The sequence below is a fragment of the Dendrobates tinctorius genome, unplaced genomic scaffold, assembly GCF_039654945.1.
Source record: "Dendrobates tinctorius isolate UK_male_01 unplaced genomic scaffold, ASM3965494v1 ptg000455l, whole genome shotgun sequence".
NCBI lineage: Eukaryota > Metazoa > Chordata > Amphibia > Anura > Dendrobatidae > Dendrobates > Dendrobates tinctorius.
This window is the reverse complement of record NW_027362117.1, coordinates 1854015-1926103: the sequence shown is the minus strand read 5'-3', so window position 1 is coordinate 1926103 and position 72089 is coordinate 1854015. Positions and strand designations below refer to the sequence as shown.

The 72089-nt window shown below is 45.2% G+C and overlaps 2 protein-coding genes across 2 annotated transcripts; both read left to right on the top strand.

Annotated features, from left to right (window-relative positions):
- Positions 1 to 44670: 44670 nt before the first annotated feature.
- LOC141077534 (olfactory receptor 5V1-like) lies at positions 44671 to 47142 on the top strand. The gene is made up of 2 exons (XM_073564529.1): positions 44671 to 45576; positions 47101 to 47142. Exons 1-2 carry the CDS (start codon positions 44671 to 44673, stop codon positions 47140 to 47142), a joined length of 948 nt encoding a protein of 315 aa, XP_073420630.1.
- A 9216-nt stretch (positions 47143 to 56358) lies between these two features.
- LOC141077533 (olfactory receptor 5V1-like) lies at positions 56359 to 57303 on the top strand. Its single transcript, XM_073564527.1, has one exon. It carries the CDS (start codon positions 56359 to 56361, stop codon positions 57301 to 57303), a length of 945 nt encoding a protein of 314 aa, XP_073420628.1.
- Positions 57304 to 72089: the final 14786 nt, after the last annotated feature.

The window sequence follows — 72089 nt, the reverse complement described above, 5'->3', positions numbered from 1 at the left end:
GCGTGGTGACCCGGAGATCCGGACCGCAGCTAATCTGCTAACTGCTATCAGGCAGGTGTTTCTCGGTCCACGGGTTACACACGACACCTCTCTCCAACTGCTCACCCTGTCTCAAGGATCACTCTCGGTCAGCCAATACGCCGTCCGTTTTCGGACACTGGCGTCCGAGTTGGAATGGTTGGACAAGGCTCTGATTCCTGTATTTTGGAAGGGATTAGCGGAGCACGTCAAGGACGCTCTCTCCACGAGAGAGATTCCTACCACCCTAGAGGAGTTAATATCTATCTCCTCACGGATTGACCTCCGTTTTTCTGAGCGTGGTTTGGAGCGAGCTCACTACAAACGGAGAGGTACTCCAGCTCCCAAATTTTTAGAGCCCCTGGACTTGCCCGAGCCAGAGGTTCTACTTCCTGAACCCATGGAGGTGTCTCGTGCCATTTCTGAGACATGTCTGGCTCAAGAGTCCATAAGCGGTTGTCACCATCTATTTGCTGCTTCCCAGGAAGACAGTTCCCCGCAATGCTCTGACTGTGAGCCGGTAGGCGAGACTTTTGTTCCTCCTTGTCAGCGGCCTAAAGTCCTCGCGTGGGCACACGCGCCCAATGCGGACGGCCATCGTGGCTATATGCAGACCACGAAGTCTCTGGCCGGAACGTATTGGTGGCCGCACAGGGCTCGGGATGTAAAAAAGTTCATTCGGGCATGCACCTTATGTGCACGGGACAGCCTTCCCGAACGGAGTGTGGCTACGCCCGCCGATACACGGCGGCCTTCTCCTAAGGCCGGGGTCACACTGGCGAGGAATACGGCCGAGTGAGAGGCGCTAAAAGCACGCATTACACACGGACCAATGATTCTCTATGGGGTCCCTCGCACCAGCCGTATATTTCTCATCCGTATTCTACGCTCCGTGCCAATCGCAGCATGCTGCGATTGTCAGCGTACTACGGCCGTAATATGCCAATGCAAGTCTATGGGGGCGCTAAAAATACGGATTACACATGGACCACACATGTGACTTGCGAGAAATACGCACCCGGTGTCTTTTAGAAAAGCCGGCAATTCAGTGCGCTATACAGTAAACTCACACTGACAGGTTTAATAAAGAAACCAAAGAATAGATATAGACACATAGAATACATATATATATATATACACAAGTCACTGAGATAAACATATATAAATATATATATTTATATTTCACAGAGTTCTTCATAGCAGAATAGCCGCTAATTAAATTGCCGGCTTCTATCAAATCCTTCCCCAACCCGACATGAAATGACACAAGGTTACATTCAGTAAAGCATTTCATTTCATGTTTTTTTTATATGTCCTTGACTAATAATTAGATGAGGGTTTGTGTGCAAAATTTGGGAGTTGTAGTTGTTATTTTAAGGGGTTAATTCGTTGTTAAAAAATGCGTGGGCTTCCCTTTGCCCTATATTGGTGGTGAGTGGGTTAATCTAACAAAGGGTTAATGTCACCATTCGATTGTAAGGTGACATTAACCCTTTGTTAGATTAACCCATTCGCCACCGCTACAGGGCAAAAGGAAGCCCACGCATTTTTTATAAACGAATTAACCCCTTAAAATAACAACTACAACTCCCAAATTTTGCACACAAACCCTCATCTAATTATTAGTCAAGGACATATAAAAAAACATGAAATGAAATGCTTTACTGAATGTAAACCATGTGTCCTTTCATGTCGGGTTGGGGAAGGATTTGATAGAAGCCGGCAATTTAATTTGCGGCTATTCTGCTATGAAGAACTCTGTGAAATATATATATATATATATATATATATGTTTGTCTCAATGACATGTATGTATATATATATATATATATGTATTCTATGTGTATATATCTATTATTTTGTTTCTGTTATAAACCCTGTCATAGGGCTCCATTATATGTCCATTTTGCAAGGCAGCGAGAAAATCTCGTCATACGGATTGCATACGGATGCCATACGGATTACATACGGATGCTCACATGCGCAAAACATGCGACCACACCTTGATTACGGATGACCTACGGAGCACTATTTAGGGGTCACTCATCCGTATTACGCCTGTAAACTACGGACCGTATTTTGCGCCGGTTAGTGTGACCCCGGCCTAAAACTCCCACTCCCATTGTCTCCCGGGTGTACCTCCTGAGACCTGGCGACCTGGCCTCCTATGATACCGTCCGTGTGTCCCGGTTTTCGGTTTCACCTACCGGGACATCAGGCTCGCCATTTGACGAGTCTGAGACCTGTGCCGCTGTCGGGCACAGGCTGGTGGATTGGAAGGTTCAGGGAGGAGGGGGCCCTAGGAGGGGGGTAATGTTAGGGATTTGGGTTCTATGATGCCTATGCGGGAATCCAGATTCTCACATTTGTCTCCAGAGGCTAAGTCCTTTTTTCCAGCTTCTGAGCATGCCCACGGGACGAGCTCCCATTGGAGTTCAGGAGTCAGGTGCTCAGGTCCTGCTCCTGATTCCATTGGCTTAGCTCAGGGCTCTGGAGATTTCCGGCAGGTCCCGTACGCTATAAAAAGTGCACATGGCCGTCATGCCATGTGCTAGTATTTTCATACTGCTGCTGTGTGTATGGTGACGGATGCTTGGACTGGTGACTGACTCATTAAGAAACCCCTTCCCTCTGATAATACGTCTGTGTGTGTGAGTGGTTTCCAGTCAGCACCTGCGCTAGCACCAGCGTGCACAAGCTCCATCTTTCCAGCAGCTTAGCGTCCTGCATCGCGCTTGCGATATTTGCGGTTGCAGCTTGTCCAGGCGTGCGCAGTGGCGACGCCGAGCACACGTGTACACGGTAAGTCCGCTCGGTTGTAGTGATTTGTATTTAACTACTCCGGTTTCCGGCTACCGCACGTGTGCCGCTGAGATCCTGTGTTGTTAACAGGCTCAGCGATACTTTTTTGGTATTATTTTCCATGCAGCTCTGTGTCCCTTAACAGAGCTTGCCTTATTGCTTTCTGGGTGTGTTAGAACCCTGTGCATATTTGTTTGTGCTCTGCCTCTCTCAGCAGCGGTTTTTCCATCCACCGCACGGTGGACCCCGAGTGGCCAAGGCACCTTAATTATTCTTTTTTTTAGTGCCTTCCGCCACTCCTAACGTCCACGTACAGATCGAACACCAAGTCTATTCCCCTTTCCACCAGGACCTCGCTTTTTCCCATTCATGTTGCATGTACCCTTCCCCTCTTGTAACCTGCTGTTTCACAACCTTAGGCCCTCAGCTGTCAGTCACCTGTCACTAAATGAACAATCGCTATTTATTTTCTTAGATAGTGGTTGTGATGGTGTGATAGGATATGTGGGTATCATTTTGTGTATATTTCTATTTCACTGATTTTCATAATGTTTTCTTGTTGCCCTGTATCATTTTGTGTATTCCCCATATTGTCTGGAGTCTCAATTACCTTCCAAAAGGCTGATAATTTAATTAGCTCATTTACTGTCTGCAGCCTGACTGTACATAGTGTGTGTTTATCTTTGTCTATTGATGTGTACTGATATGCTAATTGTGCATTGAATTATGAAACTAGTTTGTTGACTTCTACGAGGGAACAGAATGTGAGGGTGGACTGAAGGACACTGAGTAATTCTAAAAATAGCTTACCTTTCTGGGGTATAAAATACCCTGAGACGGAGAGACCTCATCTCATCACACAGAACGTCAGAAAGAAAGGGAAGCGTATGGACCCATTTTATCCTCTGGCTGCTTGTTATTGGACTCTCATCTCCTTGGACATTTTTTCCTGTTACTGAAATTCATTCGTGTTCTGGACTATTGTATTCTCAGTGTGGTGGATCGTTTATGGACCTTCTAATTTTGTCTATAATAAAGGTCTTGGGATTGTTCACACTTCCCTCGCTCTGTTGATCGTGTGATACCGGAGAAGGACCCCGTGACAACTGGTGGCAGCAGTGGGATCAACAGAGTGTAACCCAATGGAGAACCACCCACAGAGTGAGTACAGAAATTGGACTGTATCCAGTTTATAGGAGAGAGCCAGAGACCTGGGCCTGAACTATCAGGGACTGACTAAAGAGGCCTTAATCGATCTACTGGTGAGCGCTAGCCCGGCCATCTCCTCCCAGATGTCTGAAGAACAAGCACTGGAGACAGGGATCCCCATCCAAAAAAAACAGTGGTTGGTGTGGTACGAAGAAGAGATGGCGGTTCTGGGCCTCGGCGTCCCTCAGGAGTACAAGGAGGAGGCTGCCCGCCGGGCACAGCAGAGACAAGAAGCAATAGAGCTTGAAAGAGGGAGTAACGCAATGTGGAGTGTAACCCCAACAATCCGGGAGCCTGTACGGATCACCCAGACAGAGTTTAAGCCAATTGATGAGGCTTCCGGAGATGTGGAGGGGTTCTTCAAGGACTTTGAGCAGCAGTGTGCTGTGATGGAGGTGCCTCACTGGATGCGTTTGTTAGTGGGACTCCTGAACGGTAGCATGGCGGAGGCTTACTGAACAATTGACGCACAGCGGAATCGGGATTATATCACTGTAAAGCGGACTATCCTGGATTACCATGCTATCACCCCAGACTCATATAGGGCCAAGTTCCGAGACCTCCCATGCACCACAGGGGGATCGTTTAGGATGTATGCACATAAGATGTCCCAGGCATGTCGGAGATGGCTGGAAGCAGAAAACGCCTTTACTGTGGAAGATGTTATACAGACGTTCCTTATAGAACAATTTCTTGCCAAGTGCCCTGCAGAGGTACGGGAATGGGTCCGGGAGCGCACGCCGTGTGCCGTAGAGAGAGCTGCAGCCCTGGCCGATGAAGCCCTTACTATCCGGCCGCAATGAAGGAGACTTCTGGACAATGAACCATGGCCTGATCCCGCATCCCGTCCCCCTCCAGTTATATCTGCCCTTCCACCTAGTCCCAAGCCGATGACAATCACGCCTCACAGTCCTTGGCCCCAACAGTTCCAACCACGACCTGGGGGTATCACAGAGAGGAGGTGTTATGGGTGTGGGCAACCTGGACATTTGCAGTCTAGCTGTCCCTCAAGGATTCGGAGGAAGCCCCACGCAGCCCCACCTCGTCCAGTGCATCTTGTACACTCCATCCCGCCTGAGGAAGAGCTACCATCACCCCCACCAGAGTGGACCACCGACCACGGCACCATAGATACCCCACCTGGAGTGTACGGACTCCGGCCTTTGTCCTTTAGCTACCCAGAGCAACGATAATGCCACCTGCAGGACGTCTTAATTGATGGATACAAAGTGTCAGGATTTAGAGACACGGGGGCATTCTTGACTATCGCTGACCCCCGTGTGGTTCGACATGAGGCAATTTACCAGCGTCCGGGAATTCCCATTGTCCTGGCGGGCGGTGCCCGCAAATATATACAGCGAGCTTCTGTGCGTTTGGATTATGGTTGTGGAGAAAAACTGTGTTGGATTGGAGTTATGGGAGGACTTCCTGCAGATATCTTACTTGGGAACAACATTGGGGAGTTACAGTGCCAATTTGTGGGAGCAGTCACCCGACTACAGGAGCTTCAGGCACTACGACATCCGGACCTCACCTGCGAGCAACCACCACGAACCGCATCAGAGGTGGTAAACAATACGTTCGCTGCTACTACATTAGGAGAGTCTTGGGACAGAGAGGAGTTTAGGAGAGAAATAGAGGGTGACAATACCTTAGCAGCCCTTAGGCGAAAGGCAGAAACTGGGCACATGGGAGATAATGAGGATGGCTTCACTCGAGAAAACGGACTGTATTATCGTGTAACAAAGGTCAGTGACCAGGGCAACCCTGACGCAACGACCAGGCAACTCATTATCCCTCAGAAGTACAGGGCACAGCTACTTCAACTGGCCCATGACATCCCCTTGGCTGGGCATCAAGGGAGAAAAAGGACTGAAAAGAGACTCACCCAAAGTTTTTACTGGCCGGGCGTCTCGCAGTCGGTAGCCCTTTATTGCCGCACCTGCGATGTGTGCCAGCGAATGCGGCATAAGGTAATAATTGAATTGACATAATTGAAGAACCATTTCAACGTGTAGCTGTCGATATCATAGGTCCTCTGGCCCACCCCAGCCGGTCGGGGAAAAAATATATCCTGACCGTGGTGGACTATGCCACTAGGTATCCTGAAGCTGTGGCCCTGTCCAGTATTATAGCAGTAAAGGTAGCTGAGGCCCTTGTTACCATCTTTACCCGGGTAGGGTTTCCTAGTGAAATATTGTCGGATCAAGGCACTCAGTTCATGTCAGATCTGGTCCAGTCCCTATGGCATACCTGTGGTGTTCGAGCCATTCGCACCACCCCATACCACCCGCAGACCAACGGACTATGTGAACGCTTTAATGGAACCCTAAAAAATTTGCTGAGGGCTTTTGTTGATGTTGAAAAAGACTGGGAAAAGTACCTGCCACATCTCCTCTTCGCCTATAGGGAGGTTCCCCAAGAGTCCACAGGGTTCTCTCCCTTCTAACTACTGTTTAGCCGGAAGGTCCGTCGGCCTCTCACTCTTCTGAAAGAACATTTGGAGGGAGACATCTCAGACACCGGAATGCCCATCATTCCCTATATTCTAGAGCTCAGAGACCGTCTCGCCCAGCTAGCTACGTTGGCTAAAGAACATCAGCGAATGGCCCAGTCCAGACAAAAAACCTGGTATGACCGTAATGCCAGGACCCGGGAATTTATGGAAGGACAGCAAGTGCTCATGATTACTGCTTCCCCTGCCAACAAGCTTCAAGCAGTGTGGGAAGGTCCATATCAGGTTTTCAAGAAAATTAATGACACTAACTATGTTATTGCCCTGGACTCTAGTGGTCGACGACAGAAAACCGTCCACATTAATATGCTGAAAGACTACCACAACCGATCTCTGCCTGTTCTAGCTGTCTGCCACCCCCATAGTGATACCGCCGCCGACGAGTATCTCCCAGATCTCCTCCAGGTTGCCCAAGCGGGAGGATCACTGGAACACGTGCTCCTGGGCTCCCATTTATCGGATATACAAAAGGATGATATTTTCGCCGTACTAAGGCCGAGGGATGCTGCTTTCTCCTCAAAGCCGGGGAAGACTACTCTCACCAGCCACCATGTGGAAACCCCGGACAACGCACCATCCAGCAGGCTGCCTATCGGGTTCCAGATGCTGTTCAAGGCATGATAAAGAACGAACTGGAGGAGATGAAACGACTGGGAGTTATTCAGCCATCTCACAGTTATTGGGCCTCTCCTGTCGTCCTGGTCCCCAAGAAGGATGGTACAACACGATTCTGCGTTGATTACAGACGACTAAATGATGCCACCAAGAGTGATGCTTATCCCATGCCCAGGATTGATGATCTATTGGATCATCTGGCCAGTGCCCAATTTGTAACCACGTTAGACTTGAGCAAGAGGTACTGGCAGATACCCCTAACGGAGGACGCTCGGGAGCGCTCGGCCTTCATTACTCCATTTAGACTTTTTGAGTTCCTGGGAATGCCCTATGGGATGAAAACTGCCCCCGCTACTTTCCAGAGACTGGTAGATCGACTGTTACAGCAATATCAGGACTTTGCCTGTGCTTACTTAGATGACATTGCCATTTTTAGCACCACCTGGGAGGAACATCTTAAACACTTGAGCATAGTGCTAGACTGTATCCTTGCTGCAGGACTGACCATTCGCCCTGATAAGTGTCAAATAGGGATGGCTGAGGTGCAGTACCTCGGGCATAGAGTAGGGGGTGGGACCCTAAGGACTGAGCCTGCCAAGGTGGAAGCCATTAGCAACTGGTGTAGACCCCAGACTAAAAAGCAGGTACTTGCATTTTTAGGAACTGCTGGTTACTATCGAAAATTTGTTTCTAACTTCAGCACCTTGGCCAAGCCCCTAACCGACCTGACCCGCAAGAACATGCCTAGGAATGTGAAGTGGACGACTGTATGCGAGGATGCCTTTTCAGCGTTAAAGACTGCCCTCGTCACTGCTCCTGTCTTGGCTGCCCCGGATTATAAATGCAGGTTCCTCGTTCAGACAGATGCATCCACCCTTGGGATTGGGGCAGTACTTAGCCAAGTGAACACCGCCGGAGAAGAACATCCTGTTGCTTTTGTCAGTCGGAACTACTGGATCGGGAAGTTGCCTATGCCACTATTGAAAAGGAATGCCTTGCCATTGTATGGGCGCTAAAAAAATTGCAGCCATACTTGTATGGCAGAGACTTTACAATTGTTACAGACCACAACCCCCTCACATGGCTGAACCGCGTATCAAGGGACAATGGATGATTGCTGCGGTGGAGCTTGTCCTTACAACCCTACAGCTTCTCCATCCAATACAAGTGGGGAAGCCAACACCAGAACGCCGGTGGACTGTCTCGACAAGAAGAACCATAGGCTCCCCAGGCCGACCTACCCCTGCCACTGTACAAGGAACTATAAATAACTGAGCAATGTGGACTAAAGTGAGCAGGCCAGAGGTCTGTGTAGACCTCATAGCGTGCTCCCTTATTATGAGGGAGGACAGGTTGTGATGGTGTGATAGGCTATGTGGATATCATTTTGTGTATATTTCTATCTCACTGATTTTCATAATGTTTCCTTGTTGCCTTGTATCATTTTGTGTATTCCCCATATTGTCTGGAGTCTCAATTACCTTCCAAAAGGCTGATAATTGAATTAGCTCTCTTAAGGCCCCATCACACACAGCAATTTTGTGACGCCACAGCGATCTTGCCAGCGAGATCGCTGTGTGTGACGGGGATCAGCGACCGGCCCCCCTGCCGGGTATCGCTGATCGTGCTCGATCGGCCTGGGCCATTTTTTGATTGCTGGTCTCCCGCTGGCCAGCACGCATCGCTGTGTGTAGCAGCGAGAGACCAGCAATCAGCGACGCTGGATGCCAGTTTCCAAGGTAAACAGCGAGTATCCATGAGCCACGGCTCCTGGATACCCAATGTTTACATTAAAAACCAGCTTGCTGGCTGGTCCTGATTGCTGGAGGGGCTGTCTATGTGACAGCTCACCAGCGATCAGCCTAACGATGTCCCAGCGATCCCATCAATGTTGGATCGTTGGTGGGATCGCTGGGACATCGTTATGTGTAACGGGGCCTTTACTGTCTGCAGCCTGACTGTACATAGTGTGTGTTTATCTTTGTCTATTGATGTTTACTAATATGCTAATTGTGCATTGTATTATGAAACTAGTTTGTTGACTTCTAAAGAGGGAACAGAATGTGAGGGTGTACTGGAGGACACTGGGTAATTCTAAAAATAGCTTACCTTTCTGGGGTAATGTGGTGGGGGCCCGGATTGGGGGGTGGTCCACTGCTTACCATGACCAGACGATGCAAAGACGAAACGGAGGCAGATTCCAATTGTAACAGGTCCGAGTTTATTGGCCGTCCTCCTGACGACCGTAGCCATACACCGCAGCACGTTTACAGCTCTCCGTTTCCAGGCCTGGGTACCTTCACCTTTCCTTCAGTCATGATGACGTCCCTCGCGGATCTTTCGCTGGGGCTGTCCTAGACCAATCTACCGCCAGCGCTCACCTGCCCGAGATCGTCATCCAATCGGTACCCCCGGGGCCTTGTCTGTCCTGACTGTCTCTTCCTGTCAGTCCCCTGGTCGAGCTCTTCCACCGTTCTCAGTCTTCTGTCCTGAGTCTTCTCCTCCTGAGCTCCTCCTGGGACTAGCCTAGCCTGGAACCCCAACCTGTCCTATTTATCCCCTCTCTCACTGGGAATTTCCCTTCTGGGTTCCTATCTCCCCGCCCCCCATGACTAAGCAGTTTCTATAGCCATAAGCTGATGTCAAGTCCTGAACTACACTCCCCCCTGCCATCTTGTGGTCAAATCTCGGTACTGCACTCCCTTTTCTGTCTTTCCCTGCTGTTAACTTTCTGTCATTGCCAATCTCCGTCTATAGTGCACAAATCGTCCCCTCCTACTTCCAGTCAAGTCTGTCCGTCAAGTCACCTTCCCCACAGCATAAAAGACCCTGAGACAGAGAGATCTCATCTCATCTCATCACACAGCACGTCAGAGAGAAAGGGAAGTGTATGGACCCATTTTATCCTCTGGCTGCTGGATTATTGGACTCTCATCTCCTTGGACATTTTGTCCTGTTACTGAACTTCATTCATGTTCTGGACTATTGTATCCTCAGTGTGGTGGATTGTTTATGGACTTTCTAATTTTTCCTATAATAAAGGTCTTGGGATTGTTCACACTTCCCTCGCTCTGTTGATTGTGTGATACCGGTGAAGGATCCTGTGATAGTGTGCCTGAACAACACTGTTATACCTAACGATGTTTAAGTGGAAATCTGGCCTTCTGATTTGACACTGAAACACTGTTTTATCACAAACGATTTGGAGTAGCTAATTGGGCCTCCTAGCTGCACCCCAATATTAGGCATAATGATTTTTAACAGATTAAGGTCCAAAAAGGCTGTCTTTAGAAAAAAACACCTAAAGACATCAAGGTTTTTTTGAAAATTGCTAAAAGTGTCTTTTTTAAGTAAAAATTAAATGAACATGTATAAACCTTATATAAATGTAAAAAACAACAGTCATATATAGTATTCATGAAGTTAAAGTGTCTAAAATTAACAGACGGTATAAACCTATATAAGCCAAACGCGCGTCGGGCATAAAGTAAAGTGCAGTACCACATGCACTTTACTTTATTTCCACTTCTGGACATGTTATATATGTATACCCATATATTACTTTAGACATTTTGTCTTCATGAATATTATATATGACTTTTCTATTTGTTGTGATGCAGATGATTTTAGAAACATTGTTTGTATATTATTATTATGCATTTATATAGCGCCATTTATTCCATGGCGCTTAACATGTGAAAAGGGGAAATATAGACAAGTACAATAAACATGTGTAAGACAAGGCACACACAAGTACATAAGGAGAGGGGACCCTGCCCACGAGGGCTCACAGTCTACAGGGACGGGTGAGGATACAGTAGGAGAGGGTAGAGCAGGTCGTGCGGTGGTTCAGTAGACCGAGGATCATTGCAGGCTGTAGGCTTGTCGGAACAGGTGGGTCTTCAGGTTCTTCTTGAAGGTTTCCGTTGATGGTGAGATTCTGATGTGTTGCGGCAAAGAGTTCCAGAGTATGGGGGAAGCACGGGAGAACTCTTGTATGCGGTTGTGGGAAGAAGAGATAAGGGGGAGTAGAGAAGGAGATCTTGAGATGATCGAAGGTTGCGTGCGGGCAGGTACCTAGAGACCATGTCACAGATATATGGAGGACATAGGTTGTGGATGGCTTTGTATGTCATGGTTAGGGTTTTGAATTGGAGCCTCTGGGCAATAGGAAGCCAGTGAAGGGCCTGGCATAGGGGGGAGGCTGGGGAATAGCGGGGAGACAAGTGGATTAGTCGGGCAGCAGAGTGTAGGATGGACTGGAGCGGAGCCAGAGTGCTAGAGGGGAGGCCAGAGTAGGAGGTTGCAGTAGTCGAGGCGGGAGATGATAAGAGCATGCACTAGTGTTTTTGTGGTTTTGTGATTGAGGAATGAGCGGATCCGGGAAATATTTTTGAGTTTGAGGTGGCAGGAGGAGGCGAGGGCTTGGATATGTGGTTTGAAATAGAGCACAGAGTCGAGGATCACCTCAAGGCACCGAGTGTGCAAGACTGGGGAAAGAGAGCAGCCATTGATGGATAGGTTTGGTGGAGGGGTGGAGTGAGATGGGGGAAAGATGATGAATTCTGTTTGTCCATGTTCAGTTTCAGAAAGTGAGCAGAGAAGAAGGCTGAGAGAGCAGACAGACATTGTGGGATTTCAGTCAGTAAGGAGGCGAGGTTGGGTCCAGATAGGTAGATCCGCGTGTCATCGGCAAAGAGGTGGTACTGCAAACCATGGGATTCTTTGAGCTGTCCCAAGCCAAAGGTGTAGATGGAGAATACTAGGGGTCCTAGGACTGAGCCTTGAGGAACACCGACAGACAGGGGGCGAGGTGAGGAGGTGGTGTGTGAGAGGGAGATACTAAATGTTCGGTCTGTTAGGTATGATGAGATCCAGGATATGGCAAAGTCTGTGATGCCAAGAGATGAGAGAGTCTGTAGCAGGAGGGAATGGTCTACAGTGTCGAAGGCAGAGGACAGGTCCAGGAGAAGGAGGACAGAGTAGTGTCGCTTGCTCTTGGCGGTTAGTAAGTCGCTAGTGACTTTAGTTAGGGCAGTTTCAGTTGAGTGATGCGGTTGGAAGCCAGATTGTAACCGGTCAAAGAGGGAACAGGAGGAGAGGTGGGAGGACAGTTCAAGATATACATGTTGTTCCAGTAGTTTTGAGGCGTAAAGGAGAAGAGATATTGGGCGATAGTTAGACACAGAGGATGGGTCAAGGGAGGGATTTTTTAGGATGGGTGTGATTGAGGGATGTTTGAAGGATGAGGGAAAGACACCATTTGTAAGTGAAAGGTTGAAGAGGTGTGTTAGAGATGGGATGAAGACTGTGGCCAAGTTAGGGATGAAGTGAGACGGGAGTGGGTCGAGGGCACAAGTGGTAAGGTGTGATCTTGACAGAAGGATGGAGAGCTGATCTTCTGTCATGGTGGAGAAGCTGGCTTTTGCAGAACAGGGCTGAGCGGCTAAGAGGGGCATTGGGGGCTTAAAGAAGGAGGCAAAGTCTTCAGCAGAAATGAGAGGAGGGGAAGGAGGTGCTGTGGGATGGAGTAGAGAATTGAAAGTGTTGAAGAGCTGTTTAGGGTTGTGAGACAGGGAGGATATGAGAGATGCGAAGTAAGTTTGTTTTGCGGCAGAGAGCGTGGACTTAAAGCTGGCAAGGGACTGCTTGTATGCGTTGAAGTGCTCAGTAGAATGGGTTCTCTTCCATCTCCGCTCAGCGGCCCTGGAAACCCGCCTCAGTTCTTTGGTCAGGCTGGTCAGCCAGGGCTGCCTGTTGATTGTTCGAGTTTTGCTCTGCATGAGGGGGGCAGTCGAATCAAGTGTTGCTGTTATTGTGGTGTTATAAAAAGTGGCAGCAGCATCTGTGTCATGAAGGGAAGCTATGTCTGTAAGAGGGAGAAGGGACTCAGAGAGTGATTGTAAATTGAGGTGTTTGAGATTCCTGCTGTTAAGGGGAGAATATATGGCATATGAATATATACAAGAATCAAAAATTGTACCAATATATGGACGCTTTGCTCAAATATTAGAATCATATAGCTTTAAGAATCATGTAGCTTTAAGATACTTCTGATTTTCTAAGACTTATTTCTGTATTGTGTAACCCACCTAGGCTTCATTTGGAGCTGGGTGGACTAGGGTGGACCAAGGGTTATATGTACTAGGCTCAAGTACAAAAGCTGGTAGTGCGGGGGAGGGTGACAAAATGCATAAATTCGGATTGAGAAACCTTGAATCCAGACCACCAACTGAAGAGATAGAAGAACCAGTACCATCTAATTACTGTAATAATAAAGTAATTCAGGTCCAGGAAGGTAGCCTTGTTAGTAGGCCAAATCTACCAATTGCCCGATGTATATTGGTTATGTGGGGACATGAAGATCAGGCAAAGACTCACTGTTCCATGGAAAGGACAGTGCACCATAGTAAAAGCCCTTATGCCCTTTCATATATTTGATCTACCTGGCTGGGATCAAGTACTCCAAGAAAAGCATCTGCCAAAAAGGGTATAAAGGGAACTACAAGGTTCCTTCGACCCCCATATTTACATAGATTCCATTGGGGTTCCACAGGGGGTACCTAATGAGTTTAAAGCCAGAAATGAGATAGCAGCTGGTTTTGAATCAACTATTCCCATGATTGGGGTAAACAAGAATGTAAACTGGATAAATTACTTATACTATAATCAGCAGAGGTTTGTTAATTTTACTAGAGATGCTATACGGGGACTTATTGAACAATTAGGCCCCCACATCCATCATGGCCTTCCAGAACAGGATGGCCCTAGATATGATCCTAGCAGAAAAAGGCGGAGTCTGTAAAATGATAGGTTCCAGCTGCTGCACATATATACCCAATAATACTGCCCCCACCGGAAGTATATCCAGAGCACTTACTGACTTATCAGAAGAGTTAGCTTGAAACTCTGGAGTAGATGATCAATGGGATACCTGGTTTGGGTGGTGGGATGGCTGGCAAAGATCACTCACAAAGTTTGGAATAGCTATTTTATGTGTTTTAATTATTTTAGCCTTAATTCTATGCAGCTTAGCTCCATGCCTTAAGAAGATGATGATGAAAACTATGGAAACCACAGTGATGACCATGCATGCCAATTTTGAAGATCCCTTGTATGAAAGATGTCCCTATGAAACCATGCGAGCACCACCTCCGGAATATGCCTGCCTGAAGCAAACCAACGAGGGAGAATCCAGGATCTGACATCCTCCTGTACAAAGTCCGTTAGGAGGGGGTCCATCTACTAGAGATGGGTCGTCTCTTATCTACGGTGAAGATTAGTTAGTTAAGTTCCAGCATTGTTGAGATAGGTAGGCCGGGAGGACAGATCGATAGGTTCGACGAGATTAGGATTTTGATTTTGTATATTTCCAAAGGAGGGACTGTTAAGGGGAGAATATATGGCATATGAATATATACAAGAATCAAAAATTGTACCACTATATGGACGCTTTGCTCAAATATTAGAATCATATAGCTTTAAGAATCATGTAGCTTTAAGATACTTCTGATTTTCTAAGACTTATTTCTGTATTGTGTAACCCACCTAGGCTTCATTTGGAGCTGGGTGGACTGGGTGGACTAGGGTGGACCGGGCTAGAAAGCGATACTTATGTGCATAATGATTATGTAGCAGATATAGGACATATGAGATCAATACTAATTTGCTATTTGGGGTAAACAGTAATTTGGAAAAGAACCCATGTTGTAACACAATGAGACAGCTCGATTTCTGTTATAAAAACTGTTGTCAGGAACACCGCACTACACTCGCTCACTGAGCCAGTGCGTGTGTCCTGAGTACAAAAAACGTGCTCAAAGATACCTGTGGAGCAAGGCAGCAGCGGTGACGATGCGTGCTTCAGACTATCGGACCTGAAGCACGTGACTGCTGGGGGCATGACCTAAGCTCCACAGAGCTAGGAGCTACAGGGAAACTCCTAGAAAGGTAACTACAGGACAGGTTACCAAGGGGCATAGACAGGGTCGGAAACCAGATCAAGCCGGGGTCAATGCACGAGATAGCAGGACAGTACCAAATGGTTAGACAGAGCGGATAGTCAGGACGTAGCAATAGATCAGAAAACCAGAATGGGCAATAGACGGTACAATAGGGACAAACTGTAACGGAGTAACGATAGCCAAGCCAGGAGGTCAGAACCAGAGAAGACAATAGTACCTAAAATGAGAGACGGAGTACAGAGTGAAGGAACAGGCCGGGTCATACACGGGAATCAAACAAGCAATGCAGTACACGCACTCCAGGGGGTTGGTCAGACACACAGCCAGAATAACAGTATAGCTGACAGAGAATGCTAGTCTGGAATGAGTATAAATACCCCTCCCAGATCCAAAGAGAGGCTGGCAAAAGTTAACCCTGTGAGAACAGGACATTAACCATGTCCTAACCATGACAGTACCCCCCTCTTAATGGGGGGCCACTGGACCCTCAGGTTTCTCAGGGTATCTGGCATGAAAAGCCCGCACCAGTCGATCAGCGTGTACCACGACCGATCCTCAACGGAATATCCCTTCCAATGGAAAAGGTACTGAAGTCTCCGGTGCACCCACCGCGAATCAACGATGCTCCCTACCTCGTACTCCAGTTGACCCTCTACCAACACTGGTGGAGCCACAGATGAGGGATCTTCTCTAACTGTCCCCACAGGTTTTAATAGGGACCTGTGGAAGACGTTAGAGATTTTGAAGGAGGTGGGCAACTGTAATCTGTATGCCACCGGGTTGATCACCTCTACAATCTTGTATGGGCCAATAAATTTGGGGCCCAACTTCATAGAGGGTATTTTAAGTTTGATGTTACGGGTGGACAACCAGACTTTTCCCCCCACTGTCAACACAGGAACCACCCCTCTCCTCCTGTCTGCAAAATGTTTGAACTTCTTCTGGGCTTTGGAGATGTACCCCTGCACCTCCTTCCAGAGGGTTTTTAATTGTTGTACCATCCCCTCGGCACCAGGTCAATCCGAATCCATACGGGAAAATTCCCCAAACTGCGGAACAAACCCATAATTGACCTGAAAGGGAGACTTTCCGGTAGACTGATTAATCCGACAGTTGAATGCAAATTCTGCCATGGGTAATACCCCACACCAGTCTTCCTGTCTGGAGGAGGCCAGGTATCTCAGAATCTGCTCCAATGACTGGTTGGTGAGTTCCGTTTGTCCGTTGGATTCCGGTTGATAGGCAGAGGAGAATGACAACGTGACCCCCAACTTCATACAAAACGCTCTCCAAAACCTGGCCACAAATTGCACACCCCTGTCCGACACCACATTCACAGGCACGCACGCCATGCAGTCGAACAATGTGCTGTATAAACAAGCAGGCCAAGGTTTCAGCAGATGGTAATGCAGGTAATGGCACAAAGTGGGCTTGCTTAGAAAATCTATCAACCACTACCCATACCACTGAGTTGCCCTTGGAAGGTGGAAGATTAGTGATAAAGTCAATGGACAGGTGTGTCCATGGTTTATCCGGAATTGGCAAAGGCACCAATTCCCCGGCCGGCCGGACCTGAGAGCTTTTAGAGTGCGCGCACACCCCACAAGTATTCACAAACCTTTTTATATCAGTACCCATAGAGGGCCACCAAAAACCCCTAGCTACTGCCCCCCAGGTAGCTGCAATACCAGGGTGTGCACTTAACACAGAGTCATGAAATTCTTGAAGGAGTGTGGGACGGAATTGTTCGGGTACAAACAATTTACCTGGGGGTTTATTCCTGGGAGCTTGTGCTTGTGCTTCCAGAATCTCTCTCTGTAACTCAGAGGAGATTTCGGCTACAACCACTCCCGGTTGAAGAATGGAGGAAGGAGGTTCTGGAGGGGACACAGAATCAAAACTTCCGGATAAGGCATCTGCCTTTACATTTTTAGACCCTGGTCGGAACGTGATGGTATAATGAAATCGAGAAAAAAAAAGTGCCCACCGAGCCTATCTGGGGGTCAATCTCTTAGCAGAGTCGATATAGGCCAGGTTTTTATGATCAGTGATGACCGTAATGGGATGAGCGGCCCCCTCCAAAAAATGCCTCCTGTCACGGTCACGTGTGTCTGGACGCAGCGAGTACCGCAAGGCGAACACATATGACACACGTGACCCTGGATACAGCGCCTCCAGTTGGGCGAATTTAAATAATAAGACGTGCAGCTGGATACACCGCCTCCAACAGGCGAATTTAGGTATTACACGTAAATCTGAAAACCACGCCTCCAGTAAGGCGAATTTAAATAATAAAGGGGAAACCTGAGTAACATTAACAATGGAGGGCCCTGCGATAGGAAACGGGGAAGTGGAGACCTCCTGCACTCCCCTGAGCCAGTGTCCCTGCACTCCTAACGTTCCCTATGCCGGTTCCGCACAGGGCGACGCACAGGATACCTTTTAACCCTAGCTCGCCCTGCACCTAAACCCTCACTAGGGAATTGGTCAGTGCGGAAACTAATCCCACCACTGCACTAAACACACATGAGGAAAAGTGACAATACAGGGAAAACACCGCTTAGCTTTGCTCTGTTGCGTACGCTCCTAGCAACAGAGCCCACTACCTGCGTGCATCTTCTCCTCCACCCGGATCCATCACCATAACCGGATCCATCACCATAGTGCAGCCTTGGAGCAGAGTCCACCACCAGTTGTAGCTGCCCAGTAAACAGAGTCCCAAAGATGAGTCCATCTTCTGCCAAAAGTCAAGCATGCTTGAGTCCAACTTATCTGCCAACAAGTCCAGCATGCTTGAGTCCAGTTTTCAGCAACCAAGTCCAGCATGCTGAGTGCAACTCTCACCATAGTCGCCACTCCACCAAGCCATGCAAGCACTTCCTGCCGACACCATAAACTGCGACTCCACCACACTATGCCAGCCCTTCTTCCAGACACCATTGTTGAACTCCACCAATCCATGCCAGCACTCCTTGCAGACTCCATAGCTGACTCAACCCCTCTGGCTGGGCTGCCCAAGACTCTTGTTCCGCTCCTTCATCACCCAGGCTTGCTTCCCAAATGACGAACTCACAATATCACCAACAGTGATCAAACACACCTGACACTCTTTTATAGAGGATCACACCTGTTTTATAATTACATGCACTTAACCAAAGAAACTTAAGTGCACTACCGCTCACCACCACCGGGGCAACTTAGAACAAACGACACCACAGTGCAATATGTTGTGAGTTCATTTTCCCCTTCGTCACTGAGGTCTGGTGAACTCCCTATTCTGGTGAAGGAAGGTAATGAGCCTGATTATCAGGCACCTGAACCTGATGAGGATGACTGGCTGAGTGGAGTCACGGACTGGATATAAGGCTGCCGACGCCCTTCAGCCCTGCGGGTGATTTCTCTGTGGACTTCTAGGACACCAGTCTGATTCCTGCTCCTCTAAGCTAAGTTTTTCTGCTTTGCCTGTTTGCATTAGTGTTTTGTTTTTGTTTTCCTTGCTTTTCTGGATTCTGCCATTCCCTGAATGGGAATCTCCTTTTGCTTGTAGCTCTGTCTTCAGAATATTCCTGAGTACTGACATAGCTTTTTTGAAGCCTAGCGTCTTCAGGGCCTTTTTCACTGTCAGTCTGTTGGCTCTTATTTTCATAGGGTTTTTCACGGATTGCAGACAGCAGCCTTCCTGTCCTTTTTCTATCTAGCTAGATTGGGCCCCGTCTTTGCTCAGTCTGTCTTTCTGCCTGTGTTAGTGTTTTCATCTTGCTTCACCGTCATTATATGTTGGGGGTTGCCTATTGCTTTGGGGTCTGCTCTGGGGCAGTTTTCCCCTTTCTTTCTTTAGGCCTAGCTATTTCTCCGACTGTGATCGAGGGGTCTAGGGCATCGTAGGAACCCCCCACGGCTACTGCTAGTTGTGTTGATAGGTTCAGGGGTCTGCAATTCGATAGCTGCCAACTTCTCTGGTTTTCTGGACTTAGCTAGCATTTCTGTTTTTGCCTCCTTCGGTGACTCAATCATAACAGAATCACCCGCCATACCGCAGATTCTAGGGTACTCAATAGCAGGAAAGAATTGTGTTTAAAAAAAAAAAAAAGGGTGTGTGTATATTCTTTCCTCTATATCTCTGAGGCCGTAGGGGGAATTTTTTTTTTTCTCTCAATGGAGATAAAGCAATTGTCTGATCGTGTGGAGCAGCTCGCTGCGGAAGTGCGGGGAATTTCCGCCTACCTTGCTCATTCACATGCTGCTGAACCAAAGATTCCTACACCTGATGTATTTTTTGGGGATCGATCTAAATTTTTGAATTTCCAAAATAATTGTAAATTATTTTTTGCCTTGAAGCCTAACTCGTCAGGGAGCTCCGCGCAGCAGGTTAAAATTGTCATCTCTTTGCTGCGTGGCGATCCCCAGGATTGGGCGTTTTCTTTGAAACCAGATGATCCTATTCTGACTAATGTGAACGCATTTTTTCAGGCCTTGGGGTTGTTGTATGACGAACCTAATGCTATTGATCAGGCTGAAAAGACCCTGCTGGCATTGAACCAGGGTCGAGATTCTGCAGAATTGTACTGTCAAAAATTCCGAAAGTGGGCAGTACTTACTACCTGGAATGATAATGCATTGGCTGCTCTCTTTCGGAAGGGGTTGTCGGAAGCCGTAAAAGATAGTATGGTGGGATTTCCTGTTCCCTCTGGTCTTGACGATTCTATGTCATTAGCTATTCAGGTTGATCGGCGTTTGCGCGAACGCAAAGCTGCACGAGAGGTGTTGCCACCTGTTGAACAAATGTCTGAACCTATGCAATGTGATAGAGTTTTGTCCAGAGAGCAGCGTCAGGAGTTCAGAAGGCGTAATAAGTTGTGTTTCTTCTGTGGAGATGCCTCGCATATCATTTCTGTCTGTCCTAAACGAGAGAAACGCTTTGCACACACGTTTTCTGTTGGTGGTGTTCAACCTAAGTTTCTTCTGGCTATTACTCTGATCTGCTCCATGTCCACATTTTCCGCCAAGGCTTTTGTGGATTCGGGAGCAGCGCTAAACCTAATGGACTTGGATTTTGCTAAACGTTGTGGATTTCCTATGACACCTCTGCAGACGCCTATCCCTTTGAGGGGGATTGATGCTACTCCTTTGGCTAAAAATAAACCTCAGTTTTGGACCCAGGTAGTCATGCGGGTCGCCCCAGACCATCAAGAAAATTGCAGATTTTTGGTGTTGCATGGTCTGCATGATGCCGTTCTTCTGGGGTTTCCCTGGTTGCAAATTCATAATCCAGTTTTGGATTGGAAATCTGTGTCTGTGGTGAGTTGGGGTTGTCGGTGTACCTTTAGTGAGGCTCCGGTTTTTTCCGCCTCTCCTCAGTCGCATGATGTTCCTGACTATTTGGCGGACTTTTATGATGTATTTAGTGAGAATGAGTCTGCGTCCTTGCCTCTTCATAGGAGTTATGACTGTGCAATTGAACTAAGCTCGGGGTGTAAATTTCCCAAGGGTCGGCTCTTCAATTTATCTGTACCCAAGCACGAGGCTATGCGGTCCTATATTAAGGAGGCGTTGGAGAAGGGTCATATTAGACCATCCTCTTCACCCTTAGGTGCCGGTTTTTTTTTGTGGCCAAAAAGGATGGTTATTTAAGGCCTTGTATTGATTATCGTGCCCTCAATAAAATTACTATTAAATATCAGTATCCGTTACCCCTGATTTCGGATCTATTCTCTAGAGTTAGAGGTGCTTGCTGGTTTACCAAGCTTGACCTCAGGGGGGCGTATAATCTTATCCGCATTAAGCAGGGGGATGAATGGAAGACGGCGTTTAATACTCCGGAGGGACATTTTGAGTACCTGGTGATGCCTTTTAGGCTCACTAATGCCCCTTCTGTCTTCCAGTGCTTCATGAACGATATTTTCCGAGACTTTGTCGATAAATTTTTGATTTCTATCTGGATGATATTTTGATCTTCTCCAAGGATTGGGATTCTCATGTGGAACATATTCGGACTGTGTTCCGGATCTTGAGGGAGAATTCCCTGTATGTCAAAGGATCTAAATGCCTTTTTGGAGTACAGAGGATTTCTTTTTTGGGATTTATTTTGTCCCCGTCAACTATTGAAATGGACCCGGCCAAGGTACAGGCCATTTACGATTGGGTTCAGCCCACTTCTTTGAAGGCCCTCCAGAAGTTTTTGGGTTTTGATAATTTTTATCGGAAATTTATAGCAAAATTTTCTAGTATTGCCAAGCCATTGACTGATCTGACTAAGAAGGGTGCTGATGTGTTGAATTGGTCTCCGGAGGCTGTTGCTTCCTTTCAGGAGCTGAAGCGAAGATTTACCTCCGCCCCGATTTTGCGGCAACCTGATGTCTCACTCCCGTTCCAGGTGAAGGTGGCTTCTCCTAAGTTTAAGCCTAGATTTATTGGACCTTACAAGATTTTGGAGATTATTAATCCGGTCTCGTTCCGTTTGGGTCTTCCTGTCACATTTAAAATCCATAATGTGTTCCATAAGTCCTTGTTGAAGAGGTTTGTTGAACCTGTTGTTCCTGGGGTGGCACCTCCGGACCCTGTATTGGTTGAAGGTAACATGGAATATGAGGTAGAGAAAATACTGGATTCCCGTCTGGCTAGACGGAGACTCCAGTATTTGGTTAAGTGGAAGGGTTATGGTCAGGAGGATAATTCCTGGGTCTCTGCCTCTGATATTCATGCCAAAAGATTGGTGCGTGCCTTTCATCGGGCTCACCCTGATCGCCCTGGTGGCGTGGTTGAGGGTTCGGTGACCCCTCCTCAAGGGGGAGGTACTGTTGTGAGTTCATTTTCCCCTTCGTCACTGAGGTCTGGTGAACTCCCTATTCTGGTGAAGGAAGGTAATGAGTCTGATTATCAGGCACCTGAACCTGATGAGGATGACTGGCTGAGTGGAGTCACAGACTGGATATAAGGCTGCCGACGCCCTTCTGCCCTGCGGGTGATTTCTCTGTGGACTTCTAGGACACCAGTCTGATTCCTGCTCCTCTAAGCTAAGTTTTTCTGCTTTGCCTGTTTGCATTAGTGTTTTGTTTTTGTTTTCCTTGCTTTTCCGGATTCTGCCATTCCCTGCTGGGGTGATCTGAATCTCCTTTTGCTTGTAGCTCTGTCTTCAGAATATTCCTGAGTACTGACATAGCTTTTTTGAAGCCTAGCGTCTTCAGGGCCTTTTTCACTGTCAGTCTGTTGGCTCTTATTTTCATAGGGTTTTTCACGGATTGCAGACAGCAGCCTTCCTGTCCTTTTTCTATCTAGCTAGATTGGGCCCCATCTTTGCTCAGTCTGTCTTTCTGCCTGTGTTAGTGTTTTCATCTTGCTTCACCGTCATTATATGTTGGGGGCTGCCTATTGCTTTGGGGTCTGCTCTGGGGCAGTTTAGTTTTCCCCTTTCTTTCTTTAGGCCTAGCTATTTCTCCGGCTGTGATCGAGGGGTCTAGGGCATCGTAGGAACCCCCCACGGCTACTGCTAGTTGTGTTGATAGGTTCAGGGGTCTGCAATCCGATAGCTGCCAACTTCTCTGGTTTTCTGGACTTAGCTAGCATTTCTGTTTTTGCCTCCTACGGTGACTCAATCATAACAGCAATAATTCTAATGGCCACCGGGGGCAATCACACCACTTTGGCTCACAGCCAAAGGAAAAAAAGTTCATTTTGTACATTTAACCTGTCAGATCCAGGCTGGATCATGACACCTCCATTCTTCGAAGGCCAATTTAACCGCTAACAATTCCCTGTTACTGACATCATAGTTTCTCTCGGCCGAAGAGAACTTCTTAGAGAAAAAGGCACAGGGTTTGAGGTTAGTCAGGGTAGAGGGGCTCTGTGACAATACTGCCCCCACCCCCACTTCCGAAGCGTCGACCTCGACGATAAAAGGTCTTGACGAATCGGGTTGTACCAACACAGGGGCAGTAGTAAAACCCTTCTTTAATGCCAGGAAGGAATTTTTTGCGGCCACGGACCAATTTTTTACATCTGCCCCTTTAAGAGTAAGGTCCGTCAAGGGTTTCACCACCTGCGAGAACCCTTTAATGAATTTCCTATAATAATTAGCGAAGCCAAGAAATCGCTGCAACCCCTTCAGGTCATGAGGCTGCATCCAATCTGTAATGGCCTGAACCTTCCCTGGATCCATGCGGAATCCCTCCCCAGATACAATTAGCGTTAGTGAGGCCGAAGGGCATAACCAGGTTTTCAAACAGCCCCTCAGTTGTCAGGACCGCTTTTTTCCATTCGTCCCCCTCCCGGATCCTTATAAGGTCATAAGCCCCTCGTAGATCGAGCTTAGAAAACCATTTGGCCCCCGTGAGTTGGTTGCATAGATCAGGAATCAACGGGAGAGGGGACGTGTTCTTAACAGTAATTTTGTTCAGTTCTCGAAAGTCGAGGCACGGTCGCAACCCACCATCTTTTTTCTTTACAAAGAAAAACCCCGCTGCCACGGGTGAGACCGAGGGCTGAATATGCCCCTTGCGAAGGCTTTCTTTACTGTACTCTTTCATAGCTTGGCGCTCAGGCCCGGACAAATTAAACAAACGAGCCTTGGGTAATTTGGCTCCAGGGACTAAATCGATAGCACAATCATATGGTCTATGTGGTGGGAGCGCCTCAGCCTCGCTTTCGGAAAACACATCTTTAAAGTCTCTCAGGTACTCCGGAATACCCTCCAGACCGACAGATGACACAGATACAGATTTTATTGGATTGACAAAAAGAACCGGGTTACAGCACAGACCAATATCATTACATCCCCATTGGGTGATCTCCCCCTTCACCCAATCAATAAGAGGATTGTGGCGTTGCAACCAGGGCATTCCCAATACCAGTCCTGCAGGCAGATTATTCATAATGAAACAACTTAAATTTTCCACAAGAGTGGAACCCACTTTCATAGAAAAAACTTCAGACATAAAACAAATTCCATCCCGGGTAAGAGGGGATGAACCCACAGCCACAATTTTAACAGGGTCTTTTAACCTGACTGTCCCTATATTATTAAGAGTCACAACTTTGGCATCAATCAGATTAATGGAGGAACCACAGTCGACAAAGGCGGTGGTCATAACAGGACCGCCAGCAAGTTCCAATTCAACCTGGAGCACCATTTTTATACGTGAGAAAAAATGTACCTGGGAGTCTGGACAACCTCCTCGATTGTTGCCCAGACTCAGTCGTTTCTCTGATGGTTTCTCTGAAGAAAGGCAGGAGCTGCAATTCCTTTTCCAATGTCCAGAGGCTCCACAGTAAAAGCATAGTAGGTTGTCTCTATGGTGCCTTCTCTCTTTCTCCTTAACCGAGACTGACCCAACCTCCATGGGCTCAGATACAGGTGCAGTGTCACACAATTTGGGGTACAAGGGAGACTCTTGTTGCATCATTCCTCTAGCACGGAGTCTCCAGTCCATACAGACCGCCTGCATCATGGCGTCCTACAGGGTATCAGGAGGGGGATGTAATGCCAGAGCGTCCTGCAGACGGTCAGACAGGCCCCTGCGAAACAACCCTCTCAGGGCGGCATCGTTCCAGGATACTTCGGACGTCCAACGTCTAAACTCTGAGCAGAACCATTCAGCAGAGTGCCTCCCCTGTGTCACACTCATCACCATATCCTCTGCAAGACGCACTCTATCAGGCTCATCATAAATGTGCCCCAGAGCCTCAAAGAACAAATTCACAGACATACGTTCGGGAGCAGAGGAAGAGAGAGAGAAAGCCTATGCCTGTGGAGCCCCCCGAAGTAGGGAAATGATGACCCCCACCCTCTGGAACTCAGCCCCGGAGGAGCGGGGCCTCAGAGAAAAAAAAGCTTGCATCCTTCTCTGAACGACCTGAACTCCTTTTTATCCCCTGAGAAGGGGTCTGGCAATTTGACCGGAGATTCGGGGGACACTAATAACACATCCCTACCCCCAGAAATAGAAGCCCCTGCATCAACAGCCCCTGCACAGTATCCACCAACTGTTGCTGGGTATGGGCCATCGTGCGCTCTTCCACATTAAGTTTGTGGAACATTTGGGTCAGGTGCTTGACCTGATCAGCCAAGGCTTGTATGGGATCCATGAGGATAACACACACTTTTTTTTCTTTTTTTTTCCTTCAGAGAAAAAAAAAAGAACTGAAACGGTCAGCTAGAATGTCAGGAACACCGCACTACACTCGATCACTGAGCCAGTGCGCGTGTCCTGAGTACAAAGACTGTGCACACAGATACCTGCGGAGCGGGCAGCAGTGGTGACAATGCATGTTCCAGGACCTGAATCACGTGACTGCTGGGGGCGTGGCCTAAGCTCCGCAGAGCTAGGAGCTGCAGGGAAACTTCTAGAAAGGTAACTACAGGACAGGTTACCAAGGGGCATAGACAGGGGCGGAAACTAGATCAAGCCGGGGTCAATGCACGAGATAGCAGGACTACTGTCCAAAGGGTTAGTCAGAGCGGATAGTCAGGACGTAGCAATAGATCAGAAAACCAGAACGGTCAATAGACAGTACAATAGGGGCAAACGGTAGCGGAGTAACAATAGCCAAGCCAGGAGGTCAGAACCAGAGAAGACAATAGTACCTAAAACGTGAGACGGAGTTCAGAGCGAGGGGACAGGCCGGGTCATACACGGGAATCAAACAAGCAATGCAGTACACGCACACCAGGGGGGTTGGTCAGACACACAGCCAGAATAATAGTATAGCTGACAGAGAATGCTAGTCTGGAGTGAGTATAAATACCCCTCCCAGATCCAAAGAGAGGCTGGCAAAAGTTAACCCTGTGAGAACAGGACATTAACCATGTCCTAACCATGACAACTGTACATCTCTGATTAAAAGTAGAGAAGAATCATTTGACATGATACACCTTGTCTTGTGTATTCTTTTCTCCGTGCACGTACCATCTCTCCCAGAGATCCAATTCGGCCACAGACAATTAAGATGGGCCACACCCGAGTGTGGCAGAATCCATAGAAATCATCACTGCGAGGGTGAGCGAGTTTATGGAGCGGGGGTTGCGCAGTAGGAGAGGAGAGGGAAGAGAATGTCAGTAGGTTATGGTCAGACAGGGGGAGGGGTGAGTTATTGAGATTAGTGAGGGAGCAGAGACGGGTGAAGATAAGGTCCAGTGTGTGACCATCTTTGTGAGTGGCCGCAGAGGACCATTGAGTGAGGCCGAGGGAAGCCGTGAGTGATAGAAGTTTAGAGGCAGCCGGGGTGGAAGTGTCAATGGGGATGTTGAAGTCTCCCATGATGATGGTGGGGATGTCAGCAGAAAGGAAATGGAGAATATCCAGGTTTACCCACCCCTTTCTTTTCCTGTTCTATTGTACGTCCTTTTATTTGTGTTTAATAGATACTTTTAGCACTTTTCAACAAAAAAAAAGCTTGATCTCTAACGATTTGCAAGTGGAAATCTGGGCTTCTGATTTGCCACTGAAAAACACTTTATCACAAAGGATTTGGATCGGCAGCCAATCAAAAAAGATTGTCATGACGTTGTGGATGGTTTCTGCATCCTAATTGGCTGCCAGAATCAACACACACAAAGATAAGGGGAAAAAAGAGCGCACCGCTCCTCTAACTTCTCCCCATCCCCTCCCCTCATCAAACATAATCACCCCATCCCCCCGCTCATCATACAGCACTACTATCCTAGCCAAAGTAACACCAAAGCATTGGTGGAAACGTGATGATTCACTGAACTGTGACCGACTTTTGCAAACTTTGATTAAAAATGCTGGTGAAAGCGAAAACGAATCCGAATGTGCTACGTTTAGAAATTGGTGAATGTTTTCCAAACAAGTTTGCTCATCTCTAAATAGGAGGAATATTAGGCACTTTATTTTAAAAATAAAAAAGGCAAATTGTAAAAGTAACAGCGGTAAACATGCCTTCTGATTGCTGCAACCCAATGCACTTGTTAGTAACATCAGCAGCAGTAGCAACAGCAGGCACAGAAGACACCGAAAAGATGGCACAGACTGCAAAAACGCGAGATCAATGCATGACACTAAAAACGACACCATCGCCTAGTCTGCGACTGGGGTACAAAAGTCATTGGAGATCCAAGACTTGTTCATTTTGATGAAAGTTAGGCAGCCTACATTTTGAGACAACAGCCAGGTGCACTTATCCGTCAGAACACCACCAGCAGCGCTGAAGACACGTTCTTAGAGAATGCTGGCTGCCGAGCAAGCTAAAACCTCCAAGACGTGACTGATGAGGTCAGGCCATTCTTCCATTTCTGAAGACACAAATGTCAAAGGGTCTAACCCCCCCGATGACACTTATATTTAGCTCCAGGCACTCCTGCACCATCCTCTCCAGTCATTCACAACGTGTCAGTCTTGTACTCTGTTCTGCTGGATCAAGAATATAACTACTATGATACTGCCCCTATGCACAAGAATATAGCTACTATAATACTGCCCCCTATGTACAAGAATATAACTACTATAATACTGCCCCTATGTACAAGAATATAACTACTATAATACTGCCCCTATACACAAGAATATAACTACTATAATACTGCCCCCTGTGTACAAGAATATAACTACTATAATACTGCCCCTATGTACAAGAATATAACTACTATAATACTGCTCCCTATGTACAAGAATATAACTAATATAATACTGCTCCTATGTACAAGAATATAGCTACTATAATACTGCCCCTATGTGCAAGAATATAACTACTATAATACTGCCCCTATATACAAGAATATAACTACTATAATACTGCCCTCTATGTACAAGAATATAACTACTATAATACTGCTCCCTATGTACAAGAATATAACTACTATACTGCTCCTATGTACAAGAATATAACTACTATAATACTGCTCCCTGTATACAAGAATATAACTACTATAATACTGCCCCTATGTACAAGAATATAACTACTATAATACTGCTCCCTATATACAAGAATATAACTACTATAATACTGCTCCCTATGTACAAGAATATAACTACTATAATACTGACCCAATGTACAAGAATATAACTACTATAATACTGCCCCCTATGTACAAGAATATAACTACTATAATACTGCTCCTATGTACAAGAATATAACTACTATAATACTGCCCCCTATGTACAAGAGTATAACTACTATAATACTGCCCCTCTGTACAAGAATATAACTACTATAATACTGCCCCCTATGTGCAAGAATACAAGAATATAACTACTATAATACTGCTCCCTATATACAAGAATATAACTACTATAATACTGTTCCCTATGTACAAGAATATAACTACTATAATACTGACCCAATGTACAAGAATATAACTACTATAATACTGCCCCCTATGTACAAGAATATAACTACTATAATACTGCTCCTATGTACAAGAATATAACTACTATAATACTGCCCCTATGTACAAGAATATCTCTACTATAATACTGCTCCTATGTACAAGAATATAACTACTATAATACTGCCCCCTATGTACAAGAATATCTCTACTATAATACTGCTCCTATGTACAAGAATATAACTACTATAATACTGCCCCTATGTACAAGAATATAACTACTATAATACTGCCCCTATGTACAAGAATATAACTACTATAATACTGCTCCTATATATAAGAATATAACTACTATAATACTGACCCAATGTACAAGAATATAACTACTATAATACTGCCCCCTATGTACAAGAATATAACTACTATAATACTGCTCCTATGTACAAGAATATAACTACTATAATACTGCCCCCTATGTACAAGAATATCTCTACTATAATACTGCTCCTATGTACAAGAATATAACTACTATAATACTGCCCCTATGTACAAGAATATAACTACTATAATACTGCCCCTATGTACAAGAATATAACTACTATAATACTGCTCCTATATATAAGAATATAACTACTATAATACTGTCCCCTATGTACAAGAATATAACTACTATAATACTGTCCCCTATGTACAAGAATATAACTACTATAATACTGCCCCCTATGTACAAGAATATAACTACTATAATACTGCTCCTATGTAGGTGCCGGACGAAGACGTGCGACACCCTTCGGACAAAACCGCCCCCCGGGTGAGTATGATAAAACTTATTTTTCTTATCTTTCAGGTCGGATCAGGGGTTTATCTACAGCATTATAGAATGCTCTATATTTTTATTTATAACCCAACCCTGACTTGTTCTTCTCAACAACTTTGTCCCTGACTTGTTTGGAGATCTCCTTGGTCTTCATGGTGGTGTTTGGAGATCTCCTTGGTCTTCATTGTGGTGTTTTTTGAGATCTCCTTGGTCTTCATGGTTTTGTTTGGTTAGTGGAGCCTCTTGTTAATGGTGTTTCAGCCTCTGTGGCCTTTCAGAAAAGGTAAAGTGTATATACTGACAGACATGGGACACTGAGATTGGACACAAGGGGACTTCCTGTTACTAAGCATGGGACTTATGAAGGGAATTGCTTGCACCAGACATTTTTATTAGATTCATAGGAAAAGGGGTGAATACATATGCACATGACAATTTTTTGTTATTTGATCCCATAAATGTAATTTTTGCCTCCATTTTTCTCACTTCACCAACTTAGACTATTCAGTGCTGATGCATCAGACACAAATCGGATTAGAAAAATATTTACACAAAGGTTGTAATGTAACAAAATAGGTAAAAAGTCAAGGGGGTGAATAATTTCGCAAGCCTCTGTGAGTTGACATCTTGAAGTTTCATCTTATTATTTATCTCTTTGTTTCTGTCTCTTCTCTCAGCTCAGATCCTTTTGGCTCCTTTGTTTACAGTCTCTGAGCGCTGTAAGCCTCAGCTTAATTACGCTTTGGGACTAAATTTCTAATTTCATGAGCTGAGGTTTGCTGTAATTCTTCCCAGGATGCAGCAAAACAATAATTGCATTAACTTATGCTGCAGAGCTGCGATCGTTCTGTACAGAGACCCGACATCCCCAGTCAGTAATATGCAGATGATGGTGACGCTTCATAATGAGATAGAAGAAAGTTGGTAATTTTGGATTTTGCTGAACTCAGCAGAGAATTATTTTAGGTTCATTCAGAGGTAAAGCTCTGTCCTGGCCCCAGTGTTACAAGTGAGGTACCACACGGCTCTGTCCTGGCCCCAGTGTTACAAGTGAGGTACCACACGGCTCTGTCCTGGCCCCAGTGTTACAAGTGAGGTACCACACGGCTCTGTCCTGGCCCCAGTGTTACAAGTGAGGTACCACACGGCTCTGTCCTGGCCCCAGTGTTACAAGTGAGGTACCACACGGCTCTGTCCTGGCCCCAATGTTACAAGTGGGGACCACAAGGCTCTGTCCTGGCTCCAGTGTTACAAGGGAGGTACCACATGGCTCTGTCCTGGCCCCAGTGTTACAAGTGAGGTACCACACGGCTCTGTCCTGGCCCCAGTGTTACAAGTGAGGTACCACACGGCTCTGTCCTGGCCCCAGTGTAACAAGTGAGGTACCACACGGCTCTGTCCTGGCCCCAGTGTTACAAGTGAGGTACCACACGGCTCTGTCCTGGCCCCAATGTTACAAGTGGGGACCACAAGGCTCTGTCCTGGCTCCAGTGTTACAAGTGGGGACCACACGGCTCTGTCCTGGCCCCAGTGTTACAAGGGAGGTACCACTCGGCTCTGCCCTGGCCCCAGTGTTACAAGTGAGGTACCACACGGCTCTGTCCTGGCCCCAGTGTTACAAGTGAGGTACCACATGGCTCTGTCCTGGCCCCAGTGTTACAAGTGGGGACCACACGGCTCTGTCCTGGCCCCAGTGTTACAAGTGGGGACCACACGGCTCTGTCCTGGCCCCAGTGTTACAAGGGAGGTACCACTCGGCTCTGTCCTGGCCCCAGTGTTACAAGTGGGGACCACACGGCTCTGTCCTGGCCCCAGTGTTACAAGTGGGGACCACACGGCTCTGTCCTGGCCCCAGTGTTACAAGGGAGGTACCACTCGGCTCTGTCCTGGCCCCAGTGTTACAAGTGGGGACCACACGGCTCTGTCCCGGCCCCAGTGTTACAAGTGGGGACCACACGGCTCTGTCCTGGCCCCAGTGTTACAAGGGAGGTACCACTCGGCTCTGTCCTGCCCCAGTGTTACAAGTGGGGAACACACGGCTCTGTCCTGGCCCCAGTGTTGTGAGTTCATTTGCCCCTCCGTCACTGAGGCCTGGTGAACTCCCTATTCTAGTGAAGGAAGGTAGTGAGCCTGATTATCAGGCACCTGGGACTGATGAAGATGATTGGCTGAGTGGAGTCACTGACTGGATTTAAGGCAGCCTACGCCCTTTCTGCCCTGCGGGTGATTTCTCTGTGGACTCTTGGACACCAGTCTGATTCCTGCTCTCCTAAAGCTAAGTTTTCTGTTTTGCCTTTTTGCATTTAAGATTTGTTTTTGTTTTTCTTGCTTTTTGGATTCTGCCACTCCCTGCTGGAGTGTGCAGTGTTCCGTGAGCTCTGTCTTCTGAAAGTACCTGAGTGCTGATTTAGTTTTTGAAGCTTAATTGCTTCAGGGCCATTTTTATATCAGCTTGTTGGCTTATGTCTCTGATAGGGTTTTGGCAGATTGCAGACAGCAGCCTTCCTATCCGTTCCTATCTAGGTAGTTTTTGGGCCCCGTCTTTGCTCAGCCTGTCTTTCTGTCTGTGTAAGTGTTTTCATCTTGCTTCATCGTCATTATCTGTGGGGGGCTGCCTATTGCTTTGGGGTCTGCTCTGGGGCAGTTAGATTTCCCCTTTCCTTCTTTAGGCCTATGTATCTCTCCGGCTGTGATCGAGGGGTCTAGGTCATCGTAGGAACCCCCCACGGCTACTGCTAGTTGTGTTGATAGGTTCAGGGGTCTGCAATCTGATAGTTGCCAACTTCTCTGGTTTTCTGGACTTAGCTAGCATTTCTGTTTTTGCCTCCTACGGTGACTCAATCATAACACCCCAGTGTTACAAGTGAGGTACCACACGGCTCTGTCCTGGCCCCAGTGTTACAAGTGGGGACCACACGGCTCTGTCCTGGCCCCAGTGTTACAAGTGAGGTACCACTCGGCTCTGTCCTGGCCCCAGTGTTACAAGTGGGGACCACACGGCTCTGTCCTGGCCCCAGTGTTACAAGTGGGGACCACACGGCTCTGTCCTGGCCCCAGTGTTACAAGTGAGGTACCACACGGCTCTGTCCTGGCCCCAGTGTTACAAGTGAAGTACCACTCGGCTCTGTCCTGGCCCCAGTGTTACAAGTGGGGACCACACGGCTCTGTCCTGGCCCCAGTATTACAAGTGGGGTACCACACGGCTCTGTCCTGGCCCCAGTGTTACAAGTGAGGTACCACACGGCTCTGTCCTTGCCCCAGTGTTACAAGTGAGGTACCACATGGCTCTGTCCTGGCTCCAGTGTTACAAGGGAGGTACCACATGGCTCTGTCCTGGCCCCAGTGTTACAAGTGAGGTACCACACGGCTCTGTCCTGGCCCCAGTGTTACAAGTGAGGTACCACAAGGCTCTGTCTTGGCCCCAGTGTTGGTCAACTTTTTTTTTATAAATGATCTAGATAAATGAACTGAATGTAAACTAATCAGATTTGCAGACAATGTAAAGCTAGGAGGGATAGCTAACACTAGGGAAGACAGAGAGGATTCAGAAGGATCTAGATAAGCTTGAACAATGGGCAGTGACTAATAGAATGGTATTTACCAGGGAGAAATGCAATTTTCTACATCTGGGCATGAAAAAGGAAAATTACATTTACAGAATGGGAAGAATAGAACTAAGCAACAGCACGTGTGAAAAAGACTTGGGTACTCTTATAGATAGCAGACCGCACATGGGTCAACAGTGTGATGCAGGAGCAAAAAGGCAAGGATGTATTAGGAGAAGCATACAGTCTAGATCACGTGTAGTTATTATCCCCTCTACTCCTTCTTGGTCAGATCTCATCTGGAATACTGTGTCCAGTTCTGGGCTCCACATTGTAAAAAAGGTATTGAAAAACTGGAGCAAGTTCAGAGATGAGCGACCAGGATGGTGAGTGGACTGCAAACTATGTCCTACGAGGACCCGTTAAAGGATCTGGGAATGTTTAGCTGCAAAAAAGAAGACTAAGAGGAGACTTAATAGCTGTCTACAAATATCTGAGGAGCTGTCACAGTGTAGAGGGATCATCATTATTCTCCTTTGTACATGGAAACACGAGAAGCAATGGGATGAAACTGAATGGGAGGAGACACAGATTAATTATTTTTGACAGTGAGGGTGATCAATGAGTGGAACAGGCTGCCACAAGAGGTGGTGAGTTCTCCTTCAATGGAAGTCTTCACACAGAAGCTGGACAGACATCTGACTGAGATGGGTTAGTGACTCCTGCATTGAGCGGGGGGATAGACACGAGGACCCCGGAGGTCCCTTCCAGCTCTAATATTCTAGGATTCTAAATCAAACTTGTTTTCATGTTCTTCTTCAGTACAATATTCTATGATGTCTATAATGTCTCAGTACCTCATATTTCTAGGACATTTTATGCATGTTTGTCCATTTTTATCCTTTTACTAGTCCTATTCTCAGGACAGTGTTGCAAACCTAAACTGTTGGGAAATATGGAACTGTAAAAGAAATGAATAAGATAGAAATGCAGGCAGCGAATCATTGACAATCTACAATCAGGTCAGTTTCAATGTACCTATTATTGATGGTCCCACCGGAGTTATGACACAACTTTCTGGACTCATGAATCGTCTATCCTCTGAATACAGTTGTATAACTAGAAAGGCTTTTAGCGCCCTTTGTGATGAGGCCATCTTACTGACATTACATACCGTTAACGATCTTCAAAGAAAAACTAAAATTTTTTTCAAATTAAAATTTGGTCAAACTTTTATCATGTTAAGAGACTCTTCAAGGATGGTTCCGCTGCCGGGAAATCCATTGATCAGCGATGTTTAAGAGTGTCATATAGTGTAGTGCCCCAAGGAACCAAAAAAGGATCATTTGTCTCCAAAAAGATAGGATCGTAAAGGGAAGGTGTAGGTTAGATAAAGTCGGAGGCAATGAACTTTGTGAAAAATGGTGCTGGCTACATAGGCATTCTACGTAGAGAGGTAGGTGAACAAGAAGCGTCCGATACGGGGGTAAGAAAGGTGAGAAAGGAATTGGGTGAGGGGTTGAAGGATCAAGTTGAGTAGGAGAATTTAACCCCTTCCTGACATCCGACGTACTATCCCGTCCACGGTACCCGGGCCCGTATGACCATGGACGGGATAGTACGTCGGGCCCTTTAATGCGATACCGCGACTAAAGTCGCGGTGATCGCATTAAAATTCCGACGCCATCTCACCTTAGAAAAGATGGCGTTGGTATCCCGGGCTGCGATCCCGCCCCCCCCGGCATCCAGAGCGCTGTGATTCGCTGTTCAATTCTGAACAGCCAATCGCAGCGTTTCTCATTGTTTCAGCCAATCAGCTTGGCTAAAACAATGATGTCCTAGGCTGGGATCGAGTACCGATGTACTCGATCCTAGAGCCGGTGCCTGGCCAAAAAGCACCCGGATTGGCGCGATCGCCGATCTGATCGATCGCGCCAATCGCAGTGCACAGCGGCGCTATATCGCCGCTGTGCCCTGCCAGTACTGGCCAGGATCGGTGCTATATTAGCACCGATCGTGCTGGAGCCTGATGCAGGCCCAGCAGGGCCTGTAGGAGTTGGCTGGCGCGATCAATTAGATGGGCGATCGCGCCAACCACAGGGCACAGCTGCGGTCACCATGTGACCGCTCTGTGCCCTGCTGGTGACCTGGGCATGACCTGCCTAGTAATCGGAGCTGTGAGCTCCGATTCTAGGCAGTTGCCATGGTCACCAGGCAGATCAGGGATTGGTGGGATCGATGTAATCATTCGATCCCACCAATGACAGGTCACAGCAGCGATGTGACCGCTCTGTGTCCTGCCCCCTGACCTGCCTCTGACCTGTCTGACCTGTCTGCAGGGGTCCTCACTCTAGCTGAGGATTCCTGCAGAGAGGTCAGACGCAGCAAGAGCTCCTGTGCTGGGTATTGTGGTGCCACAGCTTGTAGCATCACAATCCCTGCAGAAGAAAGAAGAAGAAAGAAAACTACAATTGTAAGTGTTAATTGATCCCTGATCCCTTGCCCAATCTATCTTCATCCCCCCATCCCCCCTCCACCCCCCCTCTTACCCCCCTTCACCCCCCTTTTACCCCCCTCCACCCCACTTTTGCGCCACCTCCGTGCACAGCCGGCGAACGTTGATCGGTGACGCAGTTCACCGATCAACACTCGCGCTCGCTTTTTTTTCCTTAGCCCCCTTTGCGCCACTTCCGTTCACACATCCCGCAGCCGCAAAAGTTGGATAAGTGACACACGTCACTTATCCAAGCTTGTGCCTGCCGTTTTTCATTTTTTTCACCCCCCTTTGTGCCACCTAACTACAACCCTAACTGTTGATCCCTGCCCAATCTCTCTTCATCCACCCCAATCCCCCTTCCCCCTATTTTTACCCCCCTCCACCCCACTTTTGCGCCACCTCCGTGCGCAGCTGCCGAGCGTTGATTGGTGACGCAGTTCACCGATCAACACTTGAGCTCGCTTTTTTTTCCTTAGCCCCCTTTGCGCCACTTCCGTACACACATCCCGCAGCCGCAAAAGTTGGATAAGTGACACATGTCACTTATCCAAGCTTGTGCCTGCCGCTTTTCATTTTTTTCACCCCCCTTTGTGCCACTTAACTACAACCCTAACTGTTGATCCCTGCCCAATCTCTCTTCATCCACCCCAATCCCCCTTCCCCCTATTTTTACCCCCCTCCACCCCACTTTTGCGCCACCTCCGTGCGCAGCCGGCGAGCGTTGATTGGTGACGCAGTTCACCGATCAACACTTGAGCTCGCTTTTTTTTCCTTAGCCCCTCCGTACACACATCCCGCAGCTGCGAAACTTGGATAAGTGACACAGTTCACTTATCAGAGTTTGCCGTTTTCCTTTTTTTTTTTTTTCCACCCCCCCCCCTTGCGCCACCCCGTGCGCACATCCAGCAGCCTATTTTTGATAAGTGACACTTATCAGCTAGGGCCTGCTGTTTTAGACTTTTTTCCACAGCTTTTTCTTTACAGAAAGTTTACACCAATCACTCCCCCCCCTCACGTACACATACAGTTTTCAATAAAGTGTACACCCAAGCACCATATTTACACAAAAATGTGATCAAATTCATCCCAACAGCGCTATACAATGGAGGAGGCATATGCTATACTTGCCTCCGAAACTGATAGCGATTTGGATGACGATCCGACTTTTCTTTATTTTTCGGATTCTTCATCCTCTTCTTCTTCCTCTTCCCCCTCCTCATCTTCCTCCTCGGGTCCTGCGGAACCGCCACGCAGACGCTCCAGGACAGAAGATGAGGCAGCGCCCACCATGCCCGCAGCTGACCCAGTGCTCCCCGTATGGACCTCGCCCCCCAAAAATTACGAGCCACTGATTCCTGATTTTGTGGCAGAATCAGGAATCAAGTTTGACACCACCGGCATCACAGAAATTGACTTTTTCAAAGTCTTTTTCTTTGAGGATTTTGTTAACCTCATGGTGGAGCAAACTAATTTGTACGCTCGTCAATTTTTGGAGCAAAACCCGTGTTCAACATTTTCAAACTGGTCTCCTGTAGACGCAGTTTTGGGGCCTGGTCCTCCATATGGGGATACTGAAGAAGCCGGAAATTCGGCAATATTGGAGTGTTGATATTTTATACAACACTCCAGTGTTCCGAATGGTCATGGCCCGGACGCGTTTTGAGGCCATCCACAAGTTTCTGCATTATACTGATAATGCAGAGTGTCCCGCACAAGATGACCCCAACTTTGACCGTCTGTTCAAAGTTCGGCCGGTCATCGAACACTTCAACAAAAAGTTTGCTGAAGTGTACGTGCCCCAAAGGGACATCTGCGTGGATGAGTCCTTGGTTCACTTCAAGGGAAGGCTGCGATTCCGTCAATACCTGCCCAGTAAGAGGGCCAGGTACGGAATCAAACTCTATAAGTTGTGTGAGAGTACCTCAGGGTACACCCACAAGTTTAGAGTTTACGAAGGGAAGGACACCCGGATTGAACCCCCTGAGTGTCCTCCTTTCCTGGGAGTGAGTGGGAAAATTGTGTGGGATTTGGTGCACCCACTGCTGGATAAAGGTTATCACCTCTACACTGATAACTTTTATACCAGCATCCCTCTCTACAAATCCCTCTCTGAGCGACGTACCGCAGCCTGCGGTACTGTCCGCAAAAATCAGAGAGGCCTCCCGAAGACGCTACTTGGGCAGATGCTCCGAAAAGGTGAGAGCAGAGCCCAATGTAGCGACCACCTGCTGGTGGTCAAGTACAAGGACAAGAGAGATGTCCATCTCTTGACCACCATACACGGTGATGGCAGTACCCTCTGCACTGTACGGGGTACCACTACACAGGTCCTCAAACCGACATGTGTAGTGGGGTACAACAAAAAAATGGGGGGAGTTGATCTCTCCGATCAACTCCTCCAACCGTACAATGCATTGAGGAAGGCCAAGGTGTGGTACAAAAAGCTGGCCGTGCACATCGTCCAAATGGCAATGCTCAACGCATTCCTGCTGTCACAATGTGCATGCCCCAGCGATACGTCGTACCTTCATTTCCAGGAGGTAGTGGTTAAGGCCATGATGTTTGGCGCTCAGGAAGGAGCGGGCCCCAGTACTTCAGGAACTGAAGGTGCTCGTATTGTCCCAGGTCAGCATTTTCCGGGGGTGGTCCCGCCAACCCAAAAAAAAGGTAAGCCGCAAAAAAGGTGTCGAGTGTGTTACAAAAAAGGAATACGCAGGGACACCATTTACCAGTGCGACACCTGCCCCGAAAAACCTGGCCTGTGCATGAAGGATTGCTTCAAATTGTACCACACCTCCATGCACTACTAATTTACATTAGATTAGTTGGGGGCACATCTAGATTTGTTCATTGGGGGTCTAGTATCCAAAATGATGTCATATGTGGGGTTTTTTCCTGTTTAGGCACATCAGGGACTCTGCAAATGGAACATGACGCCAGCAGACCATCAAAGTCTGCATTCCAAAACAACACTACTTCCCTTTCGAGCCCCAACGTGTGCCTAAACAGTTTTTTCCCACATGTGGGGTACCAGAGTACCCAGGACAAATTGGACAACGACTTTTGGGGTCCGATTTCTCCTGTTACTCTTGGGAAAATTAAAAATTGGGGACTAAATGATCATTTATGTGGGAACAAAACAGGATTTTATATTTTCACGCCTGGGCATTTTAATCTTTAGTGAAACACTTGGGGGTTCAAAGTGCTCACCACACATCTAGATAAGTTCCTTAGGGGGTCTAGTTTCCAAAATGGGGTCACTTGTGGGGGGTTTCCACTGTTTAGGCACATCAGACGCTCGTCAAACGTGACATGGCGTCCGATCTCAATTCCAGCCAATTTTAGGTTGAAAAAGTCAAACGGGGCTCCTTCCCTTCTGAGCCCTGCCATGTGCCTAAACAGTGGTTCCCCCCACATATTGGGTATCAGCGTACTCAGTACAAATTTGACAACAACCTTTGGGGTCCAATTTCTCCTGTTACCCTTGGGAAAACAAAATATTGGGGACTAAATGATCATGTTTGTGGAAAAAATATGATTTTTTATTTTCACGCCCGGGTGTTATAAACTTCTGTGAAGCCCTTGGGGGTTCAAAGTGGTCACCACACATCTAGATAAGTTCCTTAGGGGGTCTAGTTTCCAAAATTGGGTCACTTGTGGGGGGTTTCCACTGTTTAGGCACATCAGACGCTCGTCAAACGTGACATGGCGTCCGATCTCAATTCCAGCCAATTTTAGGTTGAAAAAGTCAAACGGGGCTCCTTCCCTTCTGAGCCCTGCCATGTGCCTAAACAGTGGTTCCCCCCCACATATTGGGTATCAGCGTACTCAGGACAAATTTGACAAGAACCTTTGGGGTCCAATTTCTCCTGTTACCCTTGGGAAAACAAAATATTGGGGACTAAATGATCATGTTTGTGGAAAAAATATGATTTTTTATTTTCACGCCCGGGTGTTATAAACTTCTGTGAAGCCCTTGGGGGTTCAAAGTGGTCACCACACATCTAGATAAGTTCCTTAGGGGGTCTAGTTTCCAAAATGGGGTCACTTGTGGGGGGTTTCCACTGTTTAGGCACATCAGACGCTTGTCAAACGTGACATGGCGTCCGATCTCAATTCCAGCCAATTTTAGGTTGAAAAAGTCAAACGGAGCTCCTTCCCTTCTGAGCCCTGCCATGTGCCCAAACAGTGGTTCCCCCCCATATATTGGGTATCAGCGTACTCAGGACAAATTTGACAACAACCTTTGGGGTCCAATTTCTCCTGTTACCCTTGGGAAAACAAAATATTGGGGACTAAATGATCATGTTTGTGGAAAAAATATGATTTTTTATTTTCAACCTTTGGGGTCCAATTTCTCCTGTTACCCTTGGGAAAATAAAAAAATTGTTGCTAAAATATTATTTTTGTGACTAAAAAGTTAAATGTTCATCTTTTCCTTCCACGTTGCTTCTGCTCCTGTGAAGCACCTGAAGGGTTAATAATCTTCTTAAATATAGTTTTGAGTAGCTTCAGGGGTGCAGTTTTTAGAATGGTGTCACTTTTGGGTATTTTCTGCCATATAGACCCCTCAAAGTGACTTCAAATGTGAGGTGGTCCCTAAAAAAAATGGTTTTGTAAGTTTTGTTGTAAAAATTAGAAATCGCTTGTCAAATTTTAACCCTTATAACTTCCTAACAAAAAAAAATGTTGTTTCCCAAATTGTGCTGATGTAAAGTAGACATGTGGGAAATGTTATTTAGTAACTATTTTGTGTCACATATTTCTCTGTTTTAAGGGCATACAAATTCAAAGTTTGAAAATTGCAAAATTTTCAAAATTTTTGCCATATTTCTGTTTTTTTCATAAATAAACGCAAGTTATAGCGAAAAATTTTTACCACTAAAGTGAAGTACAATATGTCACAAGAAAACAATCTCAGAATCGCCTAGATCCGTTGAAGCGTTCCAGAGTTATAACCTCATAAAGGGACAGTGGTCAGAATTGTAAAAATTGGCTCGGTCATGAACGTGCAAACCACCCTTGGGGGTGAAGGGGTTAAGGCAGGACTAGTCAGAATTGTGGAACTTGGAGTTAGTAGCTACGGGCTACATTGAGCTGGTTTGTCTCCTGGAGGAAAACCACCTTACACTCAGGTATTTCTTTACTACTATCCACTGAGCCATTGTTATATGCCTGATGAAGGGTCGTATGCCCAAAACTTTGCTATTGACTCCTGTATTGGCAGGCACTGTACTGAATAAGGATCGTGCCTCTGACTGTAGAGCCCCCATGGATTTGATGATAAGCAAACTCTGTGCAGTGCCTCCCCCTCCCACTACTCCCCCCCGGTGATGCCATAATTAGGACGCCCCACTGACCAACGGAAAGAGATGAAGGGGCGTCCGGCAACACCCTCAGGGGTTAAATTCAGGTGGTGGGGTGGGGGTCTTTCTCTTTCCTCTCCGCCTGATACCTAGAAGCTTTTGTCCCACCCTCCCTCCCTTATAGATTAGCGAGTGTGCGACGCAAATGTTGTTTAAAATTTATATTTAAAACAAACAAAAGAATATACTGTATATTTGATTTTGTGCAGATTTATTATTCACATTATCTTGTTATTCTGTCACAGCGGTAGTGTAGAGGGGGGAGGCAAGGTTCGTAACCTCTCATCAGCCGACGTGCCCAGCGGTCGCGGGCTTACAGCTGTGAGAATTGTACTTGCCTCTCTCTGCTTATTAATAAACTGTGACCGACCTGTTCCCCCCATCCATGCTTGTCAGTTTTGGTTATTACGGGATTGGTGGGAGGCGGGAAGGCACAGCTTACGACATACGGGTCTCTGCAGTGCTACTTGGATGTGAATAGTGGACACAAGAAATTATGAAATCATGTTTGAATCATTTTTCTGTGCCGTTTGGTCAGCGCATTAGGTACCATCACCCACCAGATCCCACACAACTATTTACAGGAACTGCGACCCACCCTGTTTTTTATTTGAGGCCACCTTATTTGTGTGACTATTGACAACCGTGAATATTTCCAGCCATGGGGTGTCTTTTCGTGCTTCAATATTGTTCTCCTCTCGTGGCAGCGTACTAATGGGGGAGATAAGTGCAGGGACAGGAAAGTAGCGTTTCTCTCTTGATTATATGGCGAAACTTGTCCTTCTCATCTTTAGTCCGTCGTCACTTCACGATGTGTAAACTTGTCCAAAAATCCTTTGTTCCTTTGGTGCGCTGCTGACTGTTTTCATAGGGAATTTCAGACGATTGAGGCTGGATGGGAGGCAGTTGTTGGATGGTTGAGGTCTTTGGGAAAACTCTGGAGGTCTAGGAAGATGATTTGGGTTGATCGGCATCAGCTGTAGAAAAAAAAAAGGTTGGTCCAGACTTGACGAGGTTGTTTAGACTTCTCTTTCAGTCTGTGAAAGATTTAAAATGTGAAGCCAGGTCCATTGATTTGATTCCATCACATTGACCGTGCTCCACAACGTGTCGTCAGTGTGTTTGACTATGAATCCAAGCTGTTTGCTACACACTTTTTTTGGGGGTCTTCTCTGAGACATTTCAGGTGCCGTTAAACTGAATTCTGTAGGTATAAAGGTACAAGAATGCGGTCTGGGAGTTCAACCAACGTCTCCTATGGTTAAGATGTCTAGACGGATCAGTGGGGAAAAGTGGTCATGTGAAATCATCCAAAACCAGAGAGTCTGTCATTTGCCCAGTAGTAACTTACATTGTTGCTTTACACTGTGTGCAGAATTATTAGGCAAATGAGCATTTTGATCACATCATCCTTTTCATACATGTTGTCCTACTCCAAGCTGTACTGTATAGGCTTGAAAGCCAATTGCCAATTATGTAAATCAGGTGATTTGCATCTCTGTAATGAGGAGGGGTGTGGTCTAATGACATCAACACCCTATATAAGGTGTGCTTAATTATTACGCAATTTCCTTTCCTTTGGCAAAATGGGTCAGAAGAAAGATTTGACGGACTCTGAAAAGTCAAAAATTGTGCGATGTCTTGCAGAGGGATGCCGCAGTCTTGAAATTGCCAAACTTTTGAAGCGTGATCACCGAACAATCAAGCGTTTCATGGCAAATAGTCAACAGGGTCGCAAGAAGCGTGTTGATAAAAAATGGCACAAAATAGCTGCCCATGAATTGAGGAAAATCAAGCATCAAGCAGCCAAGATGCCATTTGCCACCAATTTTGCCATATTTCAGAGCTGCAACATTACTGGAGTATCAAAAAGCTCAAGGTGTGCCATACTCAGGGACATGGCCAAGGTAAGGAAGGCTGGAAAAAGACCACCTCTGAACAAGAAACATAAGATAAAACGTCAAGACTGGGCCAAGAAATATCTTCAGACTGATTTTTCTAAGGTTTTATGGACTGATGAAATGAGAGCGACTCTTGATGGGCCAGATGGATGGGCCCGAGGCTGGATCAGTAAACGGCAGAGAGCTCCACTCCGACTCAGACACCAGCAAGGTGGAAGTGGGGTACTGGTATGGGCTGGTATCATCAAAGATGAACTTGTGGGACCTTTTCGGGTTGAGGATGGAGTGAAGCTCAACTCCCAGACCTACTGCCAGTTTCTGGAAGACACCTTCTCCAAGCAGTGGTACAGGAAGAAGTCGGTATCGTTCAAGAAAAACATGATTTTCATGCAGGACAATGCTCCATCACATGCATCCAAATACTCCACAGCGTGGCTGTCCAGTAAAGGTCTAAAAGAAGAAAAAATAATGGCATGGCCCCCTTGTTCACCTGATCTGATCCCCATAGAGAAACTGTGATCCCTCATAAAATGTGAGATCTACAGGGAGGGAAAACAGTACACCTCTGGGAGCAGTGTCTGGGAGGCTGTGGCGGCTGCGGCACATTGCAATGTGGATCGTAAACAGATCAAGCAACTGACAGAATCTATGGACGGAAGGAAGGTGAGTGTCATCAGAAAGAAAGGTGAAACCTATATTGGTCACAGATTTTTTTTTTGTTTTTGAATGTCAGAAATGTTTATTTCTACATTTTGTGTTGTTATATTAGTTTACCTGGTGAAAATAAACAAGTGAGATGGGTAGATATTTGGTTTTTATTACGTTGCCTAATAATTCTGCACAGTAATATTTACCTGCACAAACAGATATCCTCCTAAGATAGCCAGATCTAAAAAATACCCACTCCAACTTCCAAAAATATTAAGCTTTGATATCTATGAGTCTTTTGGGTTGATTGAGAACATAGTTGTTATTCAATAATAAAAAGAATCCTCTCAAATACAACTTGCCTAATAATTCTGCACGCAGTGTAGTCAGATGAAGTCCGATGTTTCTTCTTAGTGGTAGGTCTCCCCCCCAGCAGTTATAAGAATGATACAGTATATGGGGGGTTCCGTGTGAGCCTTCAGTCTAGTTAATCATATGATGAATTGTGGCAGAACGTGTAAGGTTTCCTATCTGTGGTGTCTTTTGTCCATTTCATTTTTGGTGCCAGAATTGGCATGGGCCCGATGGATCATAGGCTTCTTACATCATTTGCCCACATTGGATTGTCTGAGTGAGGAGGATTTTGAATACTTTGGCTTCTCCAAAGAAGAAATAGATGTACCTACTCCTTGGCTGCCATTACTGAAGTCCCTAGGAATCCTTCTTCTAGGACTTAAGTAGTAACTAAACTTTGCACAATAGAAGAGAATCCAACTCAACGATAAAGCGATTTTCACTTTATCGTTGAGCTGCATTCTCTTGTATTGTGCTATGTTTCACGACTCGACACGGCTGTTCCGGGCTCCTACTCTCATGATGTCTTCACTGGTGAGCTGGACTTTATTTTCTTAGTAACTACACTTTCTCTACTTTTTTAGAATTCTGTCCAGTGTGGAAAGTTATGAAACTTTGCAAATCATCCCTGGTCTTTCTTGATGAGCCTAGTATAAGGGAAGATAGGAGTGTATGGACTCCTTGGATGGAGCTTACGATGCTATATATGTTTCCGTATTGTGCTGCACTCCGGACTGTACGGTCTTAGATTGTCTCCATTTCCTACCTGTGATATTCCCCGCTGGGAATCTTATGTTTGTTTCACTCCTTTGTTTTCTCTGAGACTGTCCGTCTGTCGTACAAGATGTAAATTGCAAAATTCTGTGCTATAAACAAGCACGACAATGAGCGTCCTGAGACCCTATTACATTATTTATGGATGTGCGGAGCTGAGCTTTGGGCTTCTGGGACTTCTTCTCCCGGGAGGACGGATGAGCTTTAAAATGAAGAACGCCATTAGCTGTTACAATCAGCAATTATATATGTGCGCCAAGATGTTCACCTTCTAGGTTCATACATCCTACAAAATTGTACCATCGTTTCATTTTTGCCCTTTATTTTACTAATTTGGAAATCTTTGTGAGGAATCACACCGGAGAGATGAAGAACCAAACATCGATCACCAGCGTTCAGCTCCTGAGTCTGTCCGATAATCAGAGGACCATCCATGTCCTCTTCACCATCTTCCTCCTCGTCTACCTGATGACCGTCGTCACCAATGCTCTCATCATCCTCCTGGTAGTTACTTGTCCTCATCTTCACACACCCATGTATTTCTTTCTTGGAAACTTGGCATTCTTGGACATGTCCTACTCATCGGTGACTGCTCCGAGGATGCTCTTTGGCCTCACCACCCGACATTGGTCCCTCTCCCTCCCAGACTGTATAGTTCAATCATTCTTTGTCATCTATTTCGGGACCTCTGAGGTTTTCTTGTTGTCCTCCATGTCTTATGACCGTTATGTTGCCATCTGTCATCCCCTCCATTACTCCCAGGTCATGTCCTGGAGTAAGTGCACTCATATAGTGTCTTTGGTTTGGTCTTCATCTCTCCTAGCCCCCATTATTTGTACTTTATGTTTAATAAGGTTGACGTTCTGTGGTCCCAACTTCATCCAGAATTTCTTTTGTGATCTGCCCCATTTGTTCCAGATCTCTTGTACTGATATTTCCATCAATGTCCTAGTCCTTGTAGTTGTAGGCTGTTTTCTTGGCGCCATAGCTTTTGTGACCACATTTTACCCTTACGTTAGAATATTTAGGACAGTGCAAATGATCCGCACCAGTGACGGAAAACGTAAAGCTTTCTCCACCTGTACGTCTCACCTGACTGTGGTTTTTATATTTTATGCATCAGTGACTTTCATCTACTTTGTCCCTAACACGAGCAATCTTCTTACATTGAACCGAGTGGTCACTGTGATATATACACTAATCACCCCCTTACTGAACCCTCTAATCTACAGCCTACGGAGCAGAGACCTGAAGGCGGCGCTGCGGAGAGCTGTACATGTGCACTGATGCCTGGCAGCGGCACAAAGTCATCTACCACCATATCCCCCTCCTCCCGTAACCGTCACACTGCTGACACTTGGTGGCTTCAGGTAACAACGTGATTTCATTACATGGTGATAAACGTTGTGCTGTTTCCCACATGTCCTAACTGCTCAGGGGCCGATGCTCCTGCTTGATTGACAGTTCAGAGCAATGGCCTCCTCGCACCACAGACCCAAACTGTGCGCTCCCCATGCTCCTATGTGTTGACATGTGCCAGCAGGGAGCATTTTCATGTTGATTATCTCAGGCTTTTTATAATTTCACCTAGATATCTGCAACAATGTCAGGTGTCCTAACACATGGTGTCTATTTTTGGGGCTCCAGCCACAGATTCTATGTTGTGCACATTCACACTAAACCATGTAAATTGTTTGGAATGCCAGCTCGGACTGGCTCACCGGAGAACTGGTGAGTCTCCAGGTGGGCTCCTAAACCTACAAGCTCTCCACATGCTCTGCCAGTAAACTCCACCCCTGAGGGGCACAGAAACAATTGCCATGCTGACACTGTCCTAGAATCAGCAATGAGGGGCCACTCTCCTTCCATGGGCCCCATACCACCTGTTAAAGGGAGAATGAATGCCTCAAGGCTATAACATGTGCCAGCCGCCCTTGGTGCTTGGGGTCCCGGCTGTCCAGTCCTTCCCTGTATAGTCACTAACTATTAGGAGAGCTGATACTGAAAAGTGTTCCTCAAATCAACACGTCTGGTCAGTAAGGCTGTGGCTGCATGTTCTAATTTTTCATAGAATCTTTGCAAAATCACAAAATTTTGCTGCAGTTTTGGGGAAAAATTAGACCATGTAGAGTCACATTCACCACGGAGCTCTGCTAACAATGGGTGGAGGAGTCTGTTCATTATTTGAACACCACCAAATGGAAGTCTGTAGCCCGCACAACCTACCACAACCCTGCTGGAGGGTCACAATATGAGGCAGGTGGGGGGGAATATATATGTGTATATATATATATATATATATATGTGTGTGTATTGTAATGTGCAGAATTGTAGACTAGCATCTGCAAGTGCAGCAGAAGGTGTGTAAAAATGTTCCTGCAGGTGTGGAATATGTGTGTAAGAGCGTGCCTACGTGTACAGGTATGTATAAAGAGGCATTCCTGTGTGAGTGTGCCTGTATATGTACTGTAGAAGATTTGCAGAAATTTCACTGACGTTAACAATAGGCCAGCAATTTGCATTTAAAGGGTTGGTTTAACATTGATTTTTCAGGAGCGCACTGCTTCCCACATGTCCTAACTGCTGAGGGGCCGAAGCTCCTGCTTGATTGACAGTTCAGAGCAATGGCCTCCTCGCACCACAGACCCAAACTGTGCGCTCCCCATGCTCCTATGTGTTGTAGCTTTGCCGCCACAGCATTGGAAGCACTGCCCCATTGAAGCTGACTGGGATCGAAAGCAAACAGTGCAGCCCTTACCAAGATTTTTTAGAAAGAACTTGTAAGCACTGCGCAAGTTCAGCCACCTCCGCAATGAGCAGAAAATGATAGAAACTTAAATTGTAAATTATCAGTGAAATGTTATTAAATAGTAAATGACAAAAGTGTTCACCTTTGCAAACATTTTCCAAAAGAACTTATCAATGAACATGGGAATAACCAACTTACTTTTGTTATAATCTCTATCACTTTCTTGGCGAAGAACTTGTTTTTTTATGTATCTATTCTGCCACATTTTATATTAGCACCTCTTAATACTGAGCTTAGTTCTGCTAGCACATTGTAGTCTTCAGATTGGTTCTGTTACCGTATAATAGGGCTGAGCATGGTTCTGTTACAGTATAATAGGGCTGAGCTTGGTTCTGTTACCGTATAATAGGGCTGAGCATGGTTCTGTTACAGTATAATAGGGCTGAGCTTGGTTCTGTTACAGTATAATAGGGCTGAGCTTGGTTCTGTTACCGTATAATAGTGCTGAGCTTGGTTCTGTTACCGTATAATAGGGCTGAGCTTGGTTCTGTTACCGTATAATAGGGCTGAGCTTGTTCTGTTACCGTATAATAGAGCTGAGCTTGGTTCTATTACCGTATAATAGGGCTGAGCTTGGTTCTGTTACCGTATAATAGGGCTGAGCTTGGTTCTGTTACCGTATAATAGGGCTGAGCTTGGTTCTATTACCGTATAATAGGGCTGAGCTTGGTTCTATTACCGTATAATAGGGCTGAGCTTGGTTCTGTTACCGTATAATAGTGCTGAGCTTGGTTCTGTTACCGTATAATAGGGATGAGCTTGGTTCTGTTACCGTATAATAGGGCTGAGCTTGGTTCTATTACCGTATAATAGGGCTGAGCTTGGTTCTGTTACCGTATAATAGGGATGAGCTTGGTTCTGTTACCGTATAATAGTGCTGAGCTTGGTTCTGTTACCGTATAATAGGGATGAGCTTGGTTCTGTTACCGTATAATAGAGCTGAGCTTGGTTCTATTACCGTATAATAGGGCTGAGCTTGGTTCTGTTACCGTATAATAGTGCTGAGCTTGGTTCTGTTACCGTATAATAGGGATGAGCTTGGTTCTGTTACCGTATAATAGGGCTGAGCTTGGTTCTATTACCGTATAATAGGGCTGAGCTTGGTTCTGTTACCGTATAATAGTGCTGAGCTTGGTTCTGTTACCATATAATAGTGCTGAGCTTGGTTCTGTTACCGTATAATAGGGCTGAGCTTGGTTGTTACCGTATAATAAGGCTGAGCTTGGTTCTGTTACCGTATAATAGGGCTGAGCTTGGTGCTGTTACCGTATAATAGTGCTGAGCTTGGTTCTGTTACCGTATAATAGGGCTGAGCTTGGTTCTGTTACCGTATAATAGGGCTGAGCTTGGTTCTGTTACCGTATAATAGTGCTGAGCTTGGTTCTGTTACCGTATAATAGGGCTTAGCTTCGTTCTGTTACCGTATCATAGTGCTGAGCTTGGTTCTGTTACCGTATAATAGGGCTGAGCTTGGTTCTGTTACCGTATAATAGTGCTGAGCTTGGTTCTGTTACCGTATAATAGGGCTGAGCTTGGTTCTGTTACCGTATAATAGGGCTGAGCTTGGTTCTGTTACCGTATAATAGGGCTGAGCTTGGTTCTGTTACCGTATAATAGGGCTGAGCTTGGTTCTGTTACCGTATAATAGGGCTGAGCTTGGTTCTGTTACCGTATAATAGGGCTGAGCTAGGTTCTGTTACCGTATAATAGTGCTGAGCTTGGTTCTGTTACCGTATAATAGGGCTGAGCTTGGTTCTGTTACCGTATAATAGGGCTGAGCTTGGTTCTGTTACCGTATAATAGGGCTGAGCTTGGTTCTGTTACCGTATAATAGGGCTGAGCTTGGTTCTGTTTTTGTATCTTAGTACTGAGCTTCATTCTATTAGTGTAGCTGAGTGCTAAGCTTGGATCTGATATCATATCTCTGAGCTTGGTTCTGTTATCATATGTTAATACTGAGCTTGATACTACCGTATTACTGTATCTTAGTGCTAAAAACCACAGAAAGAGGAGAAAATCCTCCAATATTTGAGAAAAAAACTAAACAGGCAGAGATGCTTACCTGTATAGACAGGCCTCAATACAAATGCAGTAACAGGGTGCAGCGGACCCAAGTAAAATGGCAACTGCACAGGTGCAATAATACCTAATGAAACAGCCAGCCTACAGTCAGGGATTGGCTGTGTGGCACACCAGTGTTAGTGCATCTGTATTGAGGCCTGTCTATACAGGTAAGCAACTGTATCTTAGTGCTGAGCTTGGTTCTGTTTTTGTATCTTAGCACTGCACTTGGTTCTGTTATCATAGTACTGAGTTTAATTCTGTTGCTATATTTAGTCCTGAGCTTGGTTCTGTTACTGTATGTCAGCGCTGAGCTTTTATTTGTTACTGTCTTAGTACTGAGCTTCATTCTGTTACCATACCTTAGTGCTGAGCTTGTTTCTCTTATTGTATCCTAGTACTAAGCATAATTCGGTTACCGTATCTTAGTCACAAGCTTGGATCTGATACACCGTTTCTTAGTTCTGAGTTTGGTTCTCTTACCATACCTCAGTACTGAGCTTGGTTCTGTTATCGTATCTTAGTACTGAGCTTGGTTCTGTTACCACATCTTGGTGCTGAACTTGGTTCTTGTTTATTAAAAATCTCTCCATATTGGAAACAGACGAGAAATCAGTAGCAGTTATATATATATCCTGTATATATTACATATAATGCATTTTCATGTTTTGTTTTTTTGTACAATTATTGCACAATTTTGTATCTATGATGCAAGTTTTGTATTTTGTTTTGTATATTTATTTTATTGTAGGTGCGTCATACATATTGTATATTTTGTACATTATATGTCACTTGTTCTTATCAGTATCATCATGCGTTTTGCTTTCTATGCATATGAAAGGGTTAATCTGATCAATCGTCAATTAGGCATCAAATCTGAAAACAGGATTCTGCCTTATATATGTTCCAACCCTTCCTATTGTATAGTAACATGATTAAGAGTTTACCTACCTGAAATTAGTTGTTTTATCTATTCCATACTGAAGTGTTTCTATTCACACCAATAAAGAAGAGTTTTGTATTTCTGTGGCGCTGGATTCCTCTTTCTTTACCATATCTTAATACTGAGCTTGATTCTGTTAGCGTATCTTAGTACTGTGCTTGGTTCTGTTACCGTATCTTAGTACTGTGCTTGATTCTGTTACCGTATCTTAGTACTGAGCTTGATTCTGTTAGCGTATCTTAGTACTGTGCTTGGTTCTGTTACCGTATCTTAGTACTGTGCTTGGTTCTGTTACCGTATCTTAGTACTGTGCTTGGTTCTTTTTTCGTATCTTAGTACTGTGCTTGGTTCTGTTACCGTATCTTAGTACTGTGCTTGGTTCTGTTACCGTATCTTAGTACTGTGCTTGGTTCTTTTTTCGTATCTTAGTACTGTGCTTGGTTCTGTTACCGTATCTTAGTACTGTGCTTGGTTCTGTTACCGTATCTTAGTACTGTGCTTGGCTCTGTTACCGTATCTTAGTACTGTGCTTGGTTCTGTTACCGTATCTTAGTGCTGTGCTTGGTTCTGTTACCGTATCTTAGTGCTGTGCTTGGTTCTTTTTTCGTATCTTAGTACTGTGCTTGGTTCTTTTTTCGTATCTTAGTACTGTGCTTGGTTCTGTTACCGTATCTTAGTACTGTGCTTGGTTCTGTTACCGTATCTTAGTACTGTGCTTGGTTCTGTTACCGTATCTTAGTACTGTGCTTGGTTCTGTTACCGTATCTTAGTGCTGTGCTTGGTTCTGTTACCGTATCTTAGTACTGTGCTTGGTTCTTTTTTCGTATCTTAGTACTGTGCTTGGTTCTGTTACCGTATCTTAGTACTGTGCTTGGTTCTTTTTTCGTATCTTAGTACTGTGCTTGGTTCTGTTACCGTATCTTAGTACTGTGCTTGGTTCTTTTTTCGTATCTTAGTACTGTGCTTGGTTCTGTTACCGTATCTTAGTGCTGTGCTTGGTTCTGTTACCGTATCTTAGTACTGTGCTTGGTTCTTTTTTCGTATCTTAGTACTGTGCTTGGTTCTGTTAGCGTATCTTAGTACTGTGCTTGATTCTGTTAGCGTATCTTAGTACTGTGCTTGGTTCTGTTACCGTATCTTAGTACTGTGCTTGGTTCTTTTTTCGTATCTTAGTGCTATATCACGCAAGACATTAAAAATCGTTTCTCATTCTCGTTGTAAGTAAAACCTTTAATTAAAAATTATTCAATACATTTTACCGTAGTAATAATAATGATCATCGACCCAGTGCAGAAGCACAGTGATACCTGACATCCTGTTCTTTGCTTTTTTTTATATAACCACAGGCTTAGAAGTGAACCACATCCCAAGGACACAGTTATAAGGGTCCCCCTAAAGGGAGGGGGACTTGGCCAGCCATTTGTAATTACTAGCAAAACAAACCCATGTCAATAGGAGTAACTTATAATTTAATATTTGCGTCCCTTTCCCTCTCCCAGTTTTTTACACAAATGATGACCCTTAATGCAAGGAATAAGATTACTCTTTACAGATTCCCCGAAGTCATCTTCCCTCGGATCCTCTACATAGTGATCTCCTGATGCTCATCTTCCCCTGGATCCTTTCCTTACTGATCCCCAATGTTCATCTGTGCCCAGATTATCTCTTTACTGATCCGCTAATGATGCTCATCTTACCTCAGATCCTCTACTTAGGGATCCCCTTATGCTCATCTTCTCCAGAATCCTCTCCTTAATGATCCGCTGCTGCTCATCTTCCCCCTTAACATCTCCTTACTCAATGCTCATCTGTCCTCAGATCCTCTCCTTACTGATCCCCCAATGCTCGTCTTCCCCCGGATCCAGGTCCTGGAGCACTTTCTTTTAGGTATGATCGGCGGCTTTGCACTGCAGCACTTTAGGTCGCTAGATTTTTGCGTTAACCTGTTCAATTTGTTAAGTTTTATATACCTCTTTTCTTGTACTGGAGTTAAATAGGGTTTCTGCACTCTAGCACCTTTTCAGCGCAGTATGCTGCATCGCTATTATATGTGAGTTGTTGTTCTGCACTGCAGCACTTTAAGATTGTTAAATTAATATATTAACCCCCTGTTTTGGGGCTGGGTATATATATTTTCAGTACCCTATGGTTATTGCATTTTCAGGTTTACACAATTTTGCACTTTAGCACTTTTTATAGTGCAGCATTTGTAATGTTATAATTTTTTGCACCATAGCACTTTTTAAGCACTATTTTTAACATTGTTCAAAAACATCAACTATTTCACATATTATATATATATATCTTTTAAAAATTAAATGGTGGTCATATTAATTTGCTAGAATTTATGCACTTTTGTAACCCTTTGGTACTGCATATCAGTGGTCCCCAACCTTTTTTGCACCAGGGACCGGCTTCAAGCAAGACCATTCTTCCATGGCCCAGCAGGGCGGGGATGGAGGTGTGGCAGGGGTGGGGCTTTGGTCATAAGGGGGTGGGACTATGGACGGGGTTGTAGTTTAGTAGTGCATACTTATCATTTAATTATAACATTTATAATGTGAATGTGACTCAACTCACCATAGGTTTTAAATGAGTGGGAGGACCGTGCTTGTTTTCCTGCAACAAGATGGTCCCATCGGTGATGGGAGACAGCGACACCCTTGTATGCATGGATCTGCTCCCACCCTTGTATGCATGGCTCCGCTCCCACCCTTGTATGCATGGCTCCGCTCCCACCCTTGTATGCATGGCTCCGCTGCCGCCCTTGTATGCATGGCTCCGCTCCCGCCCTTGTATGCATGGCTCCGCTCCCGCCCTTGTATGCATGGCTCCGCTCCCGCCCTTGTATGCATGGCTCCGTTGCCGCCCTTGTATGCATGGCTCCGCTGCCGCCCTTGTATGCATGGCTCCGCTCCCACCCTTGTATGCATGGCTGGACTCCCCCGTCCTCCTACATCATACTTACCCTCACACCATCGCTGAACTTCCCTGCATCTATATCCTGTCGCGTCAGCTTCTTCTTGTGTGGAGCGGTCACTAGTACTGCTCATTAAGGTCATGAATATGGATGCCACGCCTATGGGAGTGGAGTTATGTCCATATTCATGACCTTAATGAGCGGTACTACGTGATCGCTCAGCACTGGATGAAGCTGCTGCGCCCGACAGGGATGCATGAACTGAGGGTGAATATCGATGTCTTCTGGAAGCCGGCGGTTGCAGCTGTCACTACAGTGCTACAGCCGCCGGCTCGCCTTGTGTCCAGCATTCTGAGCCGTGGCTCCGCGGACCGGCAACAGAACTGCAACAGCCCGATCCTGGGCCGTGGACCGATGATTGGGGACCCCTGCTGTATACTATATAATATAGGAATAATTATTACACATTGCTATCTGGTATATTGATATAATTATAGATATTCCCATGCCCTATTATATTGTACGTGCTCTATTTATCAACTGTCTACAATTTTTATAATAATCATGTTATTTTCTTTACAATTTAATTTTCAATAAAACATTTATATTGGATTAAAAAAATAATTCTGTCTTTATTGCACTTTTTTTGGAAGATTTTATGTAATTGTGTGCTTGACAATTTTATTGCATTTACAATTGGTTTCATCTTTGATTTTATTTGATTTTGTAAGTTTGCCCACTGACAAAGACATGAACAGTCTACAATTTTAAAGGAAGGCTAATTTTAACATTGAGAGATAAAATATCAAAAATAAAATCCAGAAAATCACATTGTATAAATTATATAAATGTATTTGCATTTTGCAGTGAGAAATAAGTATTTGATCCCTTACCAACCATTAAGCGTTCTGGCTCCTACAGACCAGTTAGACGCTCCTAATCAACTCGTTACCTGCATTAAGACAGCTGTCACCTTTATGAACGACTCCTGTCCACAGACTCAATTAATCAGTCAGACTCTAACCTCTACAATATGGGCAAGACCAAAGAGCTTTCTAAGGATGTCAGGGACAAGATCATAGACCATAGGCTACAAGACCATAAGTAAGATGCTGGATGAGAAGGAGACAATTGCTGGCGCAATAGTAAGAAAATGGAAGAAATACAAAATGACTGTCAATCGACATCGATCTGGGGCACCATGCAAAATCTCACCTTGTGGGGTATCCTTGATCATGAGGAAGGTGAGAAATCAGCCTAAAACTACACGGGGGGAATTTGTAAATGATCTCAAGGCAGCTGGGACCACAGTCACCAATAAAACCATTGGTAACACATTACGCCCTAAAGGTTTACAATCCTGCAGTGCCCGCAAGGTCCCCCTGCTCCAGAAGGCCCATGTGCAGGCCCGTCTGAAGTTTGCCAATGAACACCTGGATGATTCTGTGAGTGATTTGGGAATGTTTAGCTTGCAAAAGAGAAGACTTAGAGGAGACTTAATAGCTGTCTACAGATATCTCAAGGGCTGTCACATTGTAGAAGGATCATCTTTATTCTCATTTGCACAAGGAAAGACTAGAAGCAATGGGATGAAACTGAATGGGAGGAGACACAGATTAGATATTAGAAAAAACTTCTTGACAGGGTGATCAATGATTGGAACAAGCTGCCACGAGAGGTGGTGAGTTCTCCTTCAATGGAAGTCTTCAAACAGAGGCTGGACAGACATCTGTCTGAGATGATTTAATGAATCCTGCTTTGAGCAGGGGCTGGACAAGATGGCCCAGGAGGTCCCTTCCAACTCTACCATTCTATGATTGGGAGAAGGTGCTGTGGTCAAATGAGACAAAAATTGAGCTCTTTGGCATTAACTGAACTCACCGTGTTTGGAGGAAGAGAAATGCTGCCTATGACCTAAAGAACACCGTCCCCACTGTCAAGCATGGAGGTGGAAACATTATGTTTTGGAGGTGTTTCTCTGTTAAGGGCACAGGACTACTTCACTGCATCAATGGGAGAATGGATGGAGCCATTTACCGTAAAATCCTGAGTGACAACCTCCTTCCCTCTGCCAGGACATTAAAAATGGGTTGTGGCTGGGTCTTCCAGCAAGACAATGACCCAAACCATGCAGCCAAGGCAACAAAGGAGAGGCTCAAAAAGAAACACATTAAGGTCATGGAGTGGCCTAGCCGGTCTCCTGACCGTAATCCCATAGAAAACTTATGGAGGGAGGTGAAGCTCCGAGTTGCAAGCGACATCCTCAAAATCATAATGATTTAGAGACGATCTGCAAAGAGGAGTGGAGCAAAATTCCTCCTGACACGTGCGCAAACCTCATCACCAACTACAAAAGACGTCTGACTGCTGTGCCTGCCAACAAGGGTTTTACCACCAAGTATTAAGTCTTGTTTGCCAGAGGGATCAAATACTTATTTCTCACTGCAAAATTTAAATAAATGTATATAATTTATACAATGTGATTTTCTGGATTTTATTTTTGATATTCTATATCTCAATGTTAAAATTAACCTACCCTTAAAATTATAGACTGTTCATGTCTTTGTCAGTGGACAAACTTACAAAATCAGCAAGGGATCAAATACTTATTTCCTTCACTGTATCTGATGCTCATCTTCCGTCAATCCTCTCCTTACTGATTCCCTGATGTTCATCTTCTTCCGGAAACCTTTCCCTACAGATCACTCCTACTACACTCACTTCATGGTTACTATGAAGAATAACAATACAACACAGGATCACTTTTTCCTGGATCCTAACAGTCCAAATACCCGTGAACCCTCCTTCATGTGTCGCTGTAGCCCTGTTCTAGTTTTTGCCCCTTAGACACACGCCTTGTTAATTCCCGTCTCGTGTATTTTCAGTTCCTGACACTTAGTAAAGTTTCTACATTTTGGTGGATAAGATCACTTTTCGGATCCAGATTTGCCGCTGGTATACAGGAGAGCCACAGAAGGATTAGCCATCGCACCAAAATCCATCTCAATATAAATTAGTTATTAAAAAAATAATAGTTTAAAATTGCCTGGAAAATAATTAATAATCTCAAGTGGAAAAGCACAAAAACTGTAAAATATAATTAGTGCTCTGAGGATCTGTAGGAAGCCCGATGTCTCTTGGGAAGGTAAATATTTCTCTATATCTATCAGGCAGCAATGACTCCACTTAAACAATATGAACCCTTCAGGTGACGTCTGTGCTGACCTCTTGTGTCCTCGCGTTCTTCATGCTAATTGCTCAGTGTCTCTTTGACCCACGTCATTCAAGTTTCTAAGTACCACAAAGACTTTGACCAAAGCGATGAAGAATTTAACCGATATCTCTGGGTTTCTCCTGATCGGCCTCTCAGATCATCCGCACAACTTACATCTTTTCTTCATTGTCTTCTTCTTCTTCATCTATGTCATGACTGTCATCACAAACTTCCTGATCATTGTTTTCGTCTTCACCGACTCCCATCTTCACACTCCGATGTACTTCTTTCTTGGAAATTTGGCCTTTATAGACGTCTCCTACTCTTCGGTGACGACTCCTAAAATGCTCCTTGACTTGGTCACCAAAAACCACTCAATATCTTTACCGGCCTGCACGACCCAAGTCTTCTTCTTCATCTACTTGGCCAGTGCGGAGCTCTTCTTGCTCTCCGCTATGTCCTATGACAGATACATTGCCATCTGCCACCCCCTGCACTACACCCAGGTCATGTCCTGGACGGCTTGTACCTACATGGCCTCTGGGGTTTGGGTGCTTGGGTTCCTCTATTCACTGGTCCACACTTTATTCACACTCAGGTTGACCTTCTGTGGTCCAAACACCATCCATAACTTCTTCTGTGACCTTCCTCATCTGTTCCAGATCTCTTGCACTGACATTTTCCTAAACATCTTGGTCTCATTACTGGTAGGTGGAAGCTTTGGAATCGGGGCTTTTACCATCACATTTGCCCCCTACATTCGTATCTTACTCACCGTTCTCAGGATCCGGACCAGTCACGGAAAGCTTAAAGCCTTCTCCACCTGCACCTCTCATCTGACGGTGGTGTTTATGTTCTACGGGTCCATTATCTTTATCTATTTTGTGCCCACCACCAGTAATCTCTTTACTCTTAACAGGGTGGTCTCGGTGACATATGCCCTCATTAACCCTTTACTGAATCCCCTGATCTACAGTATCAGAAACAAAGACCTGAAAGATGCTGTCAAGAGACTCGTCTCTCTGTATAAGCGAAAATTTCACCATCAGTGATGTTATGAGGATGTGGTTTAGTGGCGCTGGGGCGGCATCGCGACCTTAAGGTACAATCCTGGGTTCTAATCCAACCTATGGGTTTGGTTTTTTTTTAGAAATGTTCCCTAAGAGGCCATTTCCTTTTCCTACCTTATCGTGTCTGATATTGCATTTTGGCCTGAGGAAGGCGCTGGTTTAGAGAAGAAACGCGCAGCCTCTTTTATCCTGAATAAATCTGTCATTTCTATTTCCGCCCATCTTCATAAATCAGCAGCACCGCTAGTTACTCTTTTTTAATTTTAACCATTTCATCCCTGGTAGCGGCAGTTCTGTGCCAAATTATTGGCATTATTGCTCCCGTTGCTGAATGCGTATAAGCAATGGCCGGTAGGACCACCGGAGCGTTGGTTATACTGTGGATGGAAGAATTCTGATGACAGTTTATTTTGTAATCTTATTACATTTTTTAACAGTTTTTTGCTGCTTAGGAGCAGAGAAAACATTATTAGAATATAGTATAGTATTAGTGTTAGTATATTCATAATGTTTGCCCGCATTGTACCAGGGCACGTGTAGATAGACCACGTAGTAGCCTGTTATGAATAGGTCACCGAGGAGGATGGCAGGAATAGGCTAGGCAACCAGGAAACCAGAAAGGTTGGTAACTTTGCAGATTGCAGACCCCTAATCCTAACAACACAACTAGCAGTAGACGTGGGGCGTACCTACGATGCCCTAGACGCCTCGGCACAGCCGGAGAACTAACTAAGCCTAAAGCAAGAAAGGTGAAAACTGCCCGGAGCAGACCCCAAAGGAATAGACAGCCCCCAAACATATATTGTTGGTGAGACAAGATGAGTCACAAACACAGACAGAAAATAGACTGAGCAAAAGATGGGGCCCAAACTGTCTAGATAGGATAGGAAAGGAAAGACACTGTCTGCAATCATGCAAAAACCCTAAAAAATCCAACACGTCTGATATACAAAAACACTGAGGTCTCACGACCTCTCCCCCACTATATCAGCATTCTAGTGTGAACTGGCAGCAAAGCAAAAGAGACCAATATAACAGGGGACTGAACAAACTCACACAAGCTGTAACATATGGAACGGGGTCCAGAACTGCATCAGCAGGGAGCATGCTGAACCCTCACAGCAAAGCAGAAAGAGGCAAAACCAGATCAGATGCAAAGGATTAGCAAATGAACAACTTAACTGAAAAATGCAGGATCAGGCAGGAGACAGCAGACCTCAGAATGCACAGGAAGAAACTAATCACCAGCAGCAACTGAGGGAAGCCTGCTCACTTATATCCTCCCTGTCAGTAACCCCTGACTTCCAATCATCGTCGTCAGGTGGCAGACTTCTATCAACGCGGCCAGCTCCACTACCCGCAGTAACCAACAGAGGGAGCCCCGACTCAGAAGTCAGATCAAGAGAATTCACAACAGGAGAGTCTGCGGATACATTGTGAGCCCCGACTTAGAATGGGTCCATGAGATGTGGGCAGTAGGAACCTGCTAAAACAAAGGTAAGGAACAATTACGAAATCTTATCTAGATGTGGATGAGAAGATGAGTGAGCTGAATACAAACAACAAGACAACTATTGAGAACCAGCAGAAACCAACAAGAGGGGAGAGACAGTCCCAAAATTTCGGCTTCAAGTAGGCTGAAAAATTCACACAGATCCAACACAATAAGTGCTGCAAAGAATCCAACTGGCCGGAAAAGATGTATGTAACACTCTGAGGTCTACTAGGACTGTTTCTAAACTCTTTCAAGCTCTTTATCCCAAAAAAGTGACCTCAGCATACAGTCATATGTTAAAGTTTGGGCACCCCTATTAATGTTAACCTTTTTTCTTTATAACAATTTTGGTTTTTGCAACAGCTATTTCAGTTTCATATATCTAATAACTGATGGACTCAGTTATATTTCTGGATTCAAATGAGGTTTATTGTACTAACAGAAAATGTGCAATCTGCATTTAAACAAAATTTGACCGATGCAAAAGTATGGGCACCTCAACATAAAAGTGACATTAATATTTCGTAGATCCTCCTTTTGCAAAAATAACAGCCTCTTGTCGCTTCCTGTAGCTATTAATGAGTTCCTGGATCCTGGATGAAGGTATTTGTGACCATTCCTGTTTACAAAACAATTCCAGTTCAGTTAAGTTTGATGGTCGCCGAGCATGGACAGCCCGCTTCAAATCATCCCACAGATGTTCAATGATATTCAGGTCTGGGGACTGGGATGGCCATTCCAGAACATTGTAATTGTTCCTCTGCATGAATACCTGAGTATATTTGGAGCGGTGTTTTGGATCATTGTCTTGCTGAAATATCCATCCCCTGCGTAACTTCAACTTCGTCACTGATTCTTGCACATTATTGTCAAGAATCTGCTGATACTGAGTTGAATCCATGCGACCCTCAACTTTAACAAGATTCCCGGTGCCGGCATTGGCCACACAGCCCCAAAGCATTATGGAACCTCCACCAAATTTTACTGTGGGTAGCAAGTGTTTTTCTTGGAATGCTGTGTTTTTTAGCCTCCATACATAACGCCTTTTTGTATGACCAAACAACTCAATCTTTGTTTCATCAGTCCACAGGAACTTCTTCCAAAATGTAACTGGCTTGTCCAAATGTGCTTTTGCAGACCTCAGGCGACTCTGTTTGTGGCGTGCTTGCAGAAACGGCTTCTTTCGCATCACTCTCCCATACAGCTTCTCCTTGTGCAAAGTGCGCTGTATTGTTGACCGATGCACAGTGACACCATCTGCAGCGAGATGATGCTGCAGGTCTTTGGAGGTGGTCTGTGGATTGTCCTTGACTGTTGTCACCATTCTTCTTCTCTGCCTTTCTGATATGTTTCTTGGCCTGCCACTTCTGGGCTTAACAAGAACTGTACCTGTGTTCTTCCATTTCCTTACTATGTTCCTCACAGTGGAAACTGACAGGTTAACCCCTTCACGACCAATGACGCCACATAGGCGTCATGAAACCTGGTTCAAATCTGACCAGTGACGCCTATGTGGCGTCATGACTTCAAAGCCCCCCTGCGGGTCAGGTGACCGGGGTCACTGAAAGGTCACCCGACCCGCAGATACAGGGGGCTTTGTAATTCACCACAGGGGGCGTGCCTTCGCCCCCACGTGGCTACGATCGCTCTGATTGGCTGTTAAAAGTGAAACAGCCAATCAGAGCGATAGTAATATTTCATCAATGAAAATTGATGAAATATTACAATCCAGCCATGTCCGATGCTGCTGTAGCATCGGACATGGCTGGAGACACCGATTCCACCCCCCCCACCGGCGATCGCCCCCCCGCAACTGAATGACAGCGGCGATCTGCCGCCGCTGTCATCATCTGCCCCCCTCCCATTCCCTCTGCTCCCCGCCAGCCTCCGATCCCCCCCTCACCCCCCCGGTACCTCCGGTGTCCCCCCGTCCCTCCCGGTGTCCCTCGGGTCCGGATGATGGGCGCCGCCATCTTTGAAAATGGCGGGCGCATGCGCAGTGCGCCCGCCCGAATCTGCCGGCTGCAGATGCCATTCTTTCATTTTGATCACTCTCACAGTGATCAAAATGAAAGAAAAAGTAAATAAACCCCCCGATTATCACCCCCATAGGTAGGCAGAACTAATAAAATAAAGATAATATTTTTTTTTTTTTTTTTCCATTAGGGTTAGGGTTAGGGTTGAAAAGAGGGTTAGGGTTAGGGTTAGGGTTGAAAAGAGGGTTAGGGTTAGGGTTAAAAAGAGGGTTAGGGTTAGGGTTGAAAAGAGGGTTAGGGTTGAAAAGAGGGTTAGGGTTAGGGTTGGAAAGAGGGTTAGGGTTGGAAAGAGGGTTAGGGTTAGGATTGGAAAGAGGGTTAGGGTTGGAAAGAGGGTTAGGGTTGGAAAGAGGGTTAGGGTTGGAAAGAGGGTTAGGGTTGGAAAGGGTTAGGGTTGGAAAGAGGGTTAGGGTTGGAATTAGGGTTAGGGTTGGAATTAGGGTTAGGGTTGGAATTAGGGTTAGGCTTGTGGTTAGGGTTATGGTTAGGGTTGGGATTAGGGTTCGGGGTCTGTTGGGGTTAGGGTTATGGTTAGGGTTGGAATTAGGGTTAGGGATGTGTTGGGGTTAGGGCTGTGGTTAGGGGTGTGTTGGGGTTAGGGCTGGAGTTAGAATTGAGGGGTTACCACTGTTTAGGCACATCAGGGGGTCACCAAACGCGACATGGTGCAACCATTGATTCCAGCCAATTTTGCGTTCAAAAAGTTAAACGGTGCTTCCTCCCTTCCAAGCCCCGACGTGTGCCCAAACAGTGGTTTACCCCAACATATGGGGTATCAGCGTACTCAGGAAAAATTGCACAACAACTTTGGGGGTCTAATTTCTCCTGGTACCCTTGGGAAAATAAAAAATTGGGGGCTAAAAAAATATTTTTGTGGAAAAAATTTTTTTTATAATTTTCACGTCTCTGCGTTATAAACTTCTGTGAAGCACTTGGGGGTCCAAAGTGCTCACCAGGCATCTAGATAAGTTACTTGGGAGGTCTAGTTTCCAAAATGGGGTCACTTGTGGGGGGTTTCTATTGTTTAGGCACATCAGGGGCTCTGCAAACGTAATGACGACCGCAGACCATTCCATCAAAGTCTGCATTTCAAAACGCCACTACTTCCATTCCGAGCCCTTACGTGTGCCCAAACAATAGTTCCCCCCCATATATGGGGCACCAGCGTACTCAGGACAAACTGTACAACAACTTTTGGGGTCCAATTTATCCTGGTACCCTTGTGAAAAAAAAAATTGCTGGCTAAAAATCATTTTTTTTGAGGAAAAAAAAATATTTTTTATTTTCACGTCTCTGCGTTCTAAACTTCTGTGAAGCACTTGGGGGTTCAAGGTGCTTACCACACATCTAGATAAGTTCCTTAGGGGGTCTAGTTTCCAAAATGGGGTCACTTGTGGGGGGGTTCCACAGTTTAGGTACATCAGGGGTTCTGCAAATGTAACATGATGCCCGCAGACCATTCCATCAAAGTCAGCATTTCATAATGTCACTACTTCCCTTCCGAGCCCCGACGTGTACCCAAACAGTGGTCATCCCCCACATATGGGGTATCAGCGTACTCAGGACAAACTGGACAACAACTTTTGGGGCCAATTTATCCTGCTACCCCTGTGAAAAAAAAATTGCTGGCTAAAAATCATTTTTTTTTTGTGGAAAAAAAAATATTTTTTATTTTCACGGCTCTGCGTTATAAACTTCTGTGAAGCGCTTGGGGGTTCAAGGTGCTCACCACACATCTAGATAAGTTCCTTGCGGGGTCTAGTCTCCAAAATTGGGTCACTTGTGGGGGGGTTCCACAGTTTAGGTACATCAGGGGCTCTGCAAATATAACATGACACCCGCAGACCATTCCATCAAAGTCAGCATTTCAAAATGTCACTACTTCCCTTCCGAGCCCCGACGTGTGCCCAAACAGTGGTTCCCCCCCACATGTGGGGTACCAGCGTACTCAGGACAAACTGGACAACAAATTTTGGGGTCTAATTTATCCTGGTACCCTTGTGAAAATAAAAAATTGCGCACTAAAAAATAATTTTTTGAGGGAAAAAAATTTTTTTTTTATTTTCACGGCTCTGCGTCATAAACTTTTGTGAAGCACTTGAGGGTTCAAGGTGCTCACTACACATCTAGATAAGTTCCTTAGGGGGTCTAGTTTCCAAAATGGGGTCATTTGTGGGGGAGCTCCAATGTTTAGGCACACAGTGGCTCTCCAAACACAACATGGTGTCCGCTAACGATTGGAAGTAATTTGCATTTTAAAAAGTCAAATGGCGCTCCTTCCCTTCTGAGCCCTGCCGTGTGCCCAAACAGTGGTTCCCCCCCACATATGGGGTACCAGCGTACTCAGGACAAACTGGACAACAAGATTTGTGGTCCAATTTCTCCTGTTAGCCTTGTGAAAATTAAAAATAGTGTGCTAAAAATCATTTTTGAGGAAAAAAAATTATTTTTTATTTTCACTGCTCTGTGTTATAAACTTTTGTGAAGCACTTGGGGGTTCAAAGTGCTCCCTACACGTCTAGATAAGTTCCTTAGGGGGTCTAGTTTCCAAAATGGGGTCACTTGTGGGGGAGCTCCAATGTTTAGGTGCACAGGGGCTCTCCAAATGCGACATGGTGTCCGATAACGATTGGAGCTAATTTTCCATTCAAAAAGTCAAATGGTGCTCCTTGCCTTCCGGGCCCTGCCGTGCACCCAAACAGTGGTTTATGACCACATATGAGGTATCTGTGCACTCAGGAGAAATTGCTCAACAAATTTTAGGATCCATTTTATCCTGTTGCCCATGTGAAAATGAAAAAACTGAGGCTAAAAGAAAATTTTTGTGAAAAAAAAGTGTTTTGTTTTTTTTTACAGATCAATTTGTGAAGTACCTGGGGGTTCAAAGTGATCACTATGCATCTAGATAAGTTCCTTGGGGGGTCTAGTTTCCAAAATGGGGTCACTTGTGGAGGAGCTCCAATGTTTATGCACACAGGGGCTCTCCAAACACGACATGGCAACCGCTAAATATTCCAGCATATTTTCCATTCAAAAAGTCAAATGGCGCTCCTTCCCTTCTGAGCCGTGCCGTGCGCCCAAACAGTGGTTTATGACCACATATGAGGTATCGTTGTACTCCGGAGAAATTGCCCAACAAATTTTAGCATCCATTTTATCCTGTTTCCCATGTGAAAATGAAAAAATTGATGCTAAAAGAAAATTTTTGTTGGAAAAATTAAAATGTCCATTTTTTCTTTCCACATTGCTTTAGTTCCTGTGAAACACCTGAAGGGTTAATAATCTTCTTGAATGTAGTTTTGAGTAGCTTGAGGAGTGCAGTTTTTAGAATGGTGTAACTTTTGGGTATTTTCTGACATATAGACCCCTCAAAGTGACTTCAAATGTGAGGTGGTCCCTAAAAAAATGGTTTTGTAAATTTTATTGTAAAAATGAGAAATCGCTGGTCAACTTTTAACCCTTATAACTTCCTAACAAAAAAATATTTTGTTTCCAAAATTGTGCTGATGTAAAGTAGACATATGGGAAATGTTATTTATTAACTATTTTGTGTCACATAACTCTCTGGTTTAACAGAATAAAAATTCAAAATTTGAAAATTGCAAAATTTTCTAAATTTTCACCAAATTTCTGATTTTTTGACAAATAAACGCAAAAATTATCAACCTAAATTTACCACTAACATGAAGCCCAATATGTCACGAAAAAACAATCTCAGAATCGCTAGGATCCATTGAAGCGTTCCTGAGTTATTACCTCATAAAGGGACACTGGTCAGAATTGCAAAAAATGGCCTGGTCATTAAGGTCAAAATAGGCTTGGTCATGAAGGGGTTAAATCTCTGAGACAACTTTTTGTATCCTTCCCCTGAAAAGCTATGTTGAATAATCTTTGTTTTCAGATCATTTGAGAGTTGTTTTGAGGAGCCCATGATGCCACTCTTCATTGGAGAATCAAATAGGAGAACTACTTGCAAGTGGCCACCTTAAATACCTTTTCTCATGATTTGATACACCTGGCTATGAAGGTCAAAGCTCAATGAGGTTACAAAACCAATTTAGTGCTTCAGGAAGTCAGTAAAAAGTAGTTAGGAGTGTTCAAATCAAGAAAATGATAAGGGTGCCCATAATTTTGCACCGGTCAAATTTTGTTTAAATGCAGATTGCACATTTTCTGTTAGTACAATAAACCTCATTTGAATCCAGAAATATAACTGAGTCCATCAGTTATTAGATATATGCAACTGAAAAAGCTGTTGCAAAAACCAAAATTGTTATAAAGAAAAAAGGTTAACATTAATAGGGGTGCCCAGACTTTTACATATGACTGTATCTAGTCATGGGTCAACGGATCGTAGCCAGTGGGAAAATCCCGTTCAATAACACACAATATTTCAAAGTGAAACATATGACATTTTTAATAAAGACAACAGTCCGGACCGCCAGTGCCGAGAGGGCTGCTGCTACATTCTTACTGGCAGATGACCGGGCGCAGGGTCTTTCCTTTTACATTACCCTGTTCATTCTTTTGCCAGGCATTTTGTGATGAGGAACCTCTGAGCGCAGCAGAGTAACGTGGGTGCCAGCGTCTGAGGCAAGGCGAGTGTTTTGTGCCCCATATCCCGTGCACCGTCTGCACCTCACCAGTCCCCGCCAGTCCCCACCAGCCTTCCAATATTGATCTATGACCCTCTCTTTTTTTTCTGTCTCCTGCTGAATTTTGACATCAAAATAAAAAGTTATACGTTATTATGTCTTTTTTTTAACTCACTGTAACTATTTTATTACCCCAGCGCTAAACCTTGTCCTAATCCCTGTAAAGGTTAGAAAAAAATATGTAAAAGTCTAAATGATTATTATAATGTTCATCTGCTGCGCTCTGTATAGGCATTAACAGAGACGAGAAAGCTAATTTCATCATATCTGAGTTACTGCCTATGAAGAGTGGTAAACAGTGGCATTGACCGAGGTGTGACTTATTTTACTCATCTAGATGCATTTACAATGGCCGTGAGTTATTGCTGACCTGTAGGTTGTGCTCCCTGCAAGGCTTTATTGGTAAGAGCGCCCGCTCATGCCCAAGGTCGTGTCACCCTGCTTTTCTTTATTGTGCATGGAGGCGGCGACGTAAGGCGATAAATCAAAGAACTGACAATTATTCAGAGTCGCAAACTTTGACAAATTTAGAATAATTTGTGCCAAACTGTCACCAGTCTTGGCTCTCTACTCGAGATACCAGTACACAACTCCAGCAGCACCAGATTACAAAACCAGTGTGAACAGAACATTTTCCTAATTATTTCTTTATATGCAGTATATACAGTGTATATAAGCTTCTTCGTGTTTCCTATAAGTATTGGAGAAGTGGAGGGCACCGCTCAAACATCAAAACAAGAGGGCTCGCTAATGGCCTGGAAAAAACATGACAGAAGAGCAAGAAACAAAGATCACGCCCATATACAAAGGAGCGCCTCAATGGTATCTATAAAGAATCATGACACTTTATTAGACAATATTACAAAAAGCAAAAAAACACACAATGCATATTCAAAACATTTAAAATACAATAAGGAGCTACAATGAGTCCTGCCTTACTATAGAAGCAGTGACTTACCACCCCTACTAATCTCCCAAAGGACCAGATAAGTACATAAAGCCACTGTCAAAGGCATACATCATAAATATAATACATATGTGGCCGCATCAAATAATACTTCAGTGGCTATAAAGTGCATATGAGAAATACCATGTGGGCCCAGAGAGCCACAGAAAAAAAAGGCGCATGCGAGGAGAGTAATTTAACCTGTTGAATGCAGGTCTCTTCCCTGAGGAAGCCACAATTGTGGCGATACGCGTGGGAACCTATCCCACCCCATCTTTCTCCCTACTGCCAGGGCCCTGGCTCAGACTCTAGGATCCACACTCACTCTGGGGTGTGAGCATACTTCAGCCCAGGAATCATGGGTTTGTTATCTTCCCTAAAATTGTGTGCTACTATTTTCTCTTCTTAGGCTATGCTGAGGGACCTGTATTTCACAGGCTTATTACTTTCTTCTCACAGGCCTTTTTGTGTTTCTCTGGGCCCATATGGTACTATTGTCATTCACTTCATAGCCATGTAAGGTTTTTTTTCATCTTTTATAAAATTCTGTGGCCATTGCTGAGAGACCTGCATTCAACAGGTTAAATTACTCTCCTCGCATACGCCTTTTTTTTCTGTGGATCTCTGAGCCCACATGGTATTTCTCATATTCACTTTATAGCCACTGAAGTATTATCTGATGCTGCTACATATATAATTATACTAGCTGAAAACCCCTGTCACTGCCCGGGCATAGTAACTAACTGTAGTTAGTTATAGCAAATTATAATTATCCTCCATCCCATAGTCCCATGCCCATATACCCATCATACATATCCTCCATCCCATAGTCCAGTGCCCATATACCCATCCTCCATCCCAAAGGCCCATGCCCATATACCCATCATACATATCCTCCATCCCATAGTCCAGTGCCCATATACCCGTCATACATATCCTCCATCCCATAGTCCCGTGCCCATATACCCATCATACATATTCGCCATCCCATAGTCCCATGCCCATATACCCATCATACATATCCTCCATTCCATAGTCCAGTGCCCATATACCGATCATACATATCCTCCATTCCATAGTCCAGTGCCCATATACCCATCACACATCCTCCATCCCATAGTCCCATGCCCATATACCCATCATACATATCCTCCATTCCATAGTCCAGTGCCCATATACCCATCTTACACATCCTCCATCCCATAGTCCCATGCCCATATACCCATCATACATATCCTCCATCCCATAGTCCAGTGCCCATATACCCATCCTCCATCCCAAAGGCCCATGCCCATATACCCATCATATATATCCTCCATCCCATAGTCCAGTGCCCATATACCCGTCATACATATCCTCCATCCCATAGTCCCGTGCCCATATACCCATCATACATATTCGCCATCCCATAGTCCCATGCCCATATACCCATCATACATATCCTCCATTCCATAGTCCAGTGCCCATATACCCATCATACATATCCTCCATTCCATAGTCCAGTGCCCATATACCCATCACACATCCTCCATCCCATAGTCCCATGCCCATATACCCATCATACATATCCTCCATCCCATAGTCCAGTGCCCATATACCCATCACACATCCTCCATCCCATAGTCCCGTGCCCATATACCCATCATACATATCCCCCATCCCATAGTCCCATGCCCATATACCCATCACACATCCTCCATCCCATAGTCCCGTGCCCATATACCCATCATACATATCCTCCATCCCATAGGCCTGTGCCCATATACCCATCATACATATCCTCCATCCCATACTCAGTGCCCATATACCCATCACACATCCTCCATCCCATAGTCCCGTGCCCATATACCCATCATACATATCCTCATATAAAATTTCGCCTCACAACATAGCTTAGGACGCTCTCGGGGTCCAGACGTGTTACTGTGCCAAATTTTGTGGCTGTAGCTGCGACGGTGCGGATGCCTATCCCGGACATACATACACACACACATACACACATACACACTTGAGCTTTATATATTAGATTTATGATGTATGCCGTTGACAGTGGCTTTATGTACTTATCTGGTTCTTTGGGAGATTAGTAGGTGTGGTAAGTCACTGCTTCTATAATAAGGCAGGACTCATTGTAGCTCCTTATTGGATTTTAAATGTTTTTAATATGCATTGTGTGTTTTTTTGCTTTTTGTAATATTGTCTAATAAAGTGTCATTATTCTTTATATATACAATTGAGGTGCTCCTTTGTATATGGGCGTGATCTTTTTTTCTTGCTCTTCTGTGCTTTCTTCCTATGACGCAGCCCCCGTCCCTGTCTGTGTCATCTCATATGGTGGTAACATCCCTTGCTTTAATGTTCTAAACAAGTGGTTGTAGGGACACAGACCAAGATTAGCATGTATCCATCCATCACACCTGAATGAGCACATTCTAGGAGCTGAGAGAAGTGATTTACAGTGTTCCCGTTCTGTGAGATTCCTGGGTCGTCTTTCATTCTCTGATATTTTGAGGTCTGGCCTCAGATTTTCAATGATGTTCAGATCAGGGGACTGTGAGGGCCATCGTAAAACCTTCATCTTGCGCCTTTTGAGGTCGTCTATTGTGGATTGTGACGTTTGTTTAGGATCATTCTCCATTTGAAGAAGCCATCCTCTTCCTCTACCTCTTTTCACCTTTTTTACAGATGGTTTTATGTTTACATCAAGAATTTGTGGAAATTTCACTGAATCCATTCTTCTGTCTACCTGTGAAATGTTCCCCATGCCATTGACTGCAACACAACCCCAAAGCGTGATTGATCCACCGCCATTCTGAATGGTTGGCGAGATGTTCTAATCCTGGAATTCTGTGCCCTTTTTTCTCCACACATACACAAAATAGAATTCTGTGGCCACAATGATCAAAGGTACAAGCACATCTCACAAAATTAGAATATCATTAAAAAGTGAATTGATTTCCGTTCTTCAATACAGACAGTGACTCTCCTCTATTCTATAGAGTCATTACACACAGAGTGATCTATGTCACGGGTTTATTTCTGGTAATGTTGATGATTACGGCTTACAGCCAATGAGAACCCAAAAGTCATTATCTCAGTAAATTAGAATACTTTATAACACCAGCTTGAAAAATGATTGTAAAATCCGAAATGTTGTCCTACTGAAATGTATGATCAGTAAATGCACTCAATACTTGGTCGGGCTCCTTCTGCATCAATTCCTGCATCAATGCGGCGTGGCATGGAGGTGATCAGCCTGTGGCCCTGCTGAGGGGTTATGGAAGCCCAGGTTGCTTTGATAGCAGCCTTCAGCTCGTCTGCAGTGTTGGGTCTGGTGTCTCGTCTTCCTCTTGACAATACTCCATAGATTCTCTATGGGGTTAAGCTCAGGCGAGTTTGCTGCCAATCAAGCCCAGTGATACTGTTGTTTGTAAACCAGGTATTGGTACTTTTGGCAGTGTGGACAGGGGCCAACTGAAATAAATTAACTTTTTGACGATATTCTAATTTTGTGAGAAGCACTTGTACCTTTGATCTTTGTGGCCACAGAATTCTATTTTATCCTCATCAGTCCACAGGACTTGTTTCCACAATGCATCAGGCTTGTTTAGATTTTCTTTTACATATTTCTGATGCTGAATTTTATGGTGTGGACACAGGAGAGGTTTTCTTCTGATGACTCTGCCATGAAAGCCATATTTGTGCAGATGTCTATGAACAGCAGAACAATGTACCACAACTCCAGAGTCTGGTAAATCTTTCTGAAGATCTTTTGCAGTCAAGTGGGGATTCTGATTTGCCTCTCTAGCAATAATACAAGCAGCTCTCATTAAAGTTTTTCTTGGTCTTCCAGACCTTATCTTGACCTCCACTGTACCTGGTAACTGCCATTTCCTAATTACATATCGAACTGAGGAAATGACAATTTGAAAATGCTTTGCTATCTTCTTATAGCCTTCTCCTGCTTTATGGGCCACAAACATTTTCATTTTCACAGTGCTCGGCGGCTGCAATCCATGACTGCTGTTTTTGGCACAAGATTAGAGAAGGTTCAGTTTTTATAAAGCAGGACAATTGTCATCACCTGGCCTTTTCTAGTGACGATGGTGAAGATGGCACTCAAATCTCCAAGGGTGCCCAAATTTTGCATTGGCCCATTTTCCTTTTTGTAATTTTTAAAATGTAAAAAATGACTATTTTTTTTGCCAAAAATTCAAAGGAAATGTGTCATCTGTAACTTTAGGCCTCTTGAGATAACTTCTTCTTCAATTCACTTAACTGTTCACAATAACAGTAATTTTGACCAGGGGTGCCAACGTTTTATATGTCACTGTATATGGAGGGGCTTAAAAGAAAGATATATTTCAGGATGGGGATCTATATAGAGGGGGCTGAAATATGTACTGTAGTATGGGGCTGTATATAGGGGTTGAGAAGACAATATACTGCAGGATGGGGCTGTTCATATAGGGGCTCAAGGGAGAGGTCTGTGTATACAAGAGACAGAAAGGACAGATATAAAGCAGGATGAAGCTCTATATTGGGGCTGCGATAAGTGATATATTTCAGGATGGGACTGTATATAGAGGGTCTGAAAGGAGTGATACACTGCAGGATGGGGATGTATAAAAAGGAGATGAAAAGAAATATATATTGCAGGATGGGGTTGTATATAGGGAGATGAAAGGAGATATACTGCAGATTGGGGCTGCATATATAGGTGATATATAGTGTAGGATGGGACTGTGTATACAGAGGACAGAAAGGAAAGATTAACTGCAGGATGTGGATGTATATGGGTGCTGAGAGGAGTGATATATTCTAGGATTGCGCTGTGTATACAGGGACTAAAAGAAGGTGATCTGTTTTTGCCTGCTGAGAGATCAGTGATGTGAAACTGCAAATGCTGCGGTACTGATACATATAGCAGAAATCCTCTGTCTTATGCATTAATAGCGCGTCATTTGCAGTTTCACATCACTGATCTATCAGCAGTATGCGACACACAGCTCAGCTCTGAACTGCCTAGTTATTACAAGATTGCAGGAATGCTGAGCTCTCCAAGAAACAGCTAATAGTGATGTAAACCACACAGGCAGCTATACTGATGTAGATGGCAGAAGACGATATAAGGCGCACATGTCAAACTCTGGCCCACGGGCCAAATCTGGCCCTCAGTGTGAGTATATTTGACCAGCGACACCAGGTGGGTCCCCTGTGTATATCTGGCCCACCACCGCCCAGCCTTCCCTTTTTGAACTATATCGGCATCCGAGATGATGGTAGAGTTGAAAGTAATGATGGAGCAGCTGACACTCCCTCTCCCAACATTCTCCCTCTGTGTCTGAAGTCTTAGCACAGCGGATGCAATTACATCATTACAACGTGTCCGCTGTACCGCATTGTGCAGAGGATCTGAAGAGACTGGAACATCCGGGAGAATGGCCAGAGGTGAGTATTTATTTTTTTAATGTGAGGCCATTATACTGGATGTAGCACTATGTTGGTCGCATTATACTATATGGAGCACTATATGGGCATCTTATACTGTATGGAGCACTATATGGGCCTCTTATACTGTATGGAGGACTATGTGGGGCGCATTATACTGTATGGAGCACTATGTGAGGTGCATT

Excerpts from the sequence above, each read along its gene's own strand:
- LOC141077534 (XM_073564529.1), top strand. The coding sequence starts at position 44,671 with ATGAAGAACCAAACATCGATCACCAGCGTTCAGCTCCTGAGTCTGTCC. Across the intron at positions 45,577-47,100 it reads AGGCGGCGCTGCGGAGAGCT|TTCAGCCACCTCCGCAATGA; the intron begins GTACATGTGCAC and ends GCACTGCGCAAG.
- LOC141077533 (XM_073564527.1), top strand. The coding sequence starts at position 56,359 with ATGAAGAATTTAACCGATATCTCTGGGTTTCTCCTGATCGGCCTCTCA.